At 40.2% G+C, this 61,869-nt stretch overlaps 5 protein-coding genes and 1 pseudogene across 7 annotated transcripts in view; all 6 read right to left on the bottom strand.

Annotated features, from left to right (window-relative positions):
- The window catches only part of LOC115679386 (uncharacterized), a 2,360-nt gene extending 1,642 nt beyond the window's left edge, over window positions 1–718 (bottom strand). Inside the window, exon 1 of the mRNA XM_030602968.2 lies at window positions 1–718. This exon is cut by the window's left edge and continues 1,642 nt beyond it. Coding sequence (XP_030458828.1) covers window positions 1–479 — 479 coding nt within the window. The 5' untranslated portion in view covers window positions 480–718.
- A 5,160-nt stretch (window positions 719–5,878) lies between these two features.
- LOC115679395 (uncharacterized) lies at window positions 5,879–10,234 on the bottom strand. The gene is made up of 6 exons (XM_030602983.2): window positions 9,802–10,234; window positions 8,579–8,693; window positions 7,579–8,220; window positions 7,268–7,379; window positions 6,404–6,464; window positions 5,879–6,303 (listed from the first exon to the last, which is right to left on the bottom strand). The coding sequence occupies exons 1-5, from the start codon at window positions 9,882–9,884 to the stop codon at window positions 6,439–6,441; spliced, it is 978 nt and encodes a 325-aa protein (XP_030458843.1). The 5' UTR covers window positions 9,885–10,234; the 3' UTR covers window positions 5,879–6,303; window positions 6,404–6,438.
- A 5,859-nt stretch (window positions 10,235–16,093) lies between these two features.
- On the bottom strand, window positions 16,094–46,395 carry LOC115679394 (ribulose-1,5 bisphosphate carboxylase/oxygenase large subunit N-methyltransferase, chloroplastic). 2 transcript variants are annotated; one of them, XM_030602981.2, is made up of 12 exons: window positions 27,218–27,349; window positions 26,408–26,500; window positions 25,923–26,051; window positions 25,462–25,762; window positions 24,939–25,057; window positions 23,736–23,868; window positions 19,576–19,652; window positions 18,937–19,134; window positions 18,207–18,396; window positions 17,869–18,047; window positions 17,244–17,344; window positions 16,094–16,879 (listed from the first exon to the last, which is right to left on the bottom strand). In XM_030602981.2, the coding sequence occupies exons 1-12, from the start codon at window positions 27,230–27,232 to the stop codon at window positions 16,723–16,725; spliced, it is 1,692 nt and encodes a 563-aa protein (XP_030458841.1). In that variant the 5' UTR covers window positions 27,233–27,349; the 3' UTR covers window positions 16,094–16,722. The 2 variants fall into 2 exon arrangements, with proteins under 2 accessions (XP_030458841.1, XP_056166470.1); XM_056310495.1 differs by lacking the exons at window positions 25,923–26,051; window positions 26,408–26,500; window positions 27,218–27,349 and adding exons at window positions 45,760–45,888; window positions 46,243–46,395.
- On the bottom strand, window positions 31,168–35,996 carry LOC115679393 (pentatricopeptide repeat-containing protein At4g20740-like). 2 transcript variants are annotated; one of them, XM_030602975.2, is made up of 4 exons: window positions 33,287–35,996; window positions 31,595–32,311; window positions 31,280–31,484; window positions 31,168–31,196 (listed from the first exon to the last, which is right to left on the bottom strand). In XM_030602975.2, exon 1 carries the CDS (start codon window positions 35,887–35,889, stop codon window positions 33,517–33,519), a length of 2,373 nt encoding a protein of 790 aa, XP_030458835.1. In that variant the 5' UTR covers window positions 35,890–35,996; the 3' UTR covers window positions 31,168–31,196; window positions 31,280–31,484; window positions 31,595–32,311; window positions 33,287–33,516. The 2 variants fall into 2 exon arrangements, with proteins under 2 accessions (XP_030458835.1, XP_056166469.1); XM_056310494.1 differs by lacking the exons at window positions 31,168–31,196; window positions 31,280–31,484; window positions 31,595–32,311 and adding an exon at window positions 32,462–32,585.
- A 247-nt stretch (window positions 46,396–46,642) lies between the features above and the next one.
- On the bottom strand, window positions 46,643–56,833 carry LOC115679324 (disease resistance protein RPV1-like; annotated as a pseudogene).
- On the bottom strand, window positions 56,821–59,535 carry LOC115679363 (disease resistance protein L6-like). Its single transcript, XM_056310538.1, has 2 exons — window positions 58,229–59,535; window positions 56,821–57,413 (listed from the first exon to the last, which is right to left on the bottom strand). The coding sequence occupies exons 1-2, from the start codon at window positions 58,729–58,731 to the stop codon at window positions 56,981–56,983; spliced, it is 936 nt and encodes a 311-aa protein (XP_056166513.1). The 5' UTR covers window positions 58,732–59,535; the 3' UTR covers window positions 56,821–56,980.
- Between the last annotated feature and the right edge of the window lie 2,334 nt (window positions 59,536–61,869).

The raw sequence follows: 61,869 nt of genomic DNA, 5'->3' as shown, positions 1-61,869 counted from the left end.
ATGTAGATCTCGGCATACTTGCGGCCGAGCTTCTCCGGGGTGACGTCGACGCCGCGGCAGGCGGCGACGACGACGCTGACGGCCTGGTTGACGATGTGGATGCACTCGAAGACGTTGACGGCGTTGTCCTGGTCGGCGGTGGTGATGCCGAGGACGTAGATGCTGTTGACGAGGCGGTAGATGACACGGTACCGGGACTCGACGCCGACGATGACCTGGCCGCTGGAGGTGGCGAGGGGGTCGTCGCCGATGGATTCGGAGGAGTAGGAGGGGTCGGGATCGGCGGCGGCGGCGGCGGCGGAGGCGGCGGCGGCGGCGGAGGAGGAGGAGGAGGAAGAGGAGGGCTTGGCGTAGGAGAATCGGGTGTGGCGGAAGGCGGAGAGGGCGACGAGGGCGCGGGCGGGCGGGAACCACTCGCGGGTCTGGAGGAGGATGTCGGATCCGTTGACGGGCTGGAGGGAGAGGGCGAGGCACGACATGGTTGGTGGGTCGGGTTCAGATCCGCGGCGGTTCCCCGGCGGCGGCGGCGGAGGCGGAGGCGGAGGCGGAGGAGGATCCGACCCGGTTCTCGATCGGATCTAATTCGGTCGGAATCGGATGGGCTCAACGAGGAGGAGGAAGAGGGAGAGAGGAGGGCCGTCGTCGTTCAGTCGAGATCGCTCGGTTTCATTCTGGGCTGTTTGCAGGGGAGCTCTCAGTTCGAAGAGAAATGGAGGAGAGAGAAAGCGAGATAGAGAGAGAGAGAGAGGAAGAGGGAGAAATTAAAAGTTTCGATCTTACTTTGCATTTATTAATCATTTATTTTTTCTTCTCATTGTTAATCATTTATTTTTTATCTTACTTTGCATCGTTATTTATTTATTTTGCGAAAAATAAACAATTTAGAAAAAAAAAATTCGTGAAAAGAGTCGCTTGCATTGCTTGGAATAATTAGTCGATGGGAAATTTTTTTCGTTACGAATAGTAATTTATATCTAAACATTTTCGCGGACGATGAAAATATTTCTCAATCGTTCATTTTTGTAAGCGCTACGAGCGATCATTTTTCGAGAAAATGTTTCCCAGATCATTTATTTTTCACGAAACGAACAGAGCCTGGATCTCTAGGACAAGCATGTGGTTCGTTTCATGCTCTTGTTTGTGTCGCAAAATAAATTTTCGATCGATATTGACGTCTGAAAAAAAAAAAAAAAAGCACATGGATTTGAATAGTTAAATTGAGTAGTGTGAGAATCGAAGCAATTTTTTTCGTTTAATATATTAAATTTCAAATTTCACAAAAAAGATATAATGAAATAAGAAGCCGGCAAAAACTTGTAATTGGCTGAAATTGTGTGGAATTTATCATCTTGTGATAGATCAGCGGATGCTTTTCGTGTTTTCTCTAATCGATTTGATCTTTTCGACATGTGATACAGATCGATTAAATAATAGATTTCAACGGAATAATCGAAGATATATTCATAAATATAGGGGTGGGTCAAAATTTGCTTTATGATTAGTATAGATAGACAAATTGGGACGACTTTGGTTCATCAAATTTTTTTTTAATTGCCACAAAATGCAAAACTTCTCTCTTCTTACACAAGCATTTGCTTGTTAGTAGTCAACAACTATCTTTTTTGTTTACCAGCTACAAGTTATAACCATCAACTTAAACTTGTGCTTTCTTTGGTTGATGAAATGTGTCCATCTCAATTGATTATTAATAGGCGTAATAAATCGGAAATATTTATGTGAAAAGATTTACATGTTACAAAAAGTAAATCGTACTTTCAAGTGGATCGTAGTATACATTCAATCGCGTTAGCAAGTATTTGTGATTGAACATACCACGATACAAGTCGAATTTTCAGAAGCCATTAATCAAGGACTATTACTCGATTGTTAATTTTTTTTTTTTGCCTAAAAACAATTCTTGCCCCCTTTAAATTTCTCAAAGAGATACAACTATGTCAAAGTAAATATTTTCATTTTAATTTGCCCCCACAAATTAATAAAAGGACAAACATAATCTATAAAATACAAAATTTTATAGTATTTTCTAAGTGTGCGAGCGATATTTCAATTATTATAATACTAATTGATTAAATTTTGCCCCATGATCATTTTCCAGTTGTGTCTTGTCCTATCTTTTTGCCAGTTGACTTACCAACCAAAGAAGGATTATGCCATTTTCAGAGTATTCTATAGTAGATTACCAAGTGCTTTTGAATCTAACAAATGGGGCATGTCACTCACCGATACCACATAATGATTTTACCATCCTCACACCCCTAGTGGATTATTAAGTGTTTTAGAAATTTTACAAGTGAGAGCGTCAATCAAGCACCAAATTATAAGAATGATTTTTCGGTTTGGAAATCTCGTATTCGGAAGTAGATTATCTGATGCCATAGAAATTATACAATCAGGCCTGTCAAGTAGTAAGTAGCACACTACTAAAATACGATTGTATCAGCTCACATCCAATAATAGATTACGAAGTACTTTAAGATTTTATGCGTGGGTTCCGTTGATTAGTTGATGACTTACCAATAGAAAACAATTTAGCATAATGAAATCTACTATCTAATAGTAGATTACCGAGTATTTTATCTTACCAACGAAATTTCGATCATACCGTCCTACAATCTAGTATCCGATGGTAGATTATCAAGTGCTTTAACATGTTAACAAGCTAGCCCATCAAATGATAAGTGGCTTTCCAATGAGATAATGATGTTACCGCTGCACATTCGACGGTAGACTACCAAATTTTGTAAAATTTTTACAAGTGGCTCTATCTTCCGAGTGATAAATCTTTAAAGAAGTCGATAAATTACTAATTCGGAGTTGGTAAATCCCTTACTATGTGGGTAATTGCTAAGCCAAAATTGAGCCTATGTTTTTCAGTAGTGTGTTCACTAGATAGTTCTTAATTTCATTTGTAAGATTTTGTTTCAATGGCAACTACCTAAAGAGGTTGATCAACTTAATATTGAATTTGACTTTGACAATTTCACACTCCATCTGGTACTTACTACCCTATAAGCGAGCTTACGTTGGTAACTTACTAATTCCATTAGTTCTCTTACTAACTTCATTAGTGGAGCTTTACAACTTAAATTTTGAATTTTGCATTGGTAATTGTTTGGAAATACCCTTAGGCGATTTTAATGCTAGCAAGACTTAATCTAAGTATTTAATAAGTTCATTTAAGTGTGCCGAGACTCGTATCTAAATTAATAAGAAGCTAAGTTTTGATTCTATAAGCATTTGAGCCAAATTTCATTAGGTATGGAAATTTGTAGAAGAAAGGTTGTAGAACCAAAATCTTGGTTCTAAAAAAAAAAAAAGTCAAACATGATCATTGCGGATTTCCCATTTATAGATTTGATGAGGCGTTGGAGTTTCTAAATTGATGACCTAGCTGATAGCAATAAAGTATGATGTTTTAAGATTATATATTCACGGATAAATTCACTCAAGAGATTGGTGAGATGGCGCGATCAAAATCTATCATTGATAGAAGACAACTTGCCCTCACATAGAAAATCTAATGACAACCCAAATTGAGGGAAGGTTCTGCACGTGTTTTTTCAGGAATATTGATGAGATTTCTTATGGAGAATTAGGTGGATATGACAGCTACATGATCCAAGTGCAAGTTCGAATTTGGAGCTTTATAAACTGGAGAAAACTCGGCCAGAAGTCATAGAGTCGGAAAGGACAAGAACAAGAGAAATTTGAGCATTCATAAGAGCTAATTGAGTCGGTCTCTTTTGTTAGCTTGTAATACCCATTTGAGTTTTCTTGTTTTTGTTTATGGTCAGAGAGTGTGTTGTGGTTAAGAGCTAGGAAGAATGACTGGTCCATTTGTAGCCACACAGAGAAGTAGTTGTATTTTGAGTGAAAGCAATTGTAGCAAGAGACAAAGTGTGTGCGAGAACAACTATTAGGTAGGCCAATAGTTACTTAGTCTATAGCGAGCTTGTTGTAGATATAAAGTCAAGTTCTGCACGATGGCGACGGATTCAATACTTGTAACAAGGCTACATTTGTATTCTGGGCGTAGCTAGTGGAATTCAACTGCTTTGGACTACTAGAGCTGAAAGAGATGAATAGTCACATCCAGCCAAAACTCTATAAATCTCGTTTGCAATTTCTCTTTCCCTAGACTCGTTAATATCTGCTGCTTATATTGCTAGTTCATTTTGCGCGTAGAAGCAATATATATTTACTGAGATTTGTTCTACAAAATTAGTTTGTGTTTCTTGAAAAACCAATTCGCCCCTCTCTCGGTTGCTTATTTGGATCAAATAGTAAGTTCCTCAAATTCTTGGGGTAACTTACCAGATTAAAAGTTGGTTTACCTCAGTAAGTTACTTATATCAATGTTAAGCTACTAACTTTGATTTTATTTCATATGGCAAACTCCTAACTTTGTTTGTAATTTAGGAACTTAACAAGTCTATGCTGGTAAAAAGTTTTTGTTTTGACTGGAAAACTTACAAATAACTCCACTTAAAGTTAGTAAATTTCTGATTGTCGTGGTAACTCATTACCTTATAAGCGGATCTACGTTGATAAGTTATTAGTTTTAATGGTAAGATATTGATTTCACCATTAAATTTTTGTTTTAAGTGATAAGTTTCTAAAAAGAATTTGGTAACTTGCAACAAATGTTGGTAAAATGCTAATATTGTTAGTAAGTTACCATCAGCATACTTAACCAATAAGTTACCAGCTACCCCATTTTACCAACAAGACTCAAAATTTACTAATCATATCCGAAAAATCCCATCCAAAGAAATTTGTTCTGTTTTTCGCAAACAGAACATCAGATTTCTGCCAAACTCAAGTACGTCTACAATCCCATGCACAGAGCACGAGGGACACCGGCGTTCGATGAAAGTCGTACATACAACTGGTATCCGGCGAAAGTAACTTCACAATATCATGGTAATTTTCTCGATGTATATATAGTAACTTAGTACCGGTAATTTTCATGATCGATGCAGTAACTTTCCAAGAAAACCAATTGATGGTCATCCAACCATAGAAAAACCCATATTTGCTCGATTTCTTCCCTCTTATTGTTCAGTGCTTTTATACTGAAATGACACATCATGCGTTTCTACCTCTCAATTATGTCTGAACTCTTCAAAGCTTGCAACTTCGTCCCCAGTATTAGCCAATCTTTAGTTGCTTAGCAACTTCGTCCATTTCGCCATCACAACCTTTTCCATCTCTCAGTTATAGTGCATTTGCTAGTTAAGTAGCTACTTTCCAGCAAAAATCTTTCCACGGAATGACATTTTAACACAAAGATAAAATGCAAAATAGGAAGCACAGGATGCTCAACACAAGGCGTTGAGATAATTGAAGTACTAATGAAAGAACTGCCGTTTGAATGGTAAACTTAACCAGGCAATGATGGAACCATCAAGCAGCAACAGTACCACATGCAATTTCATATGCGGTGAATCAGAAACTCGCGAGCTTCTGCATGTGGAGAGCTTTGCGAGGGCTGGCTCGACATCGCTTGGATGCAGAACCAGTTCTTCATGGCGAACTCTTCTTTGATCGTTGCACATCTCTGCGATGAACAGAGAACAACAGGCAGTTGCTGAGGGGTTTGACAATTACAAGCGAAATATTCACTCTGTTTCAGTGAACATTCCCACTTTACCCAGAAACTCAAACCCAGCCTTGTATGTATAGAATAATCAATTCTGCAGTGAAAGGAAGGCACATTGCAAAATCCAGATACTTCTAACTTCACATCTTAGATCAAGTACAGCTTGGACATTGGGCAAATTCCGCAATCATTTTGTGCCACTTTCGCAGGGTCAAAGGCATCATCTTTAGTAGCTTGGGAATGAAGTGAAGAGAGTTGACACAATTAGCTTTATGCTGCAATTCGATTTTCTGAAACTCTTCACAAGTGAGAATAGTACAATTAAGCTCCCAATTTTCCCCCTAACAAGGCTTGAACCTATCTATTCGTCTACATAATTTGAGTTCAAGACTCAATCCTCTTATTCAAACAGGACTCAGCTACCATGTATCCACTACTTCTAGAAGCTCGTATGGTTATGAGTACCAAGGATACAATTGTATTGCGTGCCACTTAATATGTGAAGCAGCATAAGGCTTTTTCGAGGAGTAAATCATTGCCAGGCTTGCCGTACGAACTACTGACACTCCGGAGACTTTTAGGTAGTTTTCTTGGTTGACTTGAGATCCTCATAAGATTACCAGATAGGCAAAAAGAATCAATCATCCTTGTTTATATCTTTGAAAGAACAGATCCAACACCTGCAGGTGAACATACAAATGAAATAAAAAATCTGACCATGTTACTTCATTTAATTTAAATAAAGAATTAGAAAGGTATCCCATTTGAGTAGTAACATACCTTTAACGTGGATCATAAGGTTTAAAGCACTTGTTTTATGACGTATAGAACACAAATGGCACTGCACAAGGTAAAAACATATCCTTCATCAGCTAATGTTAATTGAAATGTTTAAATTTACTTTGATTATCATATAGTACTAGGAAGTAGCAAGACTACTCATGCTTCTACAAACATATTCTGTTTCAAGTTTAGAAGATTATACAAATGTGCATCTTTCACTGTTCACAATTATAAAAAAGTAGCTCGATCTCAGGTAGAAGTAGAACCTTTCGATTCATTGGACTTAAAAACTGCTTATTACATTGCAGCAAAAGTAGAACTTATTTCTTAAGATGAACAAAATAAACAGGCCTAAACCTAGCTCCAAGTAGAGTATACGAAATCCATTAACCAAGAGGTGTTCCAGATCAAGGTTATGTCATAAACCAAATCGAGAACATCGAAGTACAAAAAATTGATTTCCACCTCCAGACAACTAGCATAAGCGGCAACAGCTGATGAGTACAAAAGCCTAACATTTGCACAAAAACATTCTAATAATGGAAAGGCTTCCAGATTACTTTATATACATCCAGAATATATGTATGTGGTGAAATCAAATCCGATTAGAACTTGATGAGGAATTTTAGGAGAAAAAGACTGCATCAAGTATCCTATGGAAAAAGAGGACTTCACAATGACGTCCGATGGAAGCAATGAAATGCCACAATCATCTTATTGAGGTTAACATTGTCTTTAACTTTGCACATAATAATCACCAGAAGAGAAGAAAAAAATTATAAGAAACAAAAGCCTTCCAAGTTCCGTAACCATGACATACATGTTATATAGATTTCTGTTCAGTAAAAGGAAACCTCTTACCAATCAGAAATATCGTTAGCATTAGGGCAAGCATAAATTGAACTGAACAACTAAATCGCAAGCTTCGTGGACTATGAGGTTGTCTTTGAGGCACATGGCAATGTCCAAATGCCTGCAGAACATGGAGACCATCAATGCTCGAAATAAACAAAACACACATCAAATTCAGCTAGTTTCACATCTGGGCCACGCCAAAAGAAGAAATGCATTGCACTGGCCCAATTCATTGCAATTTTTTGAGAAAATCATGCACAGGCCCATTCATTCTGATTTTTGACATAGTTCACACTGTCAATTGGATAAAAACTAACCTGATTGAACATTCTGGTCAATGACATTGCCTGAGTACGTTCACCACACCTATTCTTCCAATAAAGAGTTCTAGGCGCCTTCTCTTTAGGTGTGTCAACAACAGTGGAAATGAGGTTACTTCTCTCTTCATCATCTGCAACAGCAATTCTCCAATCCCCCATGCTGGGTGAACTCCATATCCTTCGGGTACCACCTATTTTATCTGCTTGATCTTTTGCGTCTAGATCTATCACACAGCGAACACCCTCATTAGGTTTTCCATCCTTTGAGCTCTTGCTCTCATCCAATAAGCCACTGCTGCAAGCAGCATTAGTATTAGACCCCACATCTTCCTTCTTATCATAATTTTCCACAATGAAACCCTTCAAAGATGTTCCATGCTCTGTAAATTCATCCTTTGCAGTTTGCGATAGTTCCAAAGTCCCAGAGAGAAACAAAGCTAAATCATCTCGCTCTTCTTTGTCAAGATTTACCCACTGAAGGGGCTGTTTTCCCCCCTCATTAAGAAATTCTTGCAACGCTGCTTCAACATGAGAGATTTTATCTCTAATGGCCCCAATAAACTGTCCATGTCTAGCTGTCGTAGTTTTGTCACCATGAGGCCCATGGCTAAGCCTGACTGCTCTCTCAAATTCTTCCAACTGAAAAGATCCAATGAGCAGACATATATCAGTTCCAAGGAAAAAGAGAGCACATAGCTTCAAAAAAAAAAATCTTCTGTATGTTCAATGGGTCTGTAAGCAGAGTTTGAAAGATGTGGTATGATGTGATGTCCAACTTCAAGCCACAAACCAAGGAAGTGTAACCCTCAACATGCCAATCTACGAACTAGAAGATGCTAAAGCCAACAGAAGTGCATTACTGACCTATTCTACAACTCAAAGAAGACCAATGATGAGAATTTTAAGGACCCAGTGCTAATAAGAACTTTTGACAGAAGAATCCAAGAAAAAAAATATCGAACAATTTTATGTTCAGATGGGCAAAACAAGGAAATACCTGCCACTTTGCTGTACCTAAAGCAGTTTGGAGGTCCCTAGAGAGATCATTCAAATATTCAGGTGATAATGCCTCTCTCATCTCCCTAGCCCATGCTCTGTATGTCGATTCCATCCTGGTAAACCAAATAAACAATAAGAGAACATGCCAACTGCATTTTGCCAGCAAATAGTGGACATGACAAAATAACAGGGAAGCAGCAAGCCGGACAGCAAGTGTATGCTCATTAAGATAGCCTATTGCTTAGGCGGTAATGGTGAAATCATTAAGACAGCCTTTGAATATTTTATAGCTAACGTTACGATTAGTGAAGAGAAGTATTCATACATGAAGCTGGACTGAAACAATTTTAGTACACTTCAATTCTTTCAAATTCTTTAAGCAACTGCAATCCCAGAATAACTTTTACTCACAAATAAAAACCAGCAAATGCATAAAAATACATGTAAAATAATCCAATTAACTGAAAGGCCCACACCAAGCATTTGTTTCTGGATATATAATCAGCAGTGAAAGACAGCAATTGCCATGCAAACTGTAAATATCTAATAGAAGCTTCACAATGTCACGAACCCATCTTCATATTCCACTGTGGGCAGGACCAAAACCGTCGCATTTAGTTCCAAGACAATAAAGGAAACTGGCATTGAAATGAACTGCAAATTAAAGTGCCATCTCACTAATTCTGATGGCATATTGGAACCCAAGGATGAACTCATTGCAAATATTCAAAGAATCAGCCGAAACTCAAAAGCAATTAAACCCAAAGTCCACAAAGCTAGGCACCAGAAGCATCTAAGCACCAAGCTCTATTCCCCAGCTAAATCCTAGAGGATACTGAACCATCAGATGTTCCCGTAACCGGAAGATACAAGAAGCTCCACCCAATAACTCGACAAAACTAGACTTAAAAAAAAAAAAGAAACAAACGAGAGAACTCGCACAAATGAACAAAAGAAACCTCTGCAGATTCGGCAATCGATGATCATAAGACATAATCTTAAGTCCATCCCAGAAAACAAAATCTACAATAAGACAACGATCGAAACAAAGGAACAGCTTCCGACCCAAAAAAAAAAAAAAAGAACAAAGGAACAACTTTTCGCCTGAAACCGAAAATGACGAAGCTTCGCCAAGAAAAAAAAAACTGCAATCGAACCGACACAATGTTGTCCATAAACTACGCAGACAATTCGAGTAGAAATGAAAGATTGGGGACGCACACATCGGCGGATTCCTGGACCTCCTCGGCCGCGGAGAAGAAGGCGTCCTTCCGCCACATATCGAAGCTGTTCGCGACTAGCATCTCCGCCGAACCCCGATCACCCGGCTTCCACCGACCGCCGCGAAACCGCACGAGAACGACAAGAAGAAGAAGAACAGCAGCAGCAGCAGCAGCGACGACAGAAGCCCCTCAATCCGTCCGAGCGCGAGGAAATCCCCCGACCGCTCCTTCCCGCCGGCGGAATCTCCGGCGTCGGCGGCCGCTGCTGCCGGGGAGGGGAGATGCTTCGAGCTCGAGCTGAAGCTTCCCTCCTCTTCCCCCTCCTTCCTCCTCCTTCCTCCGCTTCTCTTCCTTCTTCGTTGCTGAGGAGAAGCGAAGAAGGAAGAGAGAGAAAGCAAAAGGCCGAGGAGAGAGAGAGAGAGAGAGAGAGAGAGAGAGGCCTAAATGATGGAGACGTACCAGCGATTCTTCTCTCTCTCTCTCTTTCTCTCTCTATCTCTCTCTCTCTCTCTCAAGTTGTTCCACTTTATTTTATTTTATTTTATTTTATTTTATTCTATTTATTTCCCCTTACCAATTTATATCAAAAATGGAAAAATCCTGATTTAGAGGAAAATTAATTTTATTTTAGTGTCCAAGGTGAAAAATTGCAAAGATAGCCCTCGGCCATCTTTTTAATATATATGGTTAATGCCACCAAAAATTCCTAAAATTAAACCTACCACGACATTAATATCTCAAAATTTTCGATGCCAAGGCATGGCTGCATCGACCTTTTTTTTTCACACTGATACGAGTTTGAGGTATTGTCAACAAAAAAAAAAGAAGCTTGGAGTAATGGTGCAACTGGTGGAGCAAAACTTAGGGATTTCGATAGCAGCAAAAGGTATATTTGTCAAACTAGTATAAGTTTGGGATTCTTAACGACACAAAAAAAGTTTGGGAATTGACATCATCGCAGCGTGCATGCTTTAATTTTTTTTTTATGGGATCTCTTTAATATGATAATTAATAAAATCGAAAAATGGATTTCATGGAATAAAAAGAACGAGGTATCAAAAAATCCGCCAATGAATTTTTCATCGATTAATCATTGGCGATGGTTAGGAGAATATTTAGTGGGCTTTTTTTTATGTCATTTTTTTTTGGCTAATGGTGGTGGTTGGAGAATATTGGTAGGAAGGATAATATTAAAGGGTGGTGGTGGTGGGGGCGGAGGATGGCGGCGGCGTAGGCGGGAGGAGGGACGGGAGGGGACGGGAGGCGGAAAGGACAACATTCGAGCCGCCGCCGCCAGCCAGCCAAGTGCACGTCTGTCATTGGCCAGCCCAACGACCACCGTAACCCCACTCCTCCGGATGGTGGGTCCCACCTATCCCAACGATCCACCCCCCCCAAATTTCTTTCTTTATTTTTATTTATTTTTCCTCGTTGGATTTCCTTCTGAAAGTGACGATCGGTGGGTCCCCCCCCCCCCGACGCCACGTGTCGCTCGTGCTCTAGCGGCCGTTCGATGGACTGTAAAGACGGACGGTGCTCGCCGGAAAAGTGGGAGGAGGAAGGGAAGGGAGGTGGGGGTGTGATTTGGCCGGAATTGGGTGGCGTTGCGACGGCGCTCGTGATAAATTCTTTTTTAAAATGGTTAAATATTGATGTAAAAGACCATATAATTTTCGAGGGGAAATATAATTGGAAGCCTTTTTCCTTTTTTGTTGAGGCAAGCCAAAAGGATGTCCGGCGTCGGAAAACTACCGGTCACCCACAAGAGAATGTTCGGTCGAAGACTACAGGTTTATGTTTACGCGCCATTGCCCGTCGAGCGAGCCGTCGCCTCCGTCCCACCACGACGCGAGTGGAGAGAATTCAATTCCGACGACACACCGGAACCCCAGCACTATCTTTCGCAGGCTAATTAAGGTTTCTTGAGATCTATGATAGATTGAGAAATCGAACTCGCGGCATTCGGCTTGCAGGCAAAGTCCCGAGCCGGTCGTTTGACGAGCTCTCCATTAAAATGGCATGAAATGAAAAAGAGGTGAATTCTTGCTTCCTTTATGGCGCCCCCCATACGAGTGGTGGTGGATAGGGGAAGGAAAGGCCATTTTTAGGCACGACGTATCAAATTGGAATTCGCGTTAGACTCCAAGAAAGATTAGATGAGTCATGCTCCTATGATGTGTGGTGAGAGAGACTTGTGTGGAGAAATTGATGTGGAAGGAGACACGTAACATCGCCATCCTCTAAACCCCAACCTCGTGCAACCAACGCTTCTGACTATAACACCCTTTTGCCTTAAATCCGTTTCCTTCCAAGGTGATTTTCGTCATGTAGATGAGATTAAGAGGGCCAAACTTGTTCTTTGTGGGAGAAAATTTGGGGTCATTTGGGCACTACCTTTCTCGCGCTATATGTTCGCGCGTTGATATATGGTTGTACTTGAATTGACTTCGTAGAGGGAGTATTTCGTTTCGATTAAAGGAAATTCGATTGTACACGGAAAGGGTATTTCCTTTCTTTTTTAAAATAGAGGGTTTGCATGATATGAAGTTTTTTCCCCCCCCCCCCCCCCCCCCCTTTTGCAGGGGAAGAACGATGAGGACAAGTAAGTGGTACCACTATCCCCCTCCAAGCAATACTATAACGTTTTCACAAGTGTTAAGATATCTCGAATTTGAGCGGTAACTTACAAGACCGATCGTAACTCAAGGGTCCGAGGTTGATAAGCCTATCACTATAGCCTAATGGTCGTGTCTTATAGGAAGACCAATGCCTAATGTGCAAGGTAGTCTGAGATTTACTCACATTTTTCAATATGTGCCCTCTTAATAGACGCGTGACCATTTTAATTATTGGGCTACCCCCACGACAATTGGTCAAGTGGTAACCTAGAACGAAACATTAAAAACAGTGGGTCTCCCGATACTTCCAAGCGCTAATACGGGAATCCAAGCTTTCGGCGAAATAAAACTGTCCCTTGTTGAATAAATAAACCGAAAAATGGAGGAAAAATCACGGAATGTATGTTCTCGTTGTTATTTAGAGGCACGATCTTGATTAGTCAGCTAATTGAAGAGAAATTAGCATAGCAACCTACTGCCATAATAGGTCATACTTATATCTAAGTTCCCAATGCAGGAAACAAAGACAAAAAAGGTATAAGAACACCCTTATTAATGAGTCAGTCCCAAAAAGGTATATATTTTGATTTTTTTAATAACACGAAACTCACTTTAGGTGAATAAAAAATCCTCCAATCCCTCGAACAATGGTCCGCTATAATTACGGAGCATGTAAGGCGCTACCATAAATTCAGGCAAAGAACAAACATACGATATTACTGAGCGAGATATCGAATCTGTGTCGTGTGTTTAATCCACAAATAAGTTGATCACTTGCCGAGTAAAACCGATCACTATAGCATATTTTGCAGTTTTTTTTTTGTTCTATTTGTAACGAGAGGCATGACATATTTTGGAGTTATTGTGTTGGTAAGTTCCAATGTTTGAGCTGTGACTCAACAGGATCTCTTGTCCTGTTCCAAGAAGAATTGAATAACATGAACATCCCACCATTATTGACTCATCAACTGAAAATTGACACATGTCCTTCTTCAACGGGACAACATTCACGCACCTACAAAAGTTGACCTGCTGTAAAAGGCTGGCTGCATGGTTCTTTGGAAAACCTAGGTATTCCATGATGTTACACAACGGCTACATACAGGACAAAAAGACTATAAGCCACCAAACTTTCTATTTTATTATTATAAGTAAGATTATTCGGTGGGTTATAAATTATTGCATGAATATTAATTCCGTTCTGAACTTTTCAATTTTGCCGATTTAATATCAATGTAATCTTTCTAGTCAATTTCCATCGGAAATTGCCGACGTGATGGTCCGGTCATCGTCGGCAATCTTATGTGATATACCGCCATGCGGGTGATTTCCGATGAAAATTGGCTGGAAGTAGATTAAAATTGACAAAATTGAAAAGTTTAGCAATGAATTAGCATCTCGTATGATAGGTTTATGATTGATTGGACAAATTCCCCTGAAATTATGTGTATAAAATTATCATAAAGGGAGAGAAATTTTGGGAAGTTATGGGTTCTAATCAATCTTGGTTGATAAATTAGTATGTTTATTTAATATTTTAAATAATTTCGTCCATTCATGCATGATCACTCCTCAGAGGAAATCAAATAGTTTAGCATTCCTCCATCATCCACGTGGTTTTGGTTTGGTGGTTCTGATAAGAATAATTTTAGTGGTTTCTTCTTAATGGCCATCATCAACTAATCAACATCTAGAGATTCTTTCGAAAAATGACAAAATAATTGTGGTCAAATCAAGTTACCCAGATCATATGTATTCACATTGGTAATGAATAAGCTAAAGAAAAAACAATATAACACATTTAGTCCTTTAACTTTGCACTCTTTCTCGAATGTGGTCCTCGAACTTATATTTTTGTACGATCAGATTGTTGTATTCGCATAATTTTCCCATTAAAACCCCTTCATTTCCGATTTTGACAAATTAAAGCTATCAAGTCAGTCAATACCATGAAGAAAAAATAATATGGAAAATTTGGTAAGTGATCAATTCGTGGCAACCATTCCACGAATAGTGTCTGAGTCAGGTTTCCATTCCCGTCACTAATGGAACAAAGGTAGATAACATTGAAACGATTGATGTCCAAAGTTCAATGGGTGCTATGAATATATGATATAAATTAGTGATGTACCGAACACATCGAAAGCTAGACCGATTAATTATCCTTAGTCTAATCCGCAGCACCAAAAGATATATATGTCAATCAATCACAGCACCTACAAAATGGAGTTTGTCACGTAATTATATTTCCAAAATCATGTTGTCCAATATATAATGGTCCCCTCCGACCATAAGATAATTTCAAATTCCCAACAGAAGCAAGATAAATTAAATAAAATACTGACATTGTGCATCACTCCTCTCTAGACCACAGAAAGTGCCCGACCTAAACATTAACTATATCCCACCAAAACTAAAAAATATATATACATATACAAGAAAAACACCAACCATGAACCAAACGTGTAAAGGCTGTGGCATGATGTCCATTGACAATATTCATTATTCTTAGTAGATTAAAGAAGATTCCCCCACTTTTTGTGAAATTCAAAGCCACACATCTGTCTGCTTAGCGTTGCTTGCACTATTGAGCCACTTTTTCCATGTACGGATGCTGAATTAGAATTGTGGCCCATATTGCATCTTTGATGACAAACAAGGCATTGGAATGAGCATTTTTGAATGAGATATTCCTCCCTGGAACAGCAAGACTTCCTGCAAAATGTCTTAGCAATTGCCCATAGAACAGAGAGAGAGAACAACATGGCTTGGCTCCTAACATGCTGAGAAAAAAGTGGGACAAAAAATTCCAAAAGCATGCTGGGAATGTTTTCCACAAGAAAGGGTAGGTCCCCTCTCCGAATTTGGGAAAAATTATCGAAAAAGTCTTAAACATATTGTATGGTAACCAATTCAGTCTTGAACCTTTCAATTGTACCAATTTAGTCTTAAATTTTTTAAATTTGCCAATTTAATCCTGAATCTTTTAATTGTGCAAATTTAATGTTTTGCCAATTTGGCCATAAATCTTTTGACAATTTCTCAATGTGGTCCTTTCAACCAATTATCCAAATAATAGGTTTAGAACTAAATTGGCACAATCGAAAGGTTTATGACTAAATTAGCAAGTCATCAAAAGGTTTAGGAATAATTAGTATAATTAAAAAGATTTATGACTAAATTGACTGCTGTACAACAAGTTTAGGACTTCTTGAACAATTATCCCTCAAATTTGTTAATTATTTATTACTTTTGTTTCGGCTACGGTATTGCAGCCAAAGTGATATCTCGAGGCAGTTTTCACCGTACCGGGTGAAATGCACCACCCTATTCAATCGGGATCGCAGAATTCAAAGAGAGTTACTTTTGTGTGACCCGGCGCGACTCAAAGAGGTTGGATCGAGTAGAAACCGAATCCAAACACTCGCGACTCAAAGAGGTTGGATCGAGTAGAAACCGAATCCAAACACTCTGTGCTACTTAACGCATGAATTCTCGGCTTTTTTTTTTATATCACTGAACTGACCCTCAAGAGTCAGCCGAAACATTACAGTCTCGTTTAATAAGTCATGGCTGCCATCTATAGAGCAGAAAGTTCCCTAATTGTGTTTTTCTACGCCGTATCTATTATTGTACTTCTTCCCATCTTCCGGAGACTCTTCCCGGTCCATCTTTTCGGCAATGTCTCCCCTGCATTTCTTTGTCCTAACCTGCACAATCTTCAGACTTCCCGTGTCAAGAGCACTGCCTTAGTTTTGTCGTCGACCATTCAAGAAATGATTCGAGGCAATATTCTTCGGTCGGGAAAGAGAACATCCATGGTGATGATAATCGAGGAACGCTTCGCTCAAGAGTCGAGAGAGAGATCTTCACATGGGTCTGGGGTTACAATTTTTAAACTCGAGCACTTGGAGAGGAGGGACGAAACTGGCGAACGCGAGTTCCTTTCGGATTCGCTGATTGCATATGCTGCTCATTTTACAGTCACCGAAAACTATGGACTTTTACAGATGAAAACCTCACAAGCAGCATATCTTCATTTACCAGACGACTCGAGAACATTGCCAAACTTTGGCACTTCGTGCTGACTACGAGTTCCGAATGCAAGATTTTACTGCTCAAGACACTTGATACTGGGTAGCTCTCAAGGTTTGCCAAACAATGAATGTACGAGGCATGAGACATGAGATGATCATTGCCACTTCCTCTCAAGGTCAGCCTCTTAGGTTCCAGCCTCTGATCTTCCTAGGTAAGAAGACGAGGTTTGATTTGTAGCGACACTTTCAAGCGACCTCTTTCCATTAACTAGGGCTGCCGTCGTCCTTGGCCATCGACTTACAAAGTTCGTCCTCGACCAACTTGCGACCAGCATAACATGAGCTCAAAATCGAGGAAATTATCCTCCTTTGAAGATTTTTGTACTCCGCTGCAAGCTTCACGTCCCACTCCATGTTCTCCCTGCAAAGTCAAATCATCAATTATGCACAAAATCAAATCTATTCGTGATGTAGTATAGACAGTGGTCATTTATTAAAGATGCTTGGATGTCAAATCATTCTAACTAAATACTCAATCAGTTTACAGACTAATTGTAGATTATCATATGCCAATTAACTTTTCCTATCAGCAAGGATGACCTGAAAAGGATTTCGAGAAAAATTTAACTTTGTCTAGATTTTCTTCAAAATTTTACAAGGGCCATTAATAGAATATAGGTACATGCGTGTGTATGCACGCACTAAGAAAAGCCAGAAATTTCGCACATTTTTCTGTGAAAAGTAGGCAATAGTTTCCTGAAGAGTTACCAGAGAAGGCAATTTACCTGGACTCGCTATCCATTTCACCGAGGTTTTCCATCATCCCACTGAAAGTCGAGCAGAGGTCCTCAAGAATCTCAATTTCTATCTTTAGCTTCTCCTGCAGCTGCTTTTACATAAAGAGAAACAAATGCACATTGCAATTACATGACAGACCCAAGTCACAGTAGAAAATTAACCAGCAAATCAATAGCCAACTCAAATGGGCGAGAAACTATTTGTTTTCTCTTTCCAATTGTCATCTTTCTCTTGTGGTCTTACCCACATATGATATTACAAATGATATTGATTTTCAGACAACCTCAAAAAATGTGTATCGGCAGGAAGCAATCAGAAACTGAAAGGTACTCACCGGAGAGATATCTCAAGACTCAAGCCTACATGTAGTTAATACATTCCAACAATCATAAGATGCATTTATCCTATGCTTACACGGATAAGGTGCAGTGAGTACTCTCTATTTTCCATTTGGATTGAGTTAATGGTTAAGCAATGATTTTTGTATGATCGTCTTGTTGAGGACCGAACACAAATTCTCACGGTCATTTCAGGTAAAAAGTTCAACGGATCACAAAAGGCCAGGCGCTAAATCTTATTAAATTAAAATCACAAGAAGAGAAGCAATCATACAGGAGAAACAGCATCCAGGAAATGTTTCCGAGCTCTTCTAAGATGGTTCAGCAATGGAGCTGGCAAGCCATAATGGAAGATGCTATGGTCGTCTGAAAACCAAGTACCCCTCACCATATGAGTTGTCCCACTGGACACATCAAATTCATCAGAACAAACATCCTGAGAACTGTCTATATCTGCACAAAGAGGATTGAAATCACATTCTACCAATGCATATAAGCCATAGATAGGAGCAAATGTGAACATCTGTTTCTTTTGGAATAGAACTTCTATTCTGCATATTGTCCAAGAAATACAACATTTCATCCCAAATGAATATGATGAAATTGAAGTACCCAGTTGGATGACGTCATACGGGTTTTCCATTTTAGGCATGAATCCATAAAAGGTAATTAGATGCGAACTGGAGAAGTTCCCATAACTAAGGTAGCACTGTTCTCCTGCATGACATGGTCTAGACATGCGAAACTTCAATGTGTTTGCTGCAGAATCAACTTTGCCATACTGTGTGATATGTGGATACAGCTGTCAAAATGGAGAGAACAAGTGACGAGGAGGAACCCAAACAGAGTGAAACAGAAGTCCATTAAACCGAATCAGCAAATATGAACAACATATGACTGGTTCCCACACTCATGCTCAGTGAAGTGGAAAAGTGGGAAAGGTAACACGAGGTGAAATTATATTAACAAATACATGCCAAAGATCCATGACCCCCCATAGGCAACCCATCCAGAGATGCAGAAGCACATACAAATCATCGATAAATGCAAAATCAAAGACAAGGAGGAGATAAACACATTTCAAAAAGAAATCCAGTTGAACTTGTATTCTTGCATTCTTTATGCAGTTAGGCGTAATGAAAACTTTTTTGTGTGGTTCTGTTTACCCAATGGTAATTCTGCTGCTGCGATGAGGTCAGATCCGAGGAAAAAGAGTCTCAGTCAGAATAAACTGATGCCAATTGGAAGATCGCCACATCAAAAGGGTAAACAAACATGTGCAGAAATGCTCAAGAGACCTGTGAAATCATGCTGTTAAAATGAGAAAAGTCAAACAACATACCGAATGGTTAAGAAATCCAGCAATGGGGATTAGGCAAGTCCTGAGTGCTCCATCAGCAAACTGAATCTTCATGCTGTTAGAATACCAAAGTTCGCAAGCCCATAAAAATTGTTCCCACGTATAAAGCTCTGGGGGAAATATGTCAGGGTGTTCTTCGCATAATGCAGGAAAAAGTTCGTCATATTGATTCCTCAAATGCTGCAAATTTTAAATAGAAAGCCTTAAATTTTATCTTCTATGAACTCAATTTAATATTTGAAGTGGAAGAAAAAAGAAATATATAAGCAATTTTTTTTAAGTGATTAGAGGTGTTTGCTTTCTTGGGCTATGTTAAGCAAGAAGAGGTTGACTCTTCAATAGATGCTCTATCTAGACCTTTTTCCAGCCCAAGGATATATTATTTTTTCCTGCCATGTGAGAGTTCCTTCAGCATCAAATTGTTGGAAAGAATTTTTTTTCCTCTTTAGGAAACTAAAAATTGCCGAGCATCAAACCATCAACAGTTTAAAGCAGCAGAATGCAAAGTTGTTAAGGAATCAACACAATCCCTATCAAAAGGAAAAAATAAGGAAGTTAAAGCAGAGATTGAGAGTCCTATTGCCCTTCAATACAGAGAACATGATCCAGAAATCTTATAACCTCTTTTGCTTGGATCAGTTCTTCTAACAACAGCGTCCCATCCAAAGCTACAATTGCATCGACGCCGAAGCTCAATCCTGCAGCGCAGAAAAGCATGACAAGACTAGACAATATAACAATAAGCAGACAGGCCCAAAAGATGATCTGTTTATGTCATTAAAAGAGACATCACAATTAAATAGACATATTGCAGCAATAAAGAAAAGGGAACCTTCATGGCACAAAAAAGGAGAAAAGGGGATCTTCTTTCTGTCAGTGTAAATGAGCTACCATTGAAGTGGCATCACGGAGCATGTTACCCTTATCCAAGACTAATTGCATGTCAGACCGTCTACTATATCAATCATAGTCTCACTTCTTAGCTTATCCAAAAAATCACTCTCTGCACCTTGACACATTCTTCCATTGCTCTCCCTCTATACCATCCTAATGTTCCAAGAGAAATCTTTTATAAGAGCTCCTGTTTTGTCTTTGCACAATCCCATTCCTGCCCAAGCCTCCAACTCCTCCACTAATTTGACAGTACCTAATTGATAACCATACCAATTGAAATCATTTTCCAAGAAACATGCGTTCAGGGGAACCGCACTAAGAAATAGTCTACCGTTCCTACTGCACTAGATTTATTCTTCTGTTCTGCTAAATATCAGAAGCTAAAATGCTTGACCATGAGTTCCACACAAAAAAGGATATCTCGGCTTGCAGCCATGATTTCTTGGGGTCTCGATGGTCGTTCTTGCCCATAAACAAAATTAAACTGCTTATACCCCATTCCTAGCGACTTCCAATTTCACGACGTATTCCTCATTGCCAATAAGAGTTGCCTTTTTCACTTCTTAAAGAAAATTGTAACAGAGTTCCACTATGAATTAAAAGTTCTACGACAATTCCGAGGTCACCGGTTAGTTTTGCCACCGAAATAATGATTGATTGGAGCTGACAGGTTCTCGTTTTCAAGGCAAAACGTGTTATATCATCCATCCTTTCAGCATCGTGATGCCTCTTAAACATGTTGCTCTAACAGCTCTGCCACATGAATGCACCATAAGAACAGCTTTGGGCAAGTAAATCCTAGTATATGTTCAGTAATTATGTGAAAGTCTCCATATACACTTGTCTAGGTAAAGTAATGTCTCTAAGTGAACTATTTCCTGAGTTTCTCTTTTATTTGTTCTGGGAGGGCATGGGAAATTCAAGGTGCAGCTGTGAAATGCCAATTTAGCTGGTCCCTTTCCAATCAAAATATATCAAGCAGGCTTTAAGAAAAAGGAATTTGTCAGACTGCAGTGAAAATCACTTGTCAGATTGCAGGGTTAATGATGCAACGTAAGAAAGAAATTTATAACATAAACTGATTTCCAAGAGAAAATTCAAATAGCCAGATGCAAAATAAGAGCAACAGAACCCCTACATAACCAAAATCCATGGTCTTCTGGACTTCAAAGCTGGAAAAGAAAAAACAACCTCTCAAGAATAACTTTTGCCCATATGGACTTATCATCCAATTGAAGTTCATGGTGAAAAAAATAAAAACAGAGAAACGACAAAAAAAGTCCAAGTGCAGCCCTATGGCTGCAACAGTGCATGACATGTAATCTATATTTTCAAATAACATGTAACTACTTCAAGTGAAAATGACATACACGGGCACAGGAAATCTTAGTGTAATGCTCATGATGTCGCAGAAGCTAATTTGCCTTTTCCATTGACTCATATTATGCAACCGCAGCATTCAAATCCTCTTGGGTGGATTAAGCTCGCTCATTCAAGAAAACTAGAAGATACCATCCAGCTATAAAGGAGTCTTGCATGATAAATGTAAGATTGCATGAATGGTTGGTGAACCATACGATTTGATACGAATGTATGAATTTACGATTCTCTACAGTTCAGGAGGACAACCACACTATGAATTAAAAGTATTACGACAATTCCAAGGTCCAGTTAGTTTTGCCAACGAAATAATGGTGATTGGAGCTGACAGATTCTCCTTTCAAGGAAAAATGTGTCATATCATCCATCCTTTCAGCATCATGATGCCTCTTAAACATGTTGCTCTAACAGCTCTGCCATGTGAATGCACCATAAGAACAGCTTTGGGCCAGTAAATCCTAGTATATGTTCAGTAATTATGTGAGTCTCTATATACACATGTCTAGATAAAGTAATGTCATTAACTGAACTATTTCCTGAGTATAACATTTATTTGTTAGGGGCGGGCATGGGAAATTCAAGGTTGCAGTTGTGAAATGCCAATTTAGCTGGTCCCTTTCCAATCAAAATATATCAAGCACACTTCAAGGAAAAGGAATTTGTCAGACTGCAGTGAAAATCACTTGTCAGATTGCAGAGTTGATGATGCAACGTAGGAAAGAAATTTATAACCTAAACTGATTTCCAAGAGAAAATTCAAATAGTCAGAAGAAAAATAAGAGCAACAGAACCCCTACAGAACCTAAATCCATGGTCTTCCGGACTTTAAAGCTGGAAAAGAAAAAACAACCTCTCAAGAATAACTTTTGCCCAAATGGACTTATCCATCCAATTGAAGTTCATGGTGAAAATAAAAAATAAAACAAAGAAACGACAAAAAAAGTCCAAGTGCAGCCCTATGGATGCAACAGTGCATGACATGTAATCCATATATTCAAATAACATGTAACTACTTTAAGTGAAAACGACATACACGGGCACAGGAAATCTTAGTGTAATGCTCATAATGTCGCAGAAGCTAATTTGCCTATTCCATTAACTAGTATCATGCAACCGCAGCATTCAAATCCTCTTGGGTGGATTAAGCTCACCCATTCAAGAAAACTAGAAGATATCATCCAGCTATAAAGGAGTCTTGCATCATAAATGTAAGATTGCATGAATGGTTGGTGAAACATACGATTCGATACGAGCGTAAGAATTTACGATTCTCTAGTGTTCAGGAGGACAACCACAAGTTGCACTGTTGGTCTTTATGATAGAGGTTGGGCTCAAAAGTATTGGGTTCTAGAGAGAAAAAAGGGCCAAAAATTGAAAAAAGCAACTAGAAGAAAAAGCATTGAACTAGCGGAAGAAAAAATAAAAGAAAATGTACAAGCACACCAGAAGACCTTGGTTCTCTCAGGCCAACCTAACTAAGGAACTCAAAAAGCTGCCAGATGGCTTCTCACCAAATCTTGACCAGCCATCGCTGGCTCCAACACCAACCACTGTCACCTCTAGCAATGATGCCAGCTGTCGCCACCTCCGGCGCCAGCCATGGCGTCTCCTTTGATAGACTCATGCCTCTGACCCTCCTACTTAGCTTGTTTAAATCGCAAGCATGGACGACAGTTACAGCTTGATATTAAGATCAGTCTCATCTCTTTAGCTAGCTTCAATAGATTATATTTAAGTTTTGATTTTTTGTGTATGTTGAGGTTTTTAAGTGTTGTTGACAGGTTTTTTTTTATCTTTTTAAGTGTTTTGGGCCATTCTGATTTTGCTCTTCTATAATATTCAGAAGTTAGAAGTTAGATCGGATATTAAGAATAGAGCAGTGTCAGTTTTGGGTATAATTTTCTCAGCCGTAGCATGCTTCTTTATCTGTTTACTGCAACTAGTAACTTATTTTAGTAGAAATGCTTATCCTCAGAATTTTTTAGAACTTTACCGAATTTTTCATTTCACAGTTTGATTCGGTTCACCATTCGGAAATTAAGGTTTACGATTCACGATTCGAATCTCAATCTAACAACACGGCCTGTAGCTGACATAGAATACGGAATGTCATTAAACGAGAGGGTATCTCTTGCTACTGCATTTTGGGATGGCAGAATTTTCTGAGACATGTAGCCAAAGCAAAGTTCACACTTGCTTTTTGACCATTTGCTCTAGGCAAGTTCACTGAGGTGCTGCCTACTTTCTATGCACTAATCAACCAGAAATTCAGTGTATAACTCAGTGTACATCCCATACTTGATATCCTATGATTCAAAAAACAATTCAAACCCTTACCGTGATTGATCTCAATATAGATAATTCAACCCACAGTGACTCCCTATAAAGGAAATTTATTAAAACCATTATAATTCTGACGAAGAAAGACTCCATGAGAATTCTCATTCAAGCTAAGCCTTAATATAATGTACCGAGTCATTCTTAAAAGTGTATGAAACCAAAAATACCTGTATTAAATTCTTCCGGCAATGTGTCAAAGTAATTCTTGAATGTTGAAGAAGAATTGTATCTCTCCTTCATACTCCACAGTAACAGCATTGTGTCTGTTGAAATGCCATCAACTTTTTCCAACACAGGAAACTGCATCAGAGGGTATATTACAGATTAGACCCATCATTTCGCAGATTAGGATAAAACTAAGAGGCATCCTCTGGATCTCTGTCATGATGCTTGAGCGTAAAGGCATGCATAAGAACTCAGGACTCTGCAATTTCAATTGCTAGAATTGGATAGTGCCTGCTGTGTAGCCAAACTTATAAACTGGGAAAAGATCAAAAGCCTTGATTTTTGCGGTTATCATTATCTACATATTTCAAAACTTGATTGGTCATCAACACCAAGAACTTTACACTCCAAATCAGACTAGCGCCCTAAAACTCAGATAAACAAGTTTCAGTGATGCATCAATTATAATTGTTCAGCTTCCTTGCAGCCTGATGAGGATTTACAGCTCGATTATTAGCACATGTTTTTTTTTCTTTGCCAAGGATTCATGGTTTGCCCAGGCCAAGCACAGGAGCTATAACCAAGACAAAAATATAATGGAACAAGATATGAAAGAGGAGTACTTTATTAAACTGAAGAAAATATGATATCCAGAAAGAAAGAGCTACGTGCTGATAAAGCTAAAAAAATAAAAGGCTCTAAGTCCCAAGTTCAGGTAAACAGTAAACACCACCTGAGGTGATGTGCGGAAGAATGGTTTCGGCAGAAGTCTTGAGTTTAGCCTGTATCTAAATTGGACTTGTTTAAGGGCCTAAGCATCATCCACCCCTCTCTTTCGTTTGGTCCACACTTCCGGTTTACACAATGTGTTTTAATGTCGAAATAACTCTTTAAGAAAGAAGTGAAATGTTACAGTATAGCAAAAGCCACAGGAATCAACCATTCAACACCAAAAGTACGGACACTTCTAAAGTCTCCAAGCTTTTACAGCTGGGCTCAGGTTAAAATACTATTTGCACAAGTAAGAGCAACCATATCACAAAAACTAATAATATCTCATAAATGTATGTCACTGGTTATAATCTCCGTTAATGAAGATTCTCAACGCATATCTGATCCTTCTCAAGCAAGTTCATCTGAACCCACACAAGCGAAACCTAATAATGCTATAAAGAAAAGAAATGTCTTGAGATGCAGAAATATACCATGTCTGACTTCTTCATAGCATCCTCACTAATAACAGCAGAGACGGGAATCTCTAAAGCAATATCTCCGACTTTTAGATCTGTGACAGCAACGGCCCCCCTTCCAAACCCCTCAATATCTATTGAATGGATTAGCATGGAGGAATGAGTATAGAACCTTGTGTCTCTCACTATTGACCAATTCTAGACAAAGCTAAAATAAAGCGATGTGATACAATAAGAAGGTGCTATAGCTATAGAACATAAATATGTCTACCTATACCCATCATTTTTTCATAAACTCCATAAAAGCAATTGATTTGTTTGGTGTGGACTATTTATCTGGCTACATCAGTAGTAGTACTGCTACTACATCTTTTCTCTAGATATAATATTGTACTTAATTGGGGGTATCTCAACTGCAATTCCCTCTTAACAAATTATCTTCTCTTGATAGAAAAACAAATTAAAGCAGCCTTCAGAAACTATGATTCCTTGATATATAAAGGGAAGCACCGATTTGGTATTTTCAGTTAAAACTTACAAGCTATCTGCAACCTGTTTTTTACACCGCTTTTTTCACCCCACTGTAATAGAAAGTTTTCCCTATCACAATTCTGGGAGTTGATGACCGAGGTTTCTGTAATGTTCTTATGCCCAAAGTCAAACATCAGCTGAATAATTGCTTCCCGCAAATCTTGCAGGACGTCCTCGTGAGAGGAAGTATCATCCAGAAATGAGCTATTGACATTACAAAGCATCGAATTTAGAGCTTCCAGTTCATTTTTCTGGGTGTAGTATCCCATGGGTGAACAGCTATCATCCTCACGAAAATAGAGTTCAGCCTGCATGTTAGAGAGTCCGTCAAATCAAATTAGTAACACTCACTCACAGTAGTAACAGACATATTTGTCACCCCTTATATATCTGCTTTAATCCCCCTTACTAAAGGTGATATTTAGCCAAAGGGCCACATAGAAGGGGACATGCATAATAGCACTTTACCTCATCCAGGTGTATAATTCTTGATATTGGCAGAATTGATTCAGCAGTAATGCACGCCCAATTGGGATGCGAAGCATTCTTGAGCTGTATATGCACTTCCACATCGTATCCCTTGCTTTGCAGTAATTTCTATCAGAAAAGTAATGGAAAATAGATGCTCAGGTGACATAGATGGCAAACTGAATAGAAGGTGCAAAACCAAGAAAAGACTTTTGACGACATTTTGGAACATAAATCTAAAGATATTGATGTAATTTCCATTTTCTTGCGTCGAAAGCAACTGCAACAGATATACAGGTGTAGAACACCAGTTCATCATCTACTTGTTAGCAATGCAAATTACATTGTTCTCTAGTGCTCTCATTGTCCTTCATTCGCCTGTATTCATTACTCCCCCAACATGTTCTCTTTTAACAGACAAATGTACTACTGAACACACGTGGATATTCATCTAGAGCACATAAATAAATAAATAAACCTGTGACCTTCTTTTTGTCAAATAGAGTGTCGCTTTCAGGGAGCTTAAGAACTATCGTATGGTTCTCATCCGTGCACGATAAACTGTCCGAAAGGCTTTTCTGAAACCGAAGGATAAGCATTTCGTTAATGCAGAGGTTCCACCATCAAGAATGTAAAAAGAACGCACAATTAGATACGAGATTAGCGATGCAAGATTGACTCCGATACACAGCAAAATCCCAATAAAAACCCGCAGTGCCCATGAAAAATATGAAGAGCGAATGAGAATATTCAGTCCAAGCATATCATAAGATGAACAAGGAACTCATACTAGAACACGAAATGCAACACAGAATCAACACAAAATCAGAGAGAAGTACAGCATTATCACATGTTACATCAACTCAAACTAAGCCACTACACTTCCTTGGCACCATAAGAACCACAACTTCATATACCACACATTACACCACACCACACCCCCCCCCCCACCCCCCAACCCAAAAAAAAAGAAAAAATCAGATCCCATAATACTTAGTCATTGCAGATTCCTAATGGCCATAAACCCAAAGATGGGACCCTTCAGAAGCCCTTGCAGAAAACCCGGTTCCCTTGACCATTCACTCCGTGAAAAAACGTTCTCGTTCTAGTTTCCTCAGTCACAGAATCCCAAGCGACCAAACAGAGCATACTATTCGACCCAAATTAAAAAAAAACATAGCATACTAGGACCAGAAAACTGGGTCGAGACTGTACACAACGAGAAGTAATATCGAGAAAAGCACGAAAATGAGAAGCAAATAAGTACAAAGAAACTGAGAAAAATAGATGGTCACTTTGCAATCTTCCATTTCTTGCTAGTTTCAGCGAAGCTCCAACAAGGAGTGTCGAGAAGGTCGCTCGTGTCGCCGCTCTTACTCCTCGGCGTCGCGCCGTCTTCGTCTTTTCTCTTCTTTCCTAAATTTTTTGGGTTATGTTGACTGAAAGTCTTAAAATTTATGACAAAAATGTAATTGAGTAAAAAAAAACTTGTAAAAAGTATAATTAAATCATAAAATTTATCAAATTGATTCAATCGAGTCCTAAAATTAATACCATCAAACTAATTAATGAAAAATGCTAATGTGGCGTTGACGTGGTTTATTTTGATATTTTCTCTCTCCTATGAGGCAATGACGTGGCTAAAATACGAAATATAAGATTAAAACAACATCGTCTTGGCTAAATTTGATTTTTAATACTAATTTTACTTAAATTAAATTTAAAAATAAGCTTTAAAAAAAATAAAGGAGGAGAAGGAGGACAGGCAGGGAGGGTTGTCGCCCCGCCATCGCCAAGAGGAGCCAGTGAGAGTGGGGGACGACAGGCGAGGGTCGCTTGGCCTTGGCCAAGGGCCTTACGACCCTTATCGACGACAGGTGAGAGACTGCAGGCCCTCGCCTAGATATGGGGGAGGGGGCGAGGGGTCGCGGCCCTCCCCCAAACCCGGCGAGGGTCGCCAACCCTCCTTCAGATCTGGCTGAGGGCCGCCATAGCCTTAGGCCCTCGATATGTGCCAAAATCTCGGGTTTGTGATTTTGCAATTTTACACATCAATGTCGAGCTCGTTGGAGTGCTCTTGTCACTAGTTTTCCAACGCCACAAAATCACGCGACTCAGACTCAAATGCGCAAGTGATTAGACCCACGAATGCCTATATGTAGGCCCCCATTTGTGCTTTTTTGGAAAACGAGCATTAATTTATAGAGCACTCTCTTTTCAATAAGATGACATGGATGCCGGTCGTTTTACGTCATTCGTGCATCACATTTGATTCTCACGTCATTTTGAATTGATGACCCATTTTGATGTTTGCAAAACCATCGTTTAGTAATGATTTTTGTTGATAAGTGAAACTTTATGTTTGAATGCTCTCGGCTTGGCCTATGTTTTGACCAATTTTTCTAAGGAGGAAGCAAGTGATCAGAATTCGGATATCGGACACGCGGAAGTTCCAATGGTTGAAAAATTAGTATGAATTACATATTGTATTACATATCCAACCGTGAGAAACCTATTGTACGGAGATTCCAATGTCCAACGACTAGTCTTACTTGGTTATAAATTTCGTATTGTATTTACATATCCAATCGTGAGAAACCTATTGTACGGAGATTCCAATGTCCAACGACTAGTCTTACATGGTTATAAATTTCGTATTGTATTTACATATCCAACCGTGAGAAACCTCCTATTGCAAATCACAAGCGAAGACTCTTGAAAGTGAAGTGAAAAGCCTTTGAGGCTCGGGATCGAGATTGTATTTTGGAGAGTCTATAATTCGGTCGATAATCTGTTAAACTCTTTGACTGTATGTGTATCACGTGTTCGATAAATTACTTATATGTTATTGGTGCTTAATTGTCGAATATTACAATTGGTATCAGAACATGTGCTTGAAAACTGTGTATGTTCTGCTTGTGATTGATTGAAATTTTTTGGCTAAAAGATCATGGCTTCTCATTTCGCTGGTACCGCCTTAGGCGCAAGGCAACTAATCCTTAGACCCACTAATGCAAATGATACTGAACAAGTTCCAATTCAATGCTAAAGCTATGAACTTGCTTTATTGGGTTTTTGATGCTAATGAATTTAGACAGAAACAACTGCTTGCTGGAGTGCTAAGGAAATCTGGGAGAAGTTAGAAGTAACTTATGAGGTCAAGAAGTTTCAGATAAGCATGCTCACTCACCCAAATGACCTTTACACCATGAGTGACAGAGAGTCCATTGTTGCGATGTTTTCTCAGTTTACCAATATCATTGTCGGATTGAGATTTGTAGTAAAGGATTATTCTCGGGAGGAGCTCAATGAGGAGATACTAAGAGAATTAATGAAGGCTTAGAAAGCAAATGTCGATGCAATTGACGAAGCTCACAATCTTTCGACGATTTATTGGATAGTGTATACTGCATATACAATGCCAATGCATTATATGTAGCTGTTTGAATTGCTAGCTCTAATCTGTACTAATGTCATCTAACATGATTCCATAAATCCCATGTAGGGGGAGCCATGTGGATGCATAAGTAGAGAAAGCAGAGCCCCATCGTGTGAAGCGATATACTGAAGCCACTCCTTATAGAGAAAGCCGGCAAGCAGCTTATGAACAGAAAAACACAGAACAGGAACAGGATTACCGTTCCGGCAGAGCGGAGGAAAGATCCTCTAATTAAAAATGTCAGAGACCCCATCCTGTGAAGCAATATACTGAAAGTCAGGATTGTCAAAACTTTGGGCCTAGTTGTGACTAACAACGTAGATGAGAACTGAAATGAGAGTGGTACATTCTCCATCACTGTCAAGTAAATCAAAGATCCTCTTGAGATAGCCTCGCTCTATACAGAGGAAAACTAAAATAGGCAACAAATTTTTGTGCTATTTAAAACACCGTCAGTAAAAACAAATAGGCATTCAATAGCAAATACCTGGTTGACCTAAATGTAATGCCAATTAACAACAAACAAGATCGTTCTGCAGCAGCAGAGAGGCACCAGTTCCAGGTAGTTTACCCATTGAAAAATTGACCACTCATGCACATGCCACTTTCCTCAACCTAGTGCAAACATGCCAAGATCATCCCACTAGCACCTCAGCAACCATAGAAACTTAAAGGAAGATCAATATTCCAATCTCCAGAGAAGAAAGGTGAGGGGATTATTAGACAACTAAAGATGAAGACAGATTGAGTTGAGTAGAAAAGAAGCTCACTAATACCTTTTTATATATTGACAGTGACCCCATGAGTGTATTCACATAACCAGTACGTAGCACTCATTGCCCCAGAATGATAAGTTATTTTGTATACTGAGAGAAATAAAACAGCTACGATCAAAAGACCTTCCAGACATCAAGCGAGTTTTGTGATTCAAGGTCTTTGAAAAAAAAATTTGAGTAAGATCTCACATCACATCATGAGACTACGGCAAAAACAGTTGTAACTCCAAGCGAATAAGAAAATAGCATTTTACTTGGGCTAAAGCAATAAAAGTGAAACTCAACACTAAGATGCAGTCATGAAACAAGAAGCCATCAACATATCGCTCCACGCAAACAACACATAAACTTAGTTGCCTTTTTACAATTCATCCCCAATAGACAGGTACCTGATCGGGACTTATTTTAAATGAAGATGGAATTAGCTTCTCCGCTAGATTGATATCATAGGCATAAAGTAACTTGCTTAGAACAGTCCAAGTTGTCTCCAGATGTCCTTTCACTATGAACAGCACCTGGAGAAAGAGGTATCCTGTCAATCTCAGCCCATGTTCATTCACTCCTTCAGACAACTTATCTAGAATAACCCTCTTCACTCCTAACTCCCACTATTTCAGAAGGTTGTAGAGGCGTCTTGAAACATTTGACCTGTCAAAGATGTTCTGAGGCAACATGAATAAATGCCAAAGACAACATAACAGGAGATATATCTATTAGAATTTCCTTATATTAGCCAGGGAAACTACTGATGCTAGCTATCAGAACTGCTTGGAAGTTAAAAAACAGTTTCAATCAATGTACAAAAACTCCTGAAAAGGAACAAAACAGGCGGACGTAAAACAAGTTCTGATGAACTGATACGCTACTGGGAGCAGAAGAGGAGACCCGAAAATCTTTTAGCTCTGCATCACTGAGGGCACCATCCCCATCATGATCACAGAGAATGAAAATCCGCTTCAGGGCTCAGACACGAGGTTTTAGAGTTTGCATCTCCTGATCCAATAGTGGGCTGGTTGGATGAAGAACAGCCTTTTGCGCATTATAGAAAACCTCCGGGATCTGCAGGCCTAAAAATGCTCAACTAAGAAAGAACATTACTAAATCACTATAACTAATACAAGAGAGCTGAGCATTATATGAACCTGAATTTGTTTGTAAGCTTAACAATCAATACAAGTTTTGATCTCCCAAAATTGCTGCATTATTGGTGTCATCACTTGATCCAAGCTAATATGCAGACGCTCCTCTCTTAAATCTAGCTTGCAACCCACCACTATAACTGGCACTTTATCTAAAGATGATATTAGAAGAATTCCGCTCAGTGATTCAGACACCATAAGGTTTTGCCTATCAAAGTACAATGACCAGGAGTAATAGTTTTAGCAGGAAGTTCCAATTCTTTATCATGGATTGCAGGGAATCAAGAAACAATGGGACAACCAATTGCGATACCTAACCTCTAATCGAACATGTTCTGGAAGCCAAAAGGTACTCAATCAATCAAGGCTAGCAGGCTGATCACATGCATAATAAGTAAGAACCACACCATCAGCCCCCTCAGCTCTTCACCCATTTTAATTCTTTCCACCACTCTGATTTCAAATTCATACAAAAACAAATATTGAATGAACTAACACAACCCCAGTTCAAAACACATAACTCAACTCTTTGATCATGATAGCTAAGCAGAATAGTTTAGAGAGCACCTTGGATAGCTGTCAATAATCATATTCAATGCACGTCACAGATTACAAGATTGATTTGAAAACTAAAAGTACTAAAAGTAAAACTTAATAAATATTTCTACAAACACAAAGAAGAAAACTTGAGATGAAAAGTTCATAGAGTTTTTGCATAGCTTGAGCGTCCGTGTGCCTTCTGCATTCCTTCTATTTATTGACCTTGAATACCCCTCAACAGTTATTACATTTCTCCACGTGAACCTCCATCATTCAACTGCTCTCACAACTCCATGATTTCCTCTACTTCCACGATCTTTGATGGCTGCTCCATCGTGCTTGAATTCGCTCGCATCAGTAACTGTTCCCGCTTTTGAATTCAAACAGGTTGAACTCCTCTTGTTCCATGCTTTGGTATATCGAACAACTTTTATAGGCTCTAGGTCGGGCCCTGACTTCTCATTTTCGATATTATCTATTTCTTTTGTCTTTGACCTAATACATGAACAATTTCTCTCTTTACTAACTGCATAATAGGGCGTAATTTTACACAACTATATGACAAGCATAATATCTGAGCTCAACCAATTTGAGGTGAAAAGGCATTCAAAAAAGAAGAAACAAAAAGGCGCTTACTAAAGAGACTTTCAAATTTGAGCTCAATTTCTTTAACGGTTTTTAATAGTACAAAAGCACAACACCATCAAGAAAAAAGTTGTTTGTTCTTCCCTGCAACTAGCTGCGCAATTTTTCCATAAGAGAAATGCACCTTCAATACATAGATGAAGACATCATTCCCTCAACTTTATATTACACAGTAACTGAAGCTGATGGTAATATATGCAGCCAAAAAGGGGTGGCATCCAGCATAATTCTTCAAAGCAGGCACTTTATGAATCTTCTTAAACTAACCAAAAGCAACACGTACACATCTTCAATCTCAAGACACACAACACAATTGATTTGACCTCATTTCCTGGTGGTGCTGTCAATGGAAATGGGAAATGCAAGCCTTCAAATTCTATCCAACTACAGCCGAATAACAGCTAAATGTTTTTTCGCAGGTATTAGCTTCTATGTTTGCAGATACCTCCTACATTCATACAGTTGAGACATTCATTGACGTAGAGATTAATGAATCAGCCCGTGCTTGTGGAGATCACCAAACTATTCGTCTATATTGATCTCCAGTAGGACTAATTTAACTATAGTTTGTTCATTTACTATGGAATAGCCTCCAACTATTACAACAAATGCATACGGGTAATCTTCCTACAAGGCCCTGCACAAGACGTTAGCTTAACATGGGGCAAGACATGAGAAAAACCAAAAAGAAAGATATATTTTACACCTTTCAGTTCCAAGAAGCTGGATAAAATCAGGTGAAGGTCGTAAAAGATACATGTCAATTGAATAACCAAATTATTTTTAAGGCAACATATAGGTAATTCCAAAGTCATGTTGGCTCACCTGAAGTGATGGTGCAATTGCAGCAAAGATCAACAACATCAAGTTAACCCCAATAAAGGGTACTGGCATAGGGCAGTAGATCAATGTGCAATCTCAAGGATCCAGAAACTGCCTGGCATTTCATTGAGGCCATCCTAGTGATCACAAAGCTAGGAAGCCCATCCCATTTTGCGCTGCTAAGAAGCCTATAAATATAGTGATGGTAGAATGAATGTAGAACACATGTATCATCACGAAGGCAACAGGTTACAACCCTTTGCCTTCAATTTTCTTTCCAGACCAAAGAACTTCAATCCTGATAACACTAGGTCTGCTGTCTTCTTCTGCATGTGTTCAACCAGCATGTCGTCGTAAACAATTGCGTCTGATTCCTTCAAAAGCTTGCGCTCTTGCATACATGAAAAGACTTTTCTAGCTTCTTCTATTGTCCCATGCTTACAAAATCCAGAGATGACAGCAGGGTACGCAACATCACTTGGAGGGAAGCCCTCCTGCACCATCTCATCCAGGACTTCAACCACTTTCTCAGCTTGCCCCGACTTACTTGCATGGAGAATTGTCAAAGAGTATTTGAACTCCATGGGTCCACTCGTAACACTGGCCAGGCAATCACGGATGAGCATCATAGTTGCGTCGATCTCCCCGGTTTTGCCAAGTCCTTTAGCAAGAGAGCAATATGCATCTATAGAGGGGAGACATGACATCTCCATTATCCTGTTATAACATGCACATGCCTCTTTTATTTCCCCGAGCGCAACAAGACATTCAATGGCGATACTGTAAGTCAAGGAATCAGGCTCGATTTGGGTGTTCTTCATTTCATCAAAGAGAGACATTACTGATTTCACATCCCCAGACTTTTGCAAAGCCCCCATCAGGATATTGTAGATCGACACGCTGCAGTAACCTTTTACTTTCAAGTCCCTGAAAACATCTAAAGCAATTGGTATCCTCTCTTCCTCACAAACAAAAGATGAGAAGAAACTAGAGAGATCGTTTATCACGGAAAATCCAAACTTCTCCATCTGCATCAGCAACTTGCTGAAATCCTCCATTCTTCTCATCTTGGCATAAGAAACCAGAATGGGATTAACTGTCCCAAAATCTGGCTGGAGATCCTCCTGCAACGTCATAAAGAAAAGCTTGTGAGCCTTATCAACCTGCTTGACACTACACAAGCCTTCAATGAGAGAGTTATAGATCCGCAAGTCAGCTCGATATCCTGAGTCAATTAAATCCTTCAACAAGCCACAAGCAGATTCAACTTTGCCACCTGCAACAAATGACTCGACTAATACGCCATAAATCGCCCGATCAATCAAAATTCCTTTTGCTTTCATCTCCTTAAACAACTCAAAGGCCTTGTCCATTCTCTTTCCTTTACACAATCCCGTAACCAAGGTTCCATATGCCATAACATCAGCCTCGACACCATCTCTCTTCATTTCCTCCCACACCCCTAAACATCCGTCTAAATTCCCTTTCGAAACCAGTATCTTAACCATAGCCGTGTATGCAAAAACATCCGGTCTGCACAAGTTTGCTCTCATTTTAGCCAAAATCTCCATCATTTCATTAATCCTCCCCGCCTTACACAATCCCTTTATCAGGATCATGTAAGTGACACTATCCTCAACCAGCCCGTCATCCCTAAAATCATCGTAAACTGACAATGCCAGATCTAAATGATCAGTCCTCACCAACCCCTCAATAATCTTGTTATACAAGAACACACGTGGCTTCACGCCGAACTTCTTCATCTTCTCATACACATAGTAAAGCCTCAATCCCCTGTTGGCATCCGCATGCATCCTAATCAAAATCTCGAATTGCTTCTCGCTAGGTGGCTTCCCCTGCGAGTCCATCAACTCGGGCACCTGGTCAGCAGCTCGGAACTTGTTGTTCCTATTCAAGCAATAAGCAAGTGCATTATAGGCAGCATAGTTATGCCTATAACCCTTTTGCCTACCTGCCCAAGCAAAGAACTTGGAGGCGACTGTGGGGTTATTTTCCGCCTTGAGCACCTCCGCAACGAGGCCGGGTGTCACGCGGCGGAGCTTGCCGAGCTCTGCAACGATGGGTGGGCCCCAGTCACAGCGGTTCCGGCGGAACGCATCGACAATGAACCGGGCGATCGGAGAGAGGCGGCGGGAGGCAGCGAGGGAGGAGGGAGGCTCGGCCGCCAAGGGCGGCGACTGGAGCGGGCTGTGGTGGTCTGGGTCCCATTTGTGGAGGTGGAAGGGAGCCGGGGGGTTTATGGGATCGGGGGTCTGCCGAGCGGGGATGGTCTTGCGGGAGGAGAAGAGGCCGCCGTAGACGACGGGGCGGTTCTGGGAGGGCTTGCGGTGTCCGTAGAAGAAGTATGGCTTGAAGGGCTTCGGTGCAGGAGGGTGGTTGGGTGGCATTTGGAGCCTTTTCAGGGTGTCGCCGCCGCCGCCGCCGCCGCCGGAAGGTGGAGAGGGGGCAAATTTCGTTCTCTTGGGAATTTCGTCGAACACCTCATCGACACCTCTGGGAATGCTCTGTACCGACGAAGACCGAAGACGGTGATTGCGAATCAGGAACTCAACTTCGCAACCTGAACGAGCAAACGACAGATGCATGATCAAAATCGCGGCCAAATCATCTCCGAAGAGGACGAAGTCGCGGCCATGGAGGAGGAACAGCAGCAGCAGCACTGGAACTGGAGAATCGATCTCCTCTCTCTCTCTCTCTCAAGTTGTTCCGCTTTATTTCATTTTATTTTATTCTATTTATATCAAAAATGGAGAAAATCCTAATTTAGAGGAAAATTAATTTTATTTTAGTGTCCAAAGTGAAAAATTGCAAAGATAACCCTCGGCCATCTTTTTAATATATATGATTAATGCCACCAAAAAAAATCCTAAAATTATGCCCGCCGTAACATTAATATCTCAAAATTTTTGGTGCCGTGGCACGACTGCACGATAATTTTTTTTTCACACCGATACGAGTTTGAGATATTAGAAACATGCGTTCAGGGGAACCGTGATAAGAAATAATCTACCGTTCTTACTGCACTAGATTTATTCTTCTGTTCTGCTAAATAACAGAAGCTAAAAATGCTTGACCATGAGTTCCACACAAAAAAGGATATCTCGGCTTGCAGCCATGATTTCTTGAGGTCTCGATGGTCGTTCTTGCCCATAAACAAAATTAAACTGCTTATACCTACGACTGTAAACGGTTCGGTTCGGTTCGATTTTCTTGAAAAACCGAACCGAACCGAACCGAACTGTTAAGGAAGCACTCCTGAACCGAACCGTTAAGGAAGCACTCCTGAACCGAACCGAAACTCGTTCGAACCGAACCGAAAAACCGATTTGGTTCGGTTCAGATTAGTTTTCGGTTTCTTCTTCTTTTTCTTTTTTTTTTTTGCTTTTTATTCATGGCTCGATTTTCTGTTTTGTCTTCTTCTTTTTTGCTTTTTATTCCTATAAAAATATTTTAGTCATTTACGCTATTCAACTATTTATAATTTCGATTACATATCGTTGAATCGCCATTTCGAATAAGATGAAAGTTAAATAATTCTTTTTAATATTTAACGTCATTTATTTCCTAGATTTGAATCTTTAATGTCAAAATGTGAACATATTCATGATATTCTACGTAAGAGAATCATCGATCTTACAAATTAAAATAAGTTAAATGATTGTAAGTATATTACAAATTAAAAACTTATTATTTAAAATTGAAAAACGAAAAAACAAAATCACATATTTAAACTAGGTTCCGACCAAAAACGAAAAGTACAGCAGCGAATAGAACTTTCCCAAATCCGCATCCATAAAATATAACTCAATTGGATACCTAAGTTTTACATTTATAAAGATTCTGGGTAGCATATTAACCTTTTATTTATAATAATCCAAGGGCATGGGCATGCTATCCTGGCTACCTGGAGACCCGCGGAACGCATTTATGAAAAGAGACACATATATATGGGGTTAATTCCAAAAAAAAGTATCAACTTTAGGTTGAGGGACAATTTTTGCCCGAACTTTTTTTTGTTCCATAAAAAAGCATCAACTTTAAGTCGAAGGACAATTATGGCCTGAACTTTTTTTTGTCCTCTAAAAAAGCACCAACTTTAGGTCGAGGGACAATTCTGGCCCGAACTTTTTTTTGTCTCGTAGAAAAGCACAAACTTTCACTTAAATCCCAAATCTGGCCCTTATTGACTTAAAACTATTGATTTTCCAACTTAACTATTCCACCTTGGCAATAAATCCACGTGACTTGCTGACTGGATTTAAAGCATTATTCATTGTCTTATTCTCTGAACCACAGCTTGAAAAATAACGGTGAAACTGTTCGTCTCCTTCACTTCACCGGCAAATCAAAAATATCTCTAGATTGAATCTTTCTGGCCAAACTTCGTCGTTTTGTCGTAATCTGAAACTGTAGACCACCGTCCGTCGACAGATGCCATGGAAGAGATTCGCCAGGCTCACTACCATAACTTTTTTTCTCAAACATGGGTAACTTCATACAGAAAGTTAATGGGGGGCAAAATTTGGGATTTAAATGAAAGTTGATACTTTTTTACGAGACAAAAAAAAGTTCATGCCAGAATTGTCTCTCGACCTAAAGTTGGTGTTTTTTTATGGAACAAAAAAAGTTCGGGCCAGAATTGTCCCTCGACTTAAAATTGGTGCTTTTTTATGGAACAAAAAAAATTCGGGCAAGAATTGTCCCTCGACCTAAAGTTGATGCTTTTTTTTGGAATTAACCCCATATATATGATGGAAGTGCCCTTTCTTTGACTAATGGTACACACTTGAGCTTCCTTGTGCTACTCAAGTCACTTGCAAATTTTCAAATCTTTTTCCATCAAAATGTGCACTATTCCAGCACACAAGCATCTCCAATACCAATGAGGATGGGAGAGAGTAATAAAAAAAATGCCTTGTTTTCGATTATGTTAATCAAACTTTCAGGACTCAAATTGCTTGCCTTCAAATGTCTGTCCAAATTTCCAATTTTTAGGAGCAACATTGTAAGATGTCACCGTAAGCCCGTCGCTAGAGCTCACCTCAAAGGACGGGCTGATTCTTAAGATCCGCATTAATGTGCCAATTCTGACCCCAATTCCTACCCATTGGAAGCCATCCAGTTTTCGTGCCTTTAATTTTTATTGTAGCTATATCTCCAGCACCAGCCACATTGCTGATCAAGACTGAGATGAAGATACCCGAGCCATCAATTGTAAAACGAATCCCTCCCTCCTTTCTGCATTTGATCCTGCATAGTGACAAAGAAGAGAATGAACAATATCTCTTTCAAGAGTCCGGAAGTTCAGTAAATTTGCATTGCAGAAGTATCTCTACAGCATATTGCTGTAGCCCTCCTAATGCCTAGGCTAGTGGCATTTCTCTGGTCAGTCAGATAGTGAAGAATTGACAAAACATTTGTAATACCGGAGTTCAATTTCCCAATAAGTAGGTAAAGGTTCATTTTGTAACCACTCAAAAGTGGAAATGTTGCTACATGAGAGAGCTCATACTTACAATGAAAGCTCTGGTTTCCCTCTTCTCTTTAAGTTTCCTGACGATGATCTGCATAAGCATCAAATGAGACAGAAAAAGCAGAACTAAGTCAGAGTCCAATGTGAAACCTGATTTTGTTTCTAGAGTATGACGTGCAAAAACTTCAGAAATGGTATAAGACCATATTATCTTTTCCCTTGGGATTCTCCAAATCTGATGAAAGCAGTGTCAACGGTGGACCACGTATATCAAAATATCACCACAAAACAACAAACTACTAAGACAAGCATATATCAAAGAGCGCTATGAAGTCGAGGAACAATAATCACATGAAGGATGAGCTATTGCCAGCTTGCTAAGAGATGCTCAACCTTATTACTTCTTAAAATAGTTGGTCATAACCTCAGCCATTTCACAAGAAGTTCAGGTTTCCAACTTCATTTCTTTCTTTTTGTCTGCTTCAAGAGGATGACGAGGTGAAATCACTGGCATAATTAACTCGCACAAAGATACCCATGCAGCAAGAAATTATTACCCAAACTTTTTCTACTAGACCAAGTCAATCTCGTATATAGTTTAAAAGACATGTTTTGACGCAAATCACATGCTGTCACTGATTCAGTCCAACACATTTTAGAATGAATCTATACTGTAGTTCTTCATGAATACAACTGTAATCAACCCAAAAGTGGCACTTCTTTCCAAATCAACCAAAAGAAATAACACTGTATGAGAGGCTTGAAACCGCTGAGAGAAGCACAAAGGTAGCATGTAAACATGGCCAGCAACTTAATCCTATGCTAAATCAACAAACTTGCATCAACCCCATTGCTTCAAAATCAATGGCATAATCACAATTCGCGATCAACGAATAGACCAACAGAAAAAGGGGGAAAAAGAAACTTACGGGAAATCAATCTCCAATCGGGTCTTGCCATCTTCGAGAGCGAAAGCGAGAGACTCCGCCGCATCGGCGACCAGAACCTTGTACGACTTGGGCTTGTAGAGGGCGACACCCCTCTTGGGGTCGGAGCTCGAAGGTGGCGGCGATGGCGACGACGCCTCGGTAACCCCGGAGGAATGAAAGCGCCGCGACGGAGTAGGAGTCGCGGTGGCGAGGCTCGGTCGCGATCTCGTCTCGGTAGGGCTCGGTCGCATGGACCGGCAGAGGAAAACGCCCGGCTCGGGCCCGTGGTCCCGGCAGGAGCTGCGGCCGTCGGAAGCGGCGGCAGCGGCGGGCCCGGAGGGGGGAGTCGCGAATTTCGGAGGCGGAGCGGCGAGAAGGAGAGGGAGAGGGAGAGGGAGAGAGGGAGATGCGAGTGCGCGAGAGAGAGCTTTCGAGGGCTAAAACTGAATGTTTATTTCAGTTTGGTTCGATTCGAACTGATCCGAACCGAATTAAAATAAACCTAATTAAAAAAAATTAATTAATTTTGATTATTCGAATCGAAATCGAAACTGAATCGAAATGCATGAAATTTTCGGTTCGATTCGATTCGTATCTCGGTTCGGTTTTTAGATTTGGTTGTGACACCCCTACTTATACCCCATTCCTAGTGACTTCCAATTTCATGACGTATTCCTCATTGCCAATAAGAGTTGCCTTTCTCACTTCTTAAAGAAAATTGTAACAGAGTCCTACTATGAATTAAACGTTTTACGACAATTCCAAGGTCTCCAGTTAGTTTTGCCACTGAAATAATGGTTGATTGGAGCCGACAGGTTCTCGTTTTCAAGACAAAACGTGTCATATCATCCATCCTTTCAGCATCGTGATGCCTCTTAAACATGTTGCTCTAACAGCTCTGCCATATGAACGCACCATAAGAACAGCTTTTGGCAAGTAAATCCTAGTATATGTTCAGTAATTTTGTGCGAGTCTCTATATACACTTGTCTAGATAAAGGGCAAAAGAACACTACAAGTGTCATAACTTGTGTACGGTGCTCACTTTAGTGTCTTAACTTTTTTTTGGATCACTTTAGTGCTAAAATTTTTGAAAAACAATCACTCAAGTGCTAAAATTTTTGAAAAATGACCACTTAAGTGCCAACTCCGGTGCCGTACACAATTTTTCGCCGGAAATCTGACGTGGCATTTTTTTTATTAATTTCTTAAGCTGACGTAACTCGCCGGAGTCTCGCTGGAGATTGGCACTTAAGTGATCGTTTTTCAAAAATTTTAACACTTAAGTGATCGTTTGTCAAAAATTTTAGCACTGAAGTGATCCAAAAAAAAGTTATGACACTTAAGTGATCGTTTTTCCTCCGACTTGGCACCAAAGTGATCCGAAAAAAAGTTATGACACCAAAGTGAGCGCCGTACACAAGTTATGGCATTTATAGTGTCCTTTTGCCCTAGATAAATTAATGTCTCTAAGCGAACTATTTCCTAAGTATTTCTTTTATTTGTTATGGGAGGGCATGGGAAATTCAAGGTTGCAGTTGTGAAATGCCAATTTAGCTGGTCCCTTTCCAATCAAAATATATCAAGCACACTTCAAGAAAAAGGAATTTGTCAGACTGCAGTGAAAATCACTTGTCAGATTGAAGTGTTAATGATGCAATGTAGGAAAGAAATTTATAACATAAACTGATTCCCAAGAGAAAATTCAAATAGCCAGAAGCAAAATAAGAGCAACAGAACCCCTACAGTAACAAAATCCATGGTCTTCCGGACTTTAAAGCTGGAAAAGAAAAAACAACCTCTCAAGAACAACTTTTGCCCAAATGGACTTATCCATCCAATTGAAGTTCATGGTGAAAAAAAAAAAATGAAACGACAAAAAAAAGTCCAAGTGCAGCCCTTTGGCTGCAACAGTGCATGACATGTAATCTATATTTTCAAATAACATGTAACTACTTTAAGTGAAAATGACATACACGGGCACAGGAAATTTTAGTGTAATGCTGAAAATGTTGCTGAAGCTAATTTGCCTTTTCCATTAACTCATATTATGCAACTGCAGCATTCAAATCCTCTTGGGTGGATTAAGCTCACTCATTCAAGAAAACTAGAAGATAGCATCCAGCTATAAAGGAGTCTTGCATCATAAATGTAAGAGTGCATGTATGGTTGGTGAACCATACGATTTGATAAGAATGTATGAATTTACGATTCTCTAAAGTTCAGGAGGACAACCACAATTTGCACTGTTGTCTTTATAATAGAGATTGGGCTCAAAAGTATTGGGTTCTAAAGAGAAAAAAGGGCCAAAAATTGAAAAAAGCTACTAGAAGAAAAAGCATCGAACTAGCAGAAGAAAAAATAAAAGAAAATGCACAGGCACACCAGAAGACCTTGGTTCTCTCAGGCCAACATAACTAAGGAACTCGACAAGCTGCTAGATGGCTTCTCACCAAATCTTGACCAGCCGTCGCCGGCTCCAACACCAACCACTGCCACCTCTGGCAATGATGCCAGCCGTCGCCACCTCCGGCGCCGGCCATGGCGTCTCCTTTGATAAACTCTTCCCTCTGACCCTCCTACTTAGCTTGTTTAAATTGCAAGCTTGGATGACAGTTACATCTTGAGTTTAAGATCAGTCTCATCTCTTTAGCTAGCTTCAATAGATTATATTTAAGTTTTGATTTTTTGCGTATGTTGAGGTTTTTAAGTGTTGTTGACAGGTTTTTTTATATCTTTTTAAGTGTTTTGGGCCTTTCTGATTTTGCACTTCTATAATATTCAGAAGTAAGAAGTTAGATCGGATATTAAGAATAGAGCAGTGTCAGTTTTGGGTATAATTTTCTCAGCTGTACCATGCATCTTTATGTGTTTACTACAACTAATAACTTATTTTGGTAGAAATGCTTATCCTCGGAATTTTTTAGAACTTTACCGAATCTTACAATTCACGATTTGATTCGGTTCATTATTCGGAAATTAAGGTTTACGATTCACGATTCGAATCTCAAACTAATAACACTGCCTGTAGCTGACATAGAATAGGGAATGTCATGTAAACGAGTGGGTATCTGTTGCTACTGCATTTTGGTGAAGGCAGAATTTTCTGAGACATGTAGCCAAAGCAAAGTCCAAACTTGCTTTTTGACCATTTGCCCTAGGCAAGTTCACTGAGGTGCTGCCTACTTTTTACGCACTAATCAACCAGAAACTCAGTGTATAACTCAGTGTACTTCCCGTACTTCATATCCTACGATTGAAACAACAATTCAAGCCCTTACCGTGATTGATCTCAATATAGATAATTCAACCCACAGTGACTCCATACGAAGGAAATTTATTAAAACCATTATAATTCTGACGAAGAAAGACTCCATGAGAATTCTTATTCAAGGTAAGCCTTAATATAATGTACCAGAGTCATTCTTAAAAAGTATATGAAACCAGAAATACCTGTATTAAATTCTTGCGGCAATGTGTCAAAGTAATTCTTGAATGTTGAAGAAGAATTGTATCTCTCCTTCATACTCCACAGTAACAGCATTGTTTCTGTTGAAATGCCATCAACGTTTTCCAATGCAGGAAACTGCATCAGGGGGTATATTACAGATTAAACCCATCATTTCGCAGATTAGGATAAACTAAGAGGCATCCTCTGGATCTCTGTCATGATGCTTGAATGTAAAGGCATGCATAAGAACTTAGGACTCTGCAATTTACATTGCTAGAATTGGATAGTGCCTGCTGTGTAGCCAAACTTATAAACTGGGAAAAGATCAAAAGACTTGATTTTTGCGGTTATCATTATCTACATATTTCAAAACTTGATTGGTCATCAACACCAAGAACTTTGCACTCCAAATCAGACTAGTGCCCTAAAACTCAGATAAATAAGTTTCAGTGATGCATCAATTATAATTGTTCAGCTTCCTAGCAGCCTGGTGAGGATTTACAGCTCAATTATTAGCGCATGTTTTTTTCCTTTGCATTCATGGTTTGCCCAGGCCAAGCACACGAGCTATAACCAAGAAAAAAATATAACGGAACAAGATATGAAAGAGGAGTACTTTATTAAACTGAAGAAAATATGATATCCAGAAAGAAAGAACTAGCTATAAAAAAAGGGATATGTGCACTAGAAATCCTAAAACTTGTCACAAAAGTATAATTGAGTCCTAAAATTTTCAAAAAGTGCAAACAAGTCCTAAAACTTGTCACGAAAGTGCACTTGAGTCCTAAAACTTTCAAAAAGTGCAAATAAGTCCTAAAACTTATCACGAGAGTGCAAATAAGTCTTAAAACTTGTTACAAAAGTGCAAACAAGTCCTAAAACTTTCAAAAAGTATAATCAATATAAGGACTTGATTGAACTAATTTGACAAGTTTTAGGACTTGTTTGTACTTTCGTGAAAAGTTTTAGGACTTATTTGTACTTTTTTAAAGTTTTAGGACTCAAGTACACTTTCGTGATAAGTTTTAGGACTTGTTTGCACTTTTTGAAAATTTTAGGACTCAATTGCACTTTCGTGACAAGTTTTAGGACTTTGAATGCACTCATTCCTAAAAAAAAAAAGGCTCTAAGTCCTAAGTTCAGGTAAACACCACCCGAGGTGATGCACGGAAGAATGGTTTCCGCAGAAGTCTTGAGTTTAGCCTGTATCTAAATTGGACTTGTTTAACGGCCCAAGCATCATTGACCCCTCTCTTCCGTTTGGTCCACACTTCCGGTTTACACAATGTGTTTTAATGTTGAAATAACACTTTAAGAAAGAAGTGAAATGTTACGGCATAGCAAAAGCCACAGGAATCAACCATTCAACACCAAAAGTACAGACACTTCTAAAGTCTCCAAGATTTTACAACTGGGCTCAGGTTAAAATATTATTTGTACAAGTAAGAGCAACCATCTCACAAAAACTAATAATATCTCATAAATGTATGTCGCTGGTTATAATCTCCGTTAATGAAAATTCCCAAGGCATATCTGATCCTTCTCAAAGCAAGTTCATCTGAACCCACACAAGCGAAACCTAATAAAGTTATAAAAGTAAAGAAATGTCTTGAGATGCTGAAATATACCATGTCAGACTTCTTCATAGCATCCTCACTAATAATAGCAGAGACAGGAATATCTAAACTTTTAGATCTGTGACAGCAATGCCCCCTCTTCCAAACCCCTCAATATCTATTGAATGGATTAGCATAGAGGAATGAGTATAGAGCCTTATGTCTCTCACTATTGACCAAATCTAGAAAAGCTAAAATAAAGTGTTGTAATGCAATAAGAAGGTGCTATAGCTATAGCACGTAAATATGTCTGCCTATACCCATCATTTTTTCATAAACTCCATAAAAGCAATTGATTTGTTTGGTGTTGACTATATATCTGGGTACATCAGTAGTAGTACTGCTACTACATCTTTTATTTAGATATAATATTGTACTTAATTGGAGGTATCTCAACTGCAATTCCCTCTTAACAAATTATCTTCTCTTGATAGAAAAACAAACTAAAGCAGCCTTCAGAAACTATGATTCCCTGATCTATAAAAGGGAAGCAGTGATTTGATATTTTCAGTTGTATACTTACAAGCTATCTGCAACCTGTTTTTTTACACCACTTTTTTCACCCCACTGTAATAGAAAGTTTTCCTTGTCGCAATTCTGGGAGTTGATGACCGTGGTTTCCGTAATGTTCTTATCCCCAAAGTTAAAGATCAGCTGAATAATTGCTTCCCCCAAATCTTGTAGGACATCCTTTTGAGAGGAAGTATTCTCCAGTAATGAGCTATTGACATGAGAAAGCATTGAATTTAGAGCTTCCAGTTCATTTTTCTGGGTTTATCCCATGGGTGAACAGCTATCATCCTTGCGAAAATAGAGTTCAGCCTGCATGTTAGACAGTTCCATCAACTCAAATGAGTAACACTCACTCACAGTAGTACCTACAGAGACATATTTGTTACCCCTTATCTATCTGCTTTAATCCCCTTACTAAAGGTGATATTTAGCCAAAGGGCCACACAGAAGGAGACGTACATAATAGCACTTTACCTCATCCAGGTGCATAATTCTTGATATTTGCAGAATTGATTCAGCAGTAGTGCGCGCCCATTTGGGATACGAAGCACTCTTGAGCTGTATATGCACTTCCACATCATATCCCTTGCTTTGCAGTAATTTCTATCAGAAAAGGAATGGATTAAAGATACTCAGTTGACATAGATGGAAAACTTAATAGGAGGTGCAAAACCAAGAAAATACTTTCGATGACATTTTGGAATATAAATCCAAAGATATTGACGTAATTTCCATTTTCTCTCGTCGAAAGCAACTGCAACGGATATACAGGTGTAGAACACCAGTTCATCATCTACTTGTTAGCAATACAAATTACACGGTTCTCTAGTGCTCTCATTGTCCTTCACTCGCCTGTATTCGTTACTCCCCCAACATGTGCTCTTTTAACAGACAAATGTACTACTGAACACGTGGATATTCATCTAGAGCACATAAATAAATAAATAAACCTGTGACCTTCTTTCTGTCAAATAGAGGGTCGCTTTCAGGGAGCTTAAGAACTATCGTATGGTTCTTATCCGCGCACGATAAACTGTTCGAAAGGCTATTCTGCAACCGAAGGATAAGCATTTCGTTAATGCTGAGGTTCCATCATCAAGAATGTAAAAAGAATGTGCAATTAGATACGAGATTGGCCAGTAAAATCCCAATAAAAAACCGTAGTGCCCACGAAAAATATGAGGGGCGAATGCATACACAATGCCAATACATTATATATAGCTGTTTGAATTGTAAACTCTTATCTGTATTAATGTCATCTATCATGATTCCATAATCCCATGGAGGGGGAGCAATGTGGATGCACAAGTAGAGAAAGCAAAGCCCCATCCTGTGAAGCGATATACTGAAGCGGGAAGGGAAAAGAAAAAAAAATGAAGGAAATTAAGGCAAAGTACGAACGAAATGGGAAAGAGTGCCACGTGTCAGAAATATATACCTGGCCTCCTTGAAAATAGGCCCGGGATGGATTTCAAACACCAATAGCAATCTTCGACAAAGTCACCGTACGCGCCTAACAGTGGGCATGCATGAACATCTCGACGGCATGTGTTTGGAACAGCAGGCACACCTTGCAGCGCTTTACAGTGAGAGAGTTCCAATTTCCGCAACTTGTGTAGTTTTGATAAATCAGGCAAACCTTGCAATTATTCACATTGATCTATGCCCAAATACTGCAATTGATGTATTTTTGATAGGTCAGTTATCCTTTCTATGGATCTGCATTCACCAATAGTTAATTGCTCTAGCGATTTCATTTCTCCCAAATCTCGAATCTCGATTAGCTGTGAACACGAAAAGATTTTCAAATCTATGAGCTTCCTTAAACTTGATAGACCCGATAGCCTCATTAGCGATTTACAGTGTTCCACTTTTAAATGATAGAGGTTCTCTAACAGTTTAAACTCGATGTCTCTCAATCCCCATCTAGAGAGTCTTAAATGTGGCAAACATCTCAATTCCAAGAGGAGGGGCTGCTCTATTGGTGACTTGACACCGTTTAAGTCCAAATAACAAAGACCTAAAGGAAGCCATGGGAGAGGTCGAGGATCGTCACAAAATATTTCAAGTTGAAAAAGTTGAGGAGGCCATGTGATATCTATATTTCTAGAACCACGGTATGCCACATCTATAAGATTCTTGAACATCCCTATGTCCTTTGGTAGCTCTCTTATCTTACTCCCATACATCCCTAAGCTTTTTAGCCTTTTAAGATATCTAATAGAAGCAGACAATTCTATAATTTTTGTATGCAACAAATCTAAGTGGAGCAATGATTCTAGTCCTCCAATGGAGTTTGGTAGCACCCTTATCTTAGTGTTTCCCAGGTCCATCCTCTCCAACCTTTTGATATCTACAATAGAATCAAGTAACTCTCTTATCTTACTTTCAATCAAAATTAAGCGCCGCAGTCTTTTAAGATATCCAGTGGATGCAGGCAGTGCTATAATATCAGTACACTGCAAGTCTAAGTCGAGCAATGATTCTAGTCCTCCAATGGAATTTGGTAGCTCCCTCATCCGAGCGTGTCCCAAGTTCATTTTCTCCAACCTTTTGAGATCTGCAATAGAATCGGGTAACTCTTTGATTCTTGTGTTGAACATATCCCATTCGAGCAATGAGCTCAATTTCCCAATGGAGTTTGGAACCTTTCTAAGCCGACAACAATTCATTAAAGACAAGCACTTCAAGCTCGCCATCTCTCCAATAGATGAATGAAGCTCTCGTATACACTGCCCCTCTAGCTTTAGACTTGACAGGTTCTTTAGATGGCATATTGTAGAAGGTATTGCGCACAGGTCAAAATGGGGGCTTCCAGACAACGTTGACGGCTGAACTCTGGCTGTAATTATTTCCAAGCACTTGAGGCGCTCTAGCTTTCGGATAGAGCTACCGATTTGTGTCAACTTTGGACAATGTTTAGCAAAAACCAATATCCTCAAATTCAAGCATGTTGAGAAGTTGGGAGTCGTCAAGAGATGGCATCTCATGAGATGTAGAACTTTTAAGTCATGATTTGCCTGTGAAACAAATTAGAATTATAAAAGTAAGGTAAGGGAAATGGCAACAAACATATACATGGGATACGAAACCATACCAAGTATGGGCCTCATCCATTCCAGTTCTTGGGAATTTTGCCGTCTGAAAGCTTGAGAAACCATACCAAGTATGGGCCTCATCCATTCCAGTTCTTGGGAATTTTGCCGTATGAAAGCTTGAGCACGACTAAGTTCCCTATGTAACATCCCCGGCATGCCCCTTTTCAAGATTAGTCCTCTAATCCTCATTAGTCATTAAATTATTCGCAAGCGGAAGATGCTTCTTTCTAAAGGTCAGCATTTATAACATGAATGCGACATAGCAGCATAGAATTGTAATATGGTTAGAACACGTGGATTCAGAAAATATCAACTACATCGTATAATACTGCGGGTGATACAAGGTGAGTTCAAGAAATGCGGGAAACAACATATCTATTCCAACCCTGTTAATCTACCTTGACCCACCAAACTTAACCAAAAACTAACAACTATCACCCATGCTTTCACGACTCCATCCCAAAAACAAAAAGTCTTGCCTTCTCCAAAAACCTGCTCCCTACTCCTCCTCCTCGATACGGTATTCAAAGGACTCCGCTGCTCGCATCACCATCATCCCCATCTGGTCCATAGTAAGGAAGGGGCCCCACCAGTCGCCCACCGTCGAGGACATAGACCCCGACGAAGCCCAACAAAACGAGTCCCTATGGGGACCCAATGTCTATGGTCAGAATGGAATGCATTTTATGAAAACAAGTTCAGGGGAATCCGGGTTCACGAATTCAAATAGATGGCTCTCAAAATCAACAGCCACCCCGTAGCTTATCGAGGCCTAGGCAGGGAGGATCGGCATAACTACTAATCTGAAAAAGGTGTCAACAACAAACAGTGAGCGAAAACTCAGCCAAGTAAACTCTTTCACGTCATACTAAATGGATAATGATAGGCATTTCAATCGAGTCAAATAGATAGACAGATAAATCAATTCACAACCAGCTATAATATATAAGACTCCCTTTTTATTTGGGCATAAATCACCAGACAAAAGATTACCAATCGACTAACAGCCATTCACACAAATTCTCATTGCATACGTTATGTAATCACAAGAGTTTTTATTCGCATTTGATTTAGTAACTCAGGCTACAACATCCTCCGGGGATCCCAGTTACCCCCCCGGGCATCTCGCACCTATCACGGCATCACGAGGACATCTGGGGAACTGTGTTACACCCCCAGGCAACCGAGGGAACCTCGTTACCCCCTCAGGCATCTCGCACTTACCACAGCGTCGCGAGGACATCTAGGGAACCGCGTTACACCCCCAGGCATCCGAGGGAACCCAGTTACCCCCTCAGGCATCCCAACTCCGGGGCATCATCGTCATGGGGACCGACGGAACAACCACACTTACAATTCCACACCCTTCGGCACATACATTACAGAAATTTAGAAATGTAATTTACAATATCTAATGCAAAGGAAACATCTCATCAGAAAGTTCACAGCATGTACGTTACATCTTCCGAAGACACCCAATCGAAATTCCGATGTCTCAAATAAGAATCAATGAAACCTGGAATTTTGGCAATACTGGACAGTTTTGTAGACCCTGGGAAATCAATCTCAAAGACATGGAAAATGAGTTCCAAAAATTCCGAAATTCTAGTATTATATTAACAAGACCTTAGCATATATTTTTCATGAAGAACACAATCCCAAAATCCTCCTGGAAAGGGCACTTTTGAGGGCACGAAAACAGACCAGAACTGGACCGTCGGAACAGTGACACCGAGTTACAAAGAATGCTCTTTTCATATATCAAATGACGTCTAAATACCTTGAAATTTTTATATGTTGTACAAAAGGGGACTATGAACAAATTTTGTGAAGGAAGTATGACCGAATTCGAAGTGAATATTTTTATAAAAAATCGAGAAGGTCCAGAGGTCATGGTCTCCACCTTAAACACAGTTCTGATCCGGTAAAAGATTGGCCCTTCGTAATATCCATTTGTACTCAGAAAACTCTGAAATTTAAGTATGTTGTAAATCAAGATCTTCTGAACAACTTTGAAGAAGAACGTTTAGCCAAATTCGGTCCACAACCGAAGCTGTAAAAATAGAAAACAGTGGATGTCCAGAGAAGTCGGTTTCTGGAACCCGAAACAAACATCAAGAAATGATTTCCCATTGAAGATCCACTACCTTCCAGCCACGAATTCACCATTCTAAGAACTCAAATCAACATGCATGGCCTGTTCCATACTAGTCTAGCACCCTAGACCCACCAAGGTTCGTTCTAATGGATCAACCCTTCAAGGACAGCCGCTGCAACCACTTGGACTCGCCTAACACCAACCCAGATCAGTTCAAAAGCTTACCCGAGACCCAACCGTCATGCAACCATTACCGAGGCTAGTATAAGGTGATAGAGAATACTTGCCGGTGAGGGGAAATGGCTAAGATGGCTGAGGCGAAGCTACTGGGTCCGGGGAAGAGCAAGAGAGGCGCTGGTTCAGGGACTGATCTGGTGATGGTTGCTGTTGCTGGTTCGACGCGGAGACGGGACGGCTGGGCTGCTGGTCGGCCATCCGATGGACTCCCGGGCGGACAGAGAGAGGGAGACAAGAGAGTGCTGGGCGAGAGGGAGAGAGCAGGTGAGAAATGAGAGGGAGAGTGAGCTGAGGCGAGAGAGTGAGCTGGAAATGAGTGAGATGAGGGAAAAAAGATTTTCTGAAGTCTGTTCAGCTTCCTTGCGTGCATGGACATGCCAGGGTGCCAAGTGGCACCTCTCTCCTGTCAAGTGCAGGGGGAGAAAGAAGACAAGGAAGAGAAGACAAGGAAAGGAAGAGGAAGGGGCAGCTGCTGGCGTGGGTTCTCGGCGAGAAAGAAAAGGGGAAAGAAAAGAAAGAAAAGAAGGAAAGAAAAAGAGAGGGGCGCGATGAGTAAGGGGAAAAATAACGGCGATCGGTTTGACACGGAGTCGGGTTTTGTGTCACGCCCCGTATCCTACGAAGCGCTAACATCCCTACCTTGATCGATTATGGTGCGACGTCCCAGGAAGCGTCGCCGACCCAACACCCAACAGAGAACAAGCACAAGCGGAAGCAATTAAATAAACAACCCTGACAATAGATATAAGAGACAACGGATAGCACTGCAACATAAAACACAGTTGAAAATATGTGCACATTATATTAATATAGAAAACCCTTTTTACAATATCCATTTATACAACAAAAACAAACAGCACAACCAGTTAACAACCACTAGGTCAAAAAGGTAGGTGGCTAGGGTGAGTCTGACTAAACCTATAAGGAGAACTACAGTAAAAAAGGGACAGTCCTCCCTACCAACTCTGGCCTGCTTTAGTGCTCCCAATCAGGGTACGAGGACTTCAAAGAATCACCTGACGACTCCCCTGAAGAACTCTTAGGGGGCTCAGACTCCTCGGACTCTATCTCCTGCGCTGCAGCCCACTCATCCTCTGAGTCTATCTCAAGCTCCGGATCCAAATATAGATCTACCTCCTCCTCGGACACTACCTCCTCATCAGATCCCAGCTCAGCAATCTCTCCATTCTCGCCCGGGTCTTGATCCATAGGCTCCGGCTCCTGTTCAACCTCTTCAGCCATTGGCTCGGGATCCTCGTACCATACCCCTGGCTCCTGGTCCATGGCCACAGGCTCGTCTGCGGGTGGGGGATCCACAACCTCGCCATCAGCCATCTGGGGTACCATCACCCCGCCTATGTCTACTGGGACGTCAAAGGTTCTGAGCGGTCGTCCGATGTTTCCGTCAGCGTCTTTCAGGCACCAGGCCACATACTCTTGCGCTTGGTAAAAGTACTCACCCACATTCACATATACTACGGAATGATATCTTACATACGATTCCCCATTCCCAGCTGGGTATACTCTTGTAGTCGAATGGATCTGAGTATGGATCCCAAAAAGAGGTGGCAGCTTCGGCATGCTCAGGGCTGGAGGTTTGAAAAGTTTGATTATTACAACTGTGAGACGAATCTCAGCGAGTATAACCCCTAGACCTAGGCTAGGCTAACATGCATTCTCCTGACCAGCAAAACAATACAATATACAAACAATGACCTAGGCCCTCGGGCCCAGATCGATCATACAATTGACCCTGTAGGTTAGGCAGTTCATAAAAATACTCACGGCACATACGCGAACACACCGATCACACGTACACCATACGCATATTCACGCCCATTAATGTTTGATTCACATGCCAAACACCGAGTTTCGCACACTCGCACATTAGCCCATGCACTCTTATGCATGTAAATGTCATCATCATGCCATGTTCATATTGGCTCACACTGCACACTGGCATACAACCCATTTTTAATTAATAACCGATCCAAGAACCACGGCCCGAAGGCTCACAACACTCCGTGGCCAGCATAAAAACGCCCCAGGCCTAGTGTCTCTAGCCTGCTACAAAGTGCATGAGGCGCAACACCGATCTCCTTACGAACCAGAGCCTGCTACAAAGTGCATGATGATGGTCATCTTCTGGATATACCGAGCATTGTCCTGCTACAAAGTGCATGAGGACAGCACAACCCGAAGGCCAATATGCGATCACACGGCACACTGCCAATTTTATCTGAACCCCGCGTAATACGCCTCAGGGTATTTTAGGTGATCACATGCTCATGACAGACACGCATTCTCGCACAATATCATCACACGTTTCATTTTTGGCATACCCAATGCGTGGCCATGAAATGCAGCACAATGCACCATGAGCATCAAACATACTATAGACAACCAGTCAAATTTATACCACAACAATGTGCTCACTTGGCCAATTGATACCGTGCGGCCCAATGCACAATGTACAGTTCAATAATTTGATCAAGCCGTCAATTGGCCAGTCACACTCCACATGAGTCGGCCATCCGAGCACACGACATGGCATTATTCAATTTCCCAAAATTGGGCACAATAATCATAATTCAGCCAACCCGGGCATACCCGGCAGTCTAGTCACCTAATTCTCAACTAGCTCGTACTAACACATTAAATCATCGATATTATTCCAGTCACAAATCCCATCATCCGGTTCCTTAATTTCTCTCAGCATTCACTAATAATATCCAAACTAGTCCAGAAAATGCACTATCAGTCCTAATCTGGGTTTAGGAGGTACACGCACTTATTTCAACTCTACGACAATGAGGAACGGCGGCCGATCACCGGTGAATGGTAGAACCGGCGGCGACGTACGGATGGCGTATGGACGGCCGTACGGACGCGTACGGACGGGACGTACGGAGCGACGTACGGTGGCTGGAGGGTCACGACGGCAGTAGCTCGGCTGGACGGCGACGGGACGGCTGTTCGGCGAAGCTCCGGTGTTCCTTTGGCCGAGAGAGAGAAAACAAGGAAGAGAGAGAGAGAGAGAGAGAGAGAGAGAGAGAGAGAGAGAGAGAGAGAGAGAGAGAGAGAGAGAGAGAGAGAGAGAGAGAAAACGGACGGGATGGGGGTGCTGGTGGGGTCGGGGACACGTGGACGGCGCCGGCGACCAGCAGCTCCGTTGAACGGCGGCGGCACGGCGGCGGTCCAGCGAGCTCCGGCGCGAACGACCGAGGGAGAGAGAGAACGGAGGAGGAGGGCTGATTGGTGGGGGAAGTTGGCCGAATGAGGGGAGGAGGAGAGAGAGAGAGTTAATCTGGTCAAATATGGTGGGCCAAGGGCGCCACGTGTCGCCAATCCGGGAGATTTGACCAAAATGCCCTTAATCCAACCGTCTCGGTTGATCTTATCCAAATAATTGAGGGGCAAAGTGGTAAATAGGGCCAATAATTCAGCTGATAATTAACTTTAATTATCCCAAATATTTTCCAAAAATTCGGACAAAAAATAGGCCAGGGGCAAAATGGTCATTTTTCCGGTCCTGGGGCGAAATCCCAATTTTTGTCTATACCAACCCCAAATGAGCGTGGCCAACATAATATGGCGTTGGAATCGCGAAAATAGCCTCTTAAGCCCTTGAAAATCGACTGCAAAGTCTTGGGGAATAAAATAATATTATTTTTCATTTCCGAGCCAAAATTCCAATTTTTGTCCGTAACCACTCTAAATGTGCGTGGCCACCCTAAAATGACATCGGCCGCGAAAAATACTCTCATACTGCCTCAAAATCGACATCGGTGTCCAGAGGGGCAAAATCGTAATTTTTGACTTCCGGGTCGAAATTCCATTTTTCGACCGTACTATCCCCAAACGTGTGTGGCCAGCGTAATATGATGTCATATCCGTAAAAATAGTTGTACAAGCCCTCGAAAATCGACACCGAAGTCCGGGTCCAATTTCGTCACCAAAATTTGCTAAATTTTCAATTTTAGAGTCTCTCACTAATGGGCGGTTGTTTAGGGGTTACGCGGATCGACCTAGGGTTGTCCGAGTTATGACGGTCCCAATCATCGATAGAATGAGAAATTATCACTAGTCCCAGAGGTTACGATCGTTCGGTTCCAGTTCAGGACTGGTTGGCCACGTGCACTTTCGGTCGTGCAGAATTACCTGCGATCCGATTGCACATTGTTGGCCTTAGCCAAACCAAATCCATCACTTTTCCTAAGATCGGCCTACGCCGGCACAAAATATTCACTCATCATTTCTCGTGATCGGTGTCCGATTCATGATCGGATCCCTGGTCCACGTACCGTTTTCCCAGTTATCCATACCCCATTGGTTAGTATCCCGAGAGTGATCAGCTCTGGGCGAGACTTACTAAAATGAAATGCGAAATAGTGTCAATTTTATTGATCCCGGAATTTACGTCGAAATTCGGGCTGTTACATTTTGCGGACAACGCGACGTCGATTTAGTCAGCTCAATGATAACGATTACAAGATTCCAAACCTGTGATTCCAAAAACGATAATGGCGATGCTAACTTCCAATTTCATTTTCCTAATTCCGTCGACGAGTGCCCTAATCCATTAGGGTCCTTTAATCTTTGGCCATGAAAATTCGGGATGCCACACCCTAAGCATAGAATGACCACTTGCAAGTCTGAAGGGCAACGATGCCAAGAGAGCCATTTTAAACTTGAGAGAAGATTCTTAAAGTCTCCTGTCAAGTTCTCCCCTCTAATTCCAACAACCTTAAGTTAGGCAGCCATGAAAACTCTTCACTTGTAAAGTCGTGCTCTTTTGGAAGTCTAGTTAGTTTGAGTGCTGTAATGATCTCTGCTCCTTGACAACATGAAAAGGCATAAGTGAACTTTCTACAATGAAGAAAAAGAGCACATTCCGTGATTAAATATTGCATAGACCTATTCTATAAGTAAAACATTATGTTTGCTTCTACTTTGGGGTTGTAAATGTAAGCAATTAAAATCTTTTGCTAGATATTGTTAAAATAAGTGATCCATTTTCAAGAAGCATCTAGACCTCTCCTTCTCTACAAAGGCAACAAAATATCTTGGACATAAGTCCACGTTATGCTTGTGTCTAGAAAAATCTTAAATGAAAAAAAATATATCTCAGCACAACTCGGCAAAGATTTTTCCTGTCAAAGTCGATGGAATTGCTCTATGGGGTATAACTACTTTGTTGAAATAATGAAACTATATTTTTTCTTATCCCATTGGCTATATCCTTGGAGTTCTCTTACCTTGTTCTCTTGTCATCCTCTTCCGAATATATCCCGACACAAACACACTAGCACATTAAACCACAAACTAAATAGTGATATCAAAATCATGCTTCCGCAATCCAACATTGTTATCGGACCAAAACCAACGAGTAGTATCGGACCAAAAACCAACAAATATGAGTTATGATATTACTTTCATTTCACTCAAAATTGACAAATCTAGTTTTCTGCGATGCACAACACAGACAAAAGAACACACCTAGGAATATACTTTAAGCTTTGAGCTGATGTTTCCATGATCGGAAAGATCGTAGCTGTGAATAAAATGTACCTTTCTATGCTGCACTACGTTCGACACATCCTTGGGAGACCATAGTCTACTACGCTTCTCGAGAAATTTGTCTTCTTGTCAAACAATTTCTCTTCCAAGGTCTTTGAGTAGATCATGCATCAGAGTATGTCATTATCACTAACCTTTATCAAAGACATACAAGAAAGGACATGGATCTCAATTCTGGGGGACAAATCCAATGCTTGCCACATATAATGTGGATGGATTTTTTCTTCACCAATAAAGTAACACGCAATATCAAGAAAAATTTCTTTTGGTGAGTCCTCCAGCATTTCAAAGCTAATCATTAATTTGTGATAGACATCTTGATTGGGAACTAAATCTAATTTCTTCAACGTGGCTTTCCAAAGTGGTTTACTTTTGTGCCAAAGAGAGGAACCGATGACCTCAAGAGCCAAAGGAAGTCCACCAGTTTTGCGAATGATATCGCTAGAAATATGATAATAATCATGTGGAGGAGAATCCATTTTGAAGCATGCTTACTAAAAAGCTAAAGAGCATGGTGACAGAACAATTCTCTCATTTGATAGATTGTAAACTCTTTGAAATGCGTCCGGACATTATTTTCTCGGTTCTCCTCTTCAATCGACAAAAAGTCAATGTCCCTTGTCGTAATAATAATTCTGCTCCCTAGACCAAACCAATCACGCTTTTCTGCAAGTATTGAGAATTATTCAATCTTATCTAGGTCATCAAGAACGATGAGGACTTTCTTATTGCGGAATCTCTTGTCAATTTGATAAATCCCTGCATCACAGTCGGAAATCTCCACTTGTTTGATGTTGAGAATTTCAGACAATAATTGTTTTTGCAATTGAACATCATTGCCGCCCTTTGAAGCTTCTCGAACATTCAAAAGAAAGCTGCACCCATGAAATCGAGTAGAAATTTGGTTAAAGATGACTTTGGCAAGAGTCATCTTACCGATGCCCCCCATTCCGTGGATTACCAGATAACGTACATCGGGTGAACCTTCATCTATTAGGCGCATGACATCATCAACACGATCCTCAATTCCGACTAAATGATCTGGCAGCTTTTTGTCTCTTTTATTCAGCTTCTTCGAAACTTCAGCAACGATTAACTTAATGAGTTTGCCATGACTGTCATATTTGATAAAAGGGTCTAGTAAGAAGCATCCAAATAGAATATTAAACTATCGAGCTCCGGAATATTATGAATTAAACATAAACCAACCATAGAGGAGGGGTGGTGGAGGAAGCGGGCGCGACCATCCCCCTCCCAAAATGTAAGTGAATTGCACCCCTCCTCCTCAATCAACCAAAATCCAGTCAATTTACTTGAAACGAATTGCAATTGTGTATTTTATACTATAATCAAAGATGTAGATTGGTCAGACAAGGATAAATCTTAAACTTTGTAAAAGATGCTCCCTCAACCATAAATTGTAAAAATCGAAACCATTGGATTTTCTTCCTTTAGATATATGCAAAGGATTTGTTTATTCATTTTTTATTGCTCATCTATGGTGTGTGCTCGGTTTACTAGTTTTGCATGCAGTAAAATAGTAATAGCTAGAACAAAGTTTTAATTAAATCATACCTACATAACATTGATTTAGAAGTTAAGAAAAGGTATTTTTATGCAATTTAAAAGATGCAAATTGAATAATGAATTCATATTGGATTTGTCATGTCGTAATAGAGAATTCATCTAGTTTTGAAGGGAATTGATTTAAATGGGTGGAAAATTCATCTATTTTTTAAAGGAATCGATTTAATGGAGTGGATGTGTAGTGAGTAGTTATAAAATATGTGGGAATTGAGTGATAATTTGATGAAAAAGAGAACAATGGGTAGGTGTAACTTTTAATGCAAGGATGATAATATTTCCCATTATTTATAGTTATATCAATTAAATATCTAATCAAAGAAAAAAATAAAAGCCCAAACCTTACCCGGTATCTTTGAGATCCCATCCGCTCATACCAGCGACCTTCTCCAGAGCCTCCTTCCATCGCTGCACGACCTCGCAGCCGTACTTCTCGTGCATCTGCAGAGCATCCTGGTACAGCTTAGTTTTAAGCTTGACATCTCTGGGTTCCACGTCAAAGAAGACCGGCAGAATCATCGCTTTGCGATACACCATGTATGCAAGCTCGCGAAGACACCACGCACTGACAGCGTGGTGTCTAGAGAAGATGGGAATACAGATTGAGGAGCTCTTGATTGCACGCTTCAGTTTTCCTCCGATCTCTTCGCCTTTTCTGATCTCTTCGTCGTCTCTGAAAACGCGAATGCCAGCTCCATACATGGTGTGATAGAGGCAGTCGGCAAAATTCCAGCGAGTGTCGGGCCCTCTAAAACTCAAGACCACCTCGTATTCAGCCCCCAGCGATGACTCAACATCGCCTCTACTGGTGGACACCGCTGATCCATCCGAATATTTTCTCTTTGCCATCTTCGGGAGCTAGAGTGTAGTGATCGAGTTGAATAATGAGGAGAGAGATGTAAGAGAGTAGTGTCTAATGCATGCAATTCTGAAGTATTTATGGACGAGCCAAAGTATCGCGGGAAGGGCTGAGGAAATTTCCTGCAATAAAATATTATTTTATAAAGCATTCTGATCAATTCATTCCACCTCACGTTCTAATTTACTAAACTAAAAACTTTCCCCCAGGTCACAACAGGACAAGTTCAAATCTGATTTCGTAAACTCGTCTCATTTATTCGCACCGTGAACAATAACTAGAAGACTTATTTGATTCTAAATACGACTGAACTGTCGTTTTAAAGGTAATTTGTAATGGATTCTCCAATCAATTTCATTTTTTGTTAAACACCAGAATTTCTTTCAAGTGATTTTCCAACACGATCAAACATAAGAAAATGACTCATCTTTCATGAAAACAATTCCACTAATTTCCATCAAACAAACAGACCCAAAAATATATCAATTGATTTCACGTCAAGTTCTAATTAACAATACCGACCCATCGGCCTTTGCAACTTCACGTACAAGATCGTTTCGAAGGTACAGGCTAACCGGTTAAGAACATGGCTGCCTCAATTGATTGAAGTGGAACAAAGTGCCTTTGTTAGTGGAAGGCAAATTCAGGATAATATCATGATAGTTCAAGAGGTATTGAACCAACTATGAATTAGGAAAAGGAAGAAAAAATTCCAAGCAGTGCTGAAATTAGATATGGAAAAAGCCTATGATAGGATTGAGTAGGACTTTCTGGAAGCTTGTATGCTAAAAATGGGTCTCGTGGATCATACAATGTGTCACTACTATCTTCTTTAGTGTGAAGTTCAATGGGGAGCCTTTGCCTTATTTCAACCCGACACGTGGAATCCGACAAGGTGACCCTCTCTCACCTTATCTTTTTATACTTGTGGCTAATGTCCTCTCCTTACTATAAAAGGCAGTTGAAGATGGTAGAGTAAAAGGAATAAAGCTAAATAGACATTGCCCAAATCTCTCACACTTGTTGTTTGCGGACAATTCTATCTTTCTCCTGAATGGGAAAGTTATAGAATGCCAAAACATCATTTCCTCGATAGCCTATCGCATAATTGGTGATAGCTTATCACTAAAACCTCGATAGCTTGTCGTATTTTCTCAATAACCTATCGAGTCCACTTATCATCTATCGCGATAACTTATCACTACTGCTTATCACTTATTGCGATAGCTTATCAACTAATCCCTAATTAATTAGCACTAAGCATAATTAACTTAATCTAAACTCATCCTAATAAAGTTTAACGTACTAATCAAGGAATTAGGGCGATAACTCACCTGGAAATGATTCTGACGACAAGAGTGCAATGGCGGCAGCGAGGGCTACAAGTGACTTGGTCCGGAAACAACATGGGATGACGACGGATGGATGGACAGCAGCCAATAGCTCCGATGAGGGCTGGTTTGGCTCATGGTGGTGTTCGGATGGATGGCGAGGACGGCTCAAAGTGGCGCATGGCGGCACGGTGCGGCTTGGGGGCGATAAGGGCAGTGATCGGCGATCAAAACAGCAGCCAAAGAGACGGTGATGGTTGTTGGAAATGGTGGTGGCGTGAGGGAGGATATAGAGAGAGAGAGGGCGCCGGTTGAGGGAGGAGGAGAGAGAGAGAGTGAGAGAAATGAGAGATATTTCTCATGCAAGGCTTCTTGATCAAACCAAATTCAAGTCAAGATTCATCATTTCCCCACATAAATGCCAAGACTTTGCTCCCCCTTTGTCACTTCTTAATAAATGCTAGAAGGGCATTTTGGTAATTTCACAAAGTATAGTATAAAATACTATACGTGTATATGAGCTAGAATTTTGTACGGGCTCGTATAAATCAAGTTCGGGCTCAAAAAGGTAAAGATTGGGCTAGAATTGCCAATGGGCTTGAAAATTGACTAAGCTTAGTGGGCCTCATTTGGCTCACTCGGCTTGCTTGGGCCCAATTGGGCCAAAGCACAATGGGCGTGAGGCCCATTGGGCCTTTGCTCGGCCCACTTCCTCGTGGGCTCCAATTCTTAGCCCGAAATTTCCTTTTCCGAGAATTTCGAGTAAACCGATAAATCGGATGATTATCGAGGCGACGTCCAATCGGTTAGTCTTGAAATCCTTGGAAGTTCGATACCCAAGTTCGGATTTTAATTCATGGTCAAAATTGATCAATTACGACTTTAGTATATCTCAAACTAACGGGCGGCTTTTAGGAGTTACGCGTATTCGACTCATGGTTGATTTGATCAAACCACGTTTAAGCTTTCTTGAGTCATGGATGATCTCGATTGTCATGTAATTGTGAGGGATCAATCGCTAGTTCCGAAGTACACGATCATTAGGAATTGGTTTAGGGTCGTTTGCAATCTATACAATGGCTAGGCGGAATCACCAACGATCCGATTGTATACTATTGACGAATCATTCTATAACCGTTCCTTGATCGGTCTATAATGGTTCAAAATTATCCATTGTCAATCCTTGTGGTCGAATTGTCAATCCATGGTCGAGTTCTCAGGTCGTGCGTACTTAATTTCTTAACAGCCTCTCCCTATTGGTTAGTCTTCTCGTGAGTGATCAATTCAGAGCAAGATTTAACTAGCAATGCATCGATGAAATAATCATTTCATATATCTCAAAAAGGGTCGAATTTCAAAATGTCATATAATCAATTTGGGGTAGATCGATTAGAAACCCAAGTAAGGTGACGGGAGAATCGCTTTACTCCTACGAACCAGAGATTAAATAAATTCGAGGACTTAGTTACATTAGTTGAGTGACTAGTACCCTTTTGGTACCTTTCATCCTGTTCATTTGAGAAAATATTTGTCAGGCAGTTTAGATTGATTTTAGGACCTATCTCCTAACATGTGAGGTGATTAAATGAGTGCACAATCATTAACGATTAGCAGTTAAGATAGATATGCAGCCAAAGATTCTCATCCTAACTAAGGCGACAACTTTCAAAACATGACAATTTATGCAATTATATTCTAATTAGAAACAACATGCATATTAATATACAATAGTAATAAAAATAACACGCAAAATACTTCCGTATAGCCTTATAAGCCTATCCGATTTAAACTTGATCA

Source organism: Syzygium oleosum, unplaced genomic scaffold (genome assembly GCF_021117445.2).
Source record: "Syzygium oleosum isolate NSW1041296 unplaced genomic scaffold, Sole_v2.1 Sole_v2.04, whole genome shotgun sequence".
NCBI classification, from domain to species: Eukaryota; Viridiplantae; Streptophyta; class Magnoliopsida; order Myrtales; family Myrtaceae; genus Syzygium; species Syzygium oleosum.
The sequence above is the reverse complement of the archived record's forward strand: the minus strand, read 5'-3'. Positions and strand labels throughout refer to the sequence as shown.

What these genes read in the sequence shown, in the direction of transcription:
- LOC115679394 (XM_056310495.1), bottom strand. Translation starts at nt 46,356, where the DNA reads ATGCTTATCCTTCGGTTGCAGAATAGCCTTTCGAACAGTTTATCGTGC. An exon ending in GTATGACGTCATCCAACTGG is followed by an intron (nt 18,048 to 18,206) that starts GTACTTCAATTT and finishes CTCTTTGTGCAG; the next exon opens with ATATAGACAGTTCTCAGGAT. An exon ending in GAAATGGATAGCGAGTCCAG is followed by an intron (nt 16,880 to 17,243) that starts GTAAATTGCCTT and finishes TTGACTTTGCAG; the next exon opens with GGAGAACATGGAGTGGGACG.
- LOC115679363 (XM_056310538.1), bottom strand. Translation starts at nt 58,731, where the DNA reads ATGGCAAAGAGAAAATATTCGGATGGATCAGCGGTGTCCACCAGTAGA. An exon ending in TGGGATCTCAAAGATACCGG is followed by an intron (nt 57,414 to 58,228) that starts GTAAGGTTTGGG and finishes CAAATATGACAG; the next exon opens with TCATGGCAAACTCATTAAGT.
- LOC115679393 (XM_030602975.2), bottom strand. Translation starts at nt 35,889, where the DNA reads ATGCATCTGTCGTTTGCTCGTTCAGGTTGCGAAGTTGAGTTCCTGATT.
- LOC115679395 (XM_030602983.2), bottom strand. Translation starts at nt 9,884, where the DNA reads ATGCTAGTCGCGAACAGCTTCGATATGTGGCGGAAGGACGCCTTCTTC. An exon ending in GTCCAGGAATCCGCCGATGT is followed by an intron (nt 8,694 to 9,801) that starts GTGCGTCCCCAA and finishes TTGGTTTACCAG; the next exon opens with GATGGAATCGACATACAGAG. An exon ending in GCTAACGATATTTCTGATTG is followed by an intron (nt 6,465 to 7,267) that starts GTAAGAGGTTTC and finishes TACCTTGTGCAG; the next exon opens with TGCCATTTGTGTTCTATACG.